Here is a 72,089-nt window from a genome sequence, read left to right on the forward strand (position 1 = left end):
TCAGCTTCAATCAGTGCCACCGTTAGTGTCAGCTTCAATCAGTTCCACTGTTACTGTCAGTTTTTATCAGTTCCACTGTTACTGTCAGTTTTTATCAGTTCCACTGTTGGTGTCAGCGTCCATCAGTTCCACTGTCAGTGTCAGCTTCAATCAGTTCCACTGTCAGTGTCAGCTCCAATCATTTCCACTGTTAGTGTCAGCTTCAATCATTTCCACTGTTAGTGTCAGCTTCAATCAGTTCCACTGTTAGTGTCAGCTTCAATCAGTTCCACTGTTAGTGTCAGCTTCAATCAGTTCCACTGTCAGTGTCAGCTTCAATCAGTTCCACTGTTAGTGTCAGCTTCAATCAGTTCCACTGTCAGTGTCAGCTTCAATCAGTTCCACTGTTACTGTCAGCTTCAATCAGTTACATGTTACTGTCAGCTTCAATCAGTTCCACTGTTAGTGACAGCTTCAATCAGTTCCACTGTTAGTGTCAGCTTCAATCAGTTCCACTGTTAGTGTCAGCTTCAATCAGTTCCACTGTTAGTCTCAGCTTCAATCAGTTCCATGGTACTGTCAGCTTCAATCAGTTCCACTGTTGGTGTCAGTTTCAATCAGTTCTACGGTTAATGTCAGCTTCAATCAGTTCCACTGTTAGTGTCAGCTGCAATCAGTTCCATGTTACTTTAACTTCAATCAGTTCCACTGTTAGTGTCAGCTTCAATCAGTTCCATGTTACTGTCAGCTTCAATCAGTTCCACTGTTAGTGTCAGCTTCAATCAGTTCCACTGTTGGTGTCAGCTTCAATCAGTTCCACTGTTAGTGTCAGTATCAATCAGTTCCACTGTTACTGTCAGCTTCAATCAGTTCCACTGTTAGTGTTAGCTTCAATCAGTTCCACTGTTACTGTCAGCTTCAATCAGTCCCACTGTCAGTGTCAGTTTCAATCAGTTCCACTGTTACTGTCAGCTTCAATCAGTTCCACTGTGAGTGTCAGTTTCAATCAGTTCCACTGTTACTGTCAGCTTCAATCAGTTCCACTGTTACTGTCAGCTTCAATCAGTTCCATGTTACTGTCAGCTTCATTCAGATCCACTGTTAGTGTCAGCTTCAATCAGTTCCACCGTTACTGTCAGCTTCAATCAGTTCCACTGTTGGTGTCAGTTTCAATCAGTTCCACTGTTACGGTCAGCTTCAATCAGTTCCACTGTTGGTGTCAGCTTCAATCAGTTGCACTGTTAGTGTCAGCTTCAATCAGTTCCACTGTTAGTGTCAGCTTCAATCAGTTCCACTGTTAGTGTCAGATTCAATCAGTTCCACTGTTAGTGTCAGCTTCAATCAGTTCCACTGTCAGTGTCAGCTTCAATCAGTTCCACTGTCAGTGTCAGCTTCAATCAGTTCCACTGTTAGTGTCAGTTTCAATCAGTTCCAATGTTAGTGTCAGCTTCAATCAGTTCCACTGTCTGTGTCAGCTTCAATCAGTTCCACTGTCAGTGTCAGCTTCAATCAGTTCCACTGTCAGTGTCAGCTTCAATCAGTTCCACTGTCAGTGTCAGCTTCAATCAGTTCCACTGTTAGTGTCACCTTCAATCAGTTCCACTGTTAGTGTCAGCTTCAATCAGTGCCACTGTTACTGTCAGCTTCAATCAGATCCACTGTTAGTGTCAGCTTCAATCAGTTCCATGTTACTGTCAGCTTCATTCAGATCCACTGTTAGTGTCAGCTTCAATCAGTTCCACCGTTACTGTCAGCTTCAATCAGTTCCACTGTTGGTGTCAGCTTCAATCAGTTCCACTGTTACGGTCAGCTTCAATCAGTTCCACTGTTGGTGTCAGCTTCAATCAGTTCCACTGTTAGTGTCAGATTCAATCAGTTCCACTGTTAGTGTCAGCTTCAATCAGTTCCACTGTCAGTGTCAGCTTCAATCAGTTCCACTGTCAGTGTCAGCTTCAATCAGTTCCACTGTTAGTGTCAGTTTCAATCAGTTCCACTGTTAGTGTCAGCTTCAATCAGTTCGACTGTCTGTGTCAGCTTGAATCAGGTCCACTGTCAGTGTCAGCTTCAATCAGTTCCACTGTCAGTGTCAGCTTCAATCAGTTCCACTGTCAGTGTCAGCTTCAATCAGTTCCACTGTTACTGTCAGCTTCAATCAGTTCCACTGTTAGTGTCAGATTCAATCAGTTCCACTGTTAGTGTCAGTTTCAATCAGTTCCACTGTTAGTGTCAGTTTCAATCAGTTCCACTGTTAGTGTCAGTTTCAATCAGTTCCACTGTTAGTGTCAGCTTCAATCAGTTCCACTGTTAGTGTCAGCTTCAATCAGTTCCACTGTTACTATCAGCTTCAATCAGTTCCACTGTTAGTGTCAGCTTCAATCAGTTCCACTGTTGGTGTCAGTTTCAATCAGTTCCACTGTTACTGTCAGTTTTTATCAGTTCCACTGTTGGTGTCAGCTTCAATCAGTTCCACTGTTGGTATCAGTTTCAATCAGTTCCACTGTTACTGTCAGCTTCAATCAGTTCCACTGTTAGTGTCAGCTTCAATCAGTTCCACCGTTAGTGTCAGCTTCAATCAGTTCCACTGTCAGTGTCAGCTTCAATCAGTTCCACTGTCAGTGTCAACTTCAATCAGTTCCACTGTCAGTGTCAGCTTCAATCAGTTCCACTGTTAGTGTCAGCTTCAATCAGTTCCACTGTTAGTGTCAGCTTCAATCAGTTCCACTGTTAGTGTCAGCTTCAATCAGTTCCACTGTCAGTGTCAGATTCAATCAGTTCCACTGTTACTGTCAGCTTCAATTAGTTCCACTGTTAGTGTCAGCTTCAATCAGTTCCACTGTTAGTGTCAGCTTCAATCAGTTCCACTGTTAGTGTCAGCTTCAATCAGTTCCACTGTTAGTGTCAGCTTCAATCAGTTCCACTGTTAGTGTCAGATTCAATCAGTTCCACTGTTAGTGTCAGCTTCAATCAGTTCCACTGTCAGTGTCAGCTTCAATCAGTTCCACTGTCAGTGTCAGCTTCAATCAGTTCCACTGTTAGTGTCAGTTTCAATCAGTTCCACTGTTATTGTCAGCTTCAATCAGTTCCACTGTCTGTGTCAGCTTGAATCAGGTCCACTGTCAGTGTCAGCTTCAATCAGTTCCACTGTCAGTGTCAGCTTCAATCAGTTCCACTGTCAGTGTCAGCTTCAATCAGTTCCACTGTTACTGTCAGCTTCAATCAGTTCCACTGTTAGTGTCAGATTCAATCAGTTCCACTGTTAGTGTCAGTTTCAATCAGTTCCACTGTTAGTGTCAGTTTCAATCAGTTCCACTGTTAGTGTCAGTTTCAATCAGTTCCACTGTTAGTGTCAGCTTCAATCAGTTCCACTGTTAGTGTCAGCTTCAATCAGTTCCACTGTTACTATCAGCTTCAATCAGTTCCACTGTTAGTGTCAGCTTCAATCAGTTCCACTTTTGATGTCAGTTTCAATCAGTTCCACTGTTACTGTCAGTTTTTATCAGTTCCACTGTTGGTGTCAGCTTCAATCAGTTCCACTGTTGGTATCAGTTTCAATCAGTTCCACTGTTAGTGTCAGCTTCAATCAGTTCCACTGTTAGTGTCAGCTTCAATCAGTTCCACCGTTAGTGTCAGCTTCAATCAGTTCCACTGTCAGTGTCAGCTTCAATCAGTTCCACTGTCAGTGTCAGCTTCAATCAGTTCCACTGTCAGTGTCAGCTTCAATCAGTTCCACTGTTAGTGTCAGCTTCAATCAGTTCCACTGTTAGTGTCAGCTTCAATCAGTTCCACTGTTAGTGTCAGCTTCAATCAGTTCCACTGTCAGTGTCAGATTCAATCAGTTCCACTGTTACTGTCAGCTTCAATTAGTTCCACTGTTAGTGTCAGATTCAATCAGTTCCACTGTTAGTGTCAGTTTCAATCAGTTCCACTGTTAGTGTCAGTTTCAATCAGTTCCACTGTTAGTGTCAGTTTCAATCAGTTCCACTGTTAGTGTCAGCTTCAATCAGTTCCACTGTTAGTGTCAGCATCAATCAGTTCCACTGTTACTATCAGCTTCAATCAGTTCCACTGTTAGTGTCAGCTTCAATCAGTTCCACTGTTGGTGTCAGTTTCAATCAGTTCCACTGTTACTGTCAGTTTTTATCAGTTCCACTGTTGGTGTCAGCTTCAATCAGTTCCACTGTTGGTATCAGTTTCAATCAGATCCACTGTTACTGTCAGCTTCAATCAGTTCCACTGTTAGTGTCAGCTTCAATCAGTTCCACCGTTAGTGTCAGCTTCAATCAGTTCCGCTGTTAATGTCAGTTTTTATCAGTTCCACTGTTGGTGTCAGCGTCCATCAGTTCCACTGTTAGTGTCAGCTTCAATCAGTTCCACTGTCAGTGTCAGCTTCAATCATTTCCACTGTTGGTGTCAGTTTCAATCAGTTCCAATGTTACTCTCAGTTTTTATCAGTTCCACTGTTGGTGTCAGCTTCAATCAGTTCCACTGTTGGTATCAGTTTCAATCAGTTCCACTGTTACTGTCAGCTTCAATCAGTTCCACTGTTACTGTCAGCTTCAATCAGTTCCACCGTTAGTGTCAGCTTCAATCAGTTCCACTGTTACTGTCAGTTTTTATCAGTTCCACTGTTGGTGTCAGCATCCATCAGTTCCACTGTTAGTGTCAGTTTCAATCAGTTCCAATGTTAGTGTCAGCTTCAATCAGTTCCACTGTCTGTGTCAGCTTCAATCAGTTCCACTGTCAGTGTCAGCTTCAATTAGTTCCACTGTCAGTGTCAGCTTCAATCAGTTCCACTGTTAGTGTCACCTTCAATCAGTTCCACTGTTAGTGTCACCTTCAATCAGTTCCACTGTTAGTGTCAGCTTCAATCAGATCCACTGTTAGTGTCAGCTTCAATCAGTTCCATGTTACTGTCAGCTTCATTCAGATCCACTGTTAGTGTCAGCTTCAATCAGTTCCACCGTTACTGTCAGCTTCAATCAGTTCCACTGTTGGTGTCAGTTTCAATCAGTTCCACTGTTACTGTCAGCTTCAATCAGTTCCACTGTTAGTGTCAGCTTCAATCAGTTCCACTGTTACTGTCAGCTTCAATCAGTTCCACTGTTAGTGTCAGCTTCAATCAGTTCCACTGTTACTGTCAGTTTCAATCAGTTCCACTGTTACTGTCAGCTTCAATCAGATCCACTGTTAGTGTCAGCTTCAATCAGTTCCATGTTACTGTCAGCTTCAATCAGTTCCACTGTTGGTGTCAGCTTCAATCAGTTCCACTGTTACGGTCAGCTTCAATCAGTTCCACTGTTGGTGTCAGCTTCAATCAGTTCCACTGTTAGTGTCAGCTTCAATCAGTTCCACTGTTAGTGTCAGCTTCAATCAGTTCCACTGTTAGTGTCAGATTCAATCAGTTCCACTGTTAGTGTCACCTTCAATCAGTTCCACTGTTAGTGTCAGCTTCAATCAGATCCACTGTTAGTGTCAGCTTCAATCAGTTCCATGTTACTGTCAGCTTCGTTCAGATCCACTGTTAGTGTCAGCTTCAATCAGTTCCACCGTTACTGTCAGCTTCAATCAGTTCCACTGTTGGTGTCAGTTTCAATCAGTTCCACTGTTACTGTCAGCTTCAATCAGTTCCACTGTTAGTGTCAGCTTCAATCAGTTCCACTGTTACTGTGAGCTTCAATCAGTTCCACTGTTAGTGTCAGCTTCAATCAGTTCCACTGTTACTGTCAGTTTCAATCAGTTCCACTGTTACTGTCAGCTTCAATCAGATCCACTGTTAGTGTCAGCTTCAATCAGTTCCATGTTACTGTCAGCTTCAATCAGTTCCACTGTTGGTGTCAGCTTCAATCAGTTCCACTGTTACGGTCAGCTTCAATCAGTTCCACTGTTGGTGTCAGCTTCAATCAGTTCCACTGTTAGTGTCAGCTTCAGTCAGTTCCACTGTTAGTGTCAGCTTCAATCAGTTCCACTGTTAGTGTCAGATTCAATCAGTTCCACTGTTAGTGTCAGCTTCAATCAGTTCCACTGTCAGTGTCAGCTTCAATCAGTTCCCCTGTCTGTGTCAGCTTCAATCAGTTCCACTGTTACTGTCAGCTTCAATCAGATCCACTGTTAGTGTCAGCTTCAATCAGTTCCATGTTACTGTCAGCTTCATTCAGATCCACTGTTAGTGTCAGCTTCAATCAGTTCCACCGTTACTGTCAGCTTCAATCAGTTCCACTGTTGGTGTCAGCTTCAATCAGTTCCACTGTTAGTGTCAGCTTTAATCAGTTCCACTGTTAGTGTCAGCTTCAATCAGATCCACTGTTAGTGTCAGCTTCAATCAGTTCCATGTTACTGTCAGCTTCATTCAGATCCACTGTTAGTGTCAGCTTCAATCAGTTCCACCGTTACTGTCAGCTTCAATCAGTTCCACTGTTGGTGTCAGCTTCAATCAGTTCCACTGTTACGGTCAGCTTCAATCAGTTCCACTGTTGGTGTCAGCTTCAATCAGTTCCACTGTTAGTGTCAGCTTCAATCAGTTCCACTGTTAGTGTCAGCTTCAATCAGTTCCACTGTTAGTGTCAGCTTCAATCAGTTCCACTGTTAGTGTCAGCTTCAATCAGTTCCACTGTCAGTGTCAGCTTCAATCAGTTCCACTGTCAGTGTCAGCTTCAATCAGTTCCAATGTTAGTGTCAGTTTCAATCAGTTCCACTGTTAGTGTCAGCTTCAATCAGTTCCACTGTCTGTGTCAGCTTCAATCAGTTCCACTGTCAGTGTCAGCTTCAATCAGTTCCACTGTCAGTGTCAGCTTCAATCAGTTCCACTGTCAGTGTCAGCTTCAATCAGTTCCACTGTTAGTGTCAGCTTCAATCAGTTCCACTGTTAGTGTCAGCTTCAATCAGTTCCACTGTTAGTGTCAGCTTCAATCAGTTCCACTGTCAGTGTCAGATTCAATCAGTTCCACTGTTACTGTCAGCTTCAATCAGTTCCACTGTTAGTGTCAGATTCAATCAGTTCCACTGTTAGTGTCAGTTTCAATCAGTTCCACTGTTAGTGTCAGTTTCAATCAGTTCCACTGTTAGTGTCAGTTTCAATCAGTTCCACTGTTAGTGTCAGTTTCAATCAGTTCCACTGTTAGTGTCAGCTTCAATCAGTTCCACTGTTACTATCAGCTTCAATCAGTTCCACTGTTAGTGTCAGCTTCAATCAGTTCCACTGTTGGTGTCAGTTTCAATCAGTTCCACTGTTACTGTCAGTTTTTATCAGTTCCACTGTTGGTGTCAGCTTCAATCAGTTCCACTGTTGGTATCAGTTTCAATCAGTTCCACTGTTACTGTCAGCTTCAATCAGTTCCACTGTTAGTGTCAGCTTCAATCAGTTCCACCGTTAGTGTCAGCTTCAATCAGTTCTACTGTTACTGTCAGTTTTTATCAGTTCCACTGTTAGTGTCAGCTTCAATCAGTTCCACTGTTACTATCAGCTTCAATCAGTTCCACTGTTAGTGTCAGCTTCAATCAGTTCCACTGTTGGTGTCAGTTTCAATCGGTTCCACTGTTACTGTCAGTTTTTATCAGTTCCACTGTTGGTGTCAGCTTCAATCAGTTCCACTGTTGGTATCAGTTTCAATCAGTTCCACTGTTACTGTCAGCTTCAAACAGTTCCACTGTTAGTGTCAGCTTCAATCAGTTCCACCGTTGTGTCAGCTTCAATCAGTTCCACTGTTACTGTCAGTTTTTATCAGTTCCACTGTTGGTGTCAGCGTCCATCATTTCCACTGTTAGTGTCAGCTTCAATCAGTTCCACTGTCAGTGTCAGCTTCAATCATTTCCACTGTTGGTGTCAGTTTCAATCAGTTCCAATGTTACTGTCAGTTTTTATCAGTTCCACTGTTGGTGTCAGCTTCAATCAGTTCCACTGTTAGTATCAGTTTCAATCAGTTCCACTGTTACTGTCAGCTTCAATCAGTTCCACTGTTAGTGTCAGCTTCAATCAGTTCCACCGTTAGTGTCAGCTTCAATCAGTTCCACTGTTACTGTCAGTTTTTATCAGTTCCACTGTTGGTGTCAGCGTCCATCAGTTCCACTGTTAGTGTCAGTTTCAATCAGTTCCAATGTTAGTGTCAGCTTCAATCAGTTCCACTGTCTGTGTCAGCTTCAATCAGTTCCACTGTCAGTGTCAGCTTCAATCAGTTCCACTGTCAGTGTCAGCTTCAATCAGTTCCACTGTTAGTGTCACCTTCAATCAGTTCCACTGTTAGTGTCAGCTTCAATCAGTTCCACTGTTACTGTCAGCTTCAATCAGATCCACTGTTAGTGTCAGCTTCAATCAGTTCCATGTTACTGTCAGCTTCATTCAGATCCACTGTTAGTGTCAGCTTCAATCAGTTCCACCGTTACTGTCAGCTTCAATCAGTTCCACTGTCAGTGTCAGCTTCAATCAGTTCCAATGTTAGTGTCAGTTTCAATCAGTTCCACTGTTAGTGTCAGCTTCAATCAGTTCCACTGTCTGTGTCAGCTTCAATCAGTTCCACTGTCAGTGTCAGCTTCAATCAGTTCCACTGTCAGTGTCAGCTTCAATCAGTTCCACTGTCAGTGTCAGCTTCAATCAGTTCCACTGTTAGTGTCAGCTTCAATCAGTTCCACTGTTAGTGTCAGCTTCAATCAGTTCCACTGTTAGTGTCAGCTTCATTCAGTTCCACTGTCAGTGTCAGATTCAATCAGTTCCACTGTTACTGTCAGCTTCAATCAGTTCCACTGTTAGTGTCAGATTCAATCAGTTCCACTGTTAGTGTCAGTTTCAATCAGTTCCACTGTTAGTGTCAGTTTCAATCAGTTCCACTGTTAGTGTCAGTTTCAATCAGTTCCAATGTTCGTGTCAGTTTCAATCAGTTCCACTGTTAGTTTCAGCTTCAATCAGTTCCACTGTTACTATCAGCTTCAATCAGTTCCACTGTTCGTGTCAGCTTCAATCAGTTCCACTGTTGGTGTCAGTTTCAATCAGTTCCACTGTTACTGTCAGTTTTTATCAGTTCCACTGTTGGTGTCAGCTTCAATCAGTTCCACTGTTGGTATCAGTTTCAATCAGTTCCACTGTTACTGTCAGCTTCAATCAGTTCCACTGTTAGTGTCAGCTTCAATCAGTTCCACCGTTAGTGTCAGCTTCAATCAGTTCTACTGTTACTGTCAGTTTTTATCAGTTCCACTGTTAGTGTCAGCTTCAATCAGTTCCACTGTTACTATCAGCTTCAATCAGTTCCACTGTTAGTGTCAGCTTCAATCAGTTCCACTGTTGGTGTCAGTTTCAATCGGTTCCACTGTTACTGTCAGTTTTTATCAGTTCCACTGTTGGTGTCAGCTTCAATCAGTTCCACTGTTGGTATCAGTTTCAATCAGTTCCACTGTTACTGTCAGCTTCAAACAGTTCCACTGTTAGTGTCAGCTTCAATCAGTTCCACCGTTAGTGTCAGCTTCAATCAGTTCCACTGTTACTGTCAGTTTTTATCAGTTCCACTGTTGGTGTCAGCGTCCATCAATTCCACTGTTAGTGTCAGCTTCAATCAGTTCCACTGTCAGTGTCAGCTTCAATCATTTCCACTGTTGGTGTCAGTTTCAATCAGTTCCAATGTTACTGTCAGTTTTTATCAGTTCCACTGTTGGTGTCAGCTTCAATCAGTTCCACTGTTAGTATCAGTTTCAATCAGTTCCACTGTTACTGTCAGCTTCAATCAGTTCCACTGTTAGTGTCAGCTTCAATCAGTTCCACCGTTAGTGTCAGCTTCAATCAGTTCCACTGTTACTGTCAGTTTTTATCAGTTCCACTGTTGGTGTCAGCGTCCATCAGTTCCACTGTTAGTGTCAGTTTCAATCAGTTCCAATGTTAGTGTCAGCTTCAATCAGTTCCACTGTCTGTGTCAGCTTCAATCAGTTCCACTGTCAGTGTCAGCTTCAATCAGTTCCACTGTCAGTGTCAGCTTCAATCAGTTCCACTGTTAGTGTCACCTTCAATCAGTTCCACTGTTAGTGTCAGCTTCAATCAGTTCCACTGTTACTGTCAGCTTCAATCAGATCCACTGTTAGTGTCAGCCTCAATCAGTTCCATGTTACTGTCAGCTTCATTCAGATCCACTGTTAGTGTCAGCTTCAATCAGTTCCACCGTTACTGTCAGCTTCAATCAGTTCCACTGTTGGTGTCAGCTTCAATCAGTTCCACTGTTACGGTCAGCTTCAATCAGTTCCACTGTTGGTGTCAGCTTCAATCAGTTCCACTGTTAGTGTCAGCTTCAATCAGTTCCACTGTTAGTGTCAGCTTCAATCAGTTCCACTGTTAGTGTCAGCTTCAATCAGTTTCACTGTTAGTGTCAGATTCAATCAGTTCCACTGTTAGTGTCAGCTTCAATCAGTTCCACTGTCAGAGTCAGCTTCAATCAGTTCCACTGTCAGTGTCAGCTTCAATCAGTTCCACTGTTAGTGTCAGTTTCAATCAGTTCCACTGTTAGTGTCAGCTTCAATCAGTTCCACTGCCTGTGTCAGCTTCAATCAGTTCCACTGTCAGTGTCAGCTTCAATCAGTTCCACTGTCAGTGTCAGCTTCAATCAGTTCCACTGTCAGTGTCAGCTTCAATCAGTTCCACTGTTAGTGTCAGCTTAAATCAGTTCCACTGTTAGTGTCAGCTTCAATCAGTTCCACTGTTAGTGTCAGCTTCAATCAGTTCCACTGTCAGTGTCAGATTCAATCAGTTCCACTGTTACTGTCAGTTTCAATCAGTTCCACTGTTAGTGTCAGTTTCAATCAGTTCCACTGTTAGTGTCAGTTTCAATCAGTTCCACTGTTAGTGTCAGCTTAAATCAGTTCCACTGTTAGTGTCAGCTTCAATCAGTTCCACTGTTAGTGTCAGCTTCAATCAGTTCCTCTGTTACTATCAGCTTCAATCAGTTCCACTGTTAGTGTCAGCTTAAATAAGTTCCACTGTTGGTGTCAGTTTCAATCAGTTCCACTGTTACTGTCAGTTTTTATCAGTTCCACTGTTGGTGTCAGCTTCAATCAGTTCCACTGTTGGTGTCAGCTTCAATCAGTTCCACTGTTAGTGTCAGCTTCAATCAGTTCCACTGTTAGTGTCAGCTTCAATCAGTTCCACTGTTAGTGTCAGCTTCAATCAGTTCCACTGTTAGTGTCAGATTCAATCAGTTCCACTGTTAGTGTCAGCTTCAATCAGTTCCACTGTCATTGTCAGCTTCAATCAGTTCCACTGTCAGTGTCAGCTTCAATCAGTTCCACTGTTAGTGTCAGTTTCAATCAGTTCCACTGTTAGTGTCAGCTTCAATCAGTTCCACTGTCTGTGTCAGCTTCAATCAGTTCCACTGTCAGTGTCAGCTTCAATCAGTTCCACTGTCAGTGTCAGCTTCAATCAGTTCCACTGTCAGTGTCAGCTTCAATCAGTTCCACTGTTAGTGTCAGCTTAAATCAGTTCCACTGTTAGTGTCAGCTTCAATCAGTTCCACTGTTGGTGTCAGTTTCAATCAGTTCCACTGTTACTGTCAGTTTTTATCAGTTCCACTGTCGGTGTCAGCTTCAATCAGTTCCACTGTTGGTATCAGTTTCAATCAGTTCCACTGTTACTGTCAGCTTCAATCAGTTCCACTGTTAGTGTCAGCTTCAATCAGTTCCACCGTTAGTATCAGCTTCAATCAGTTCCACTGTTACTGTCAGTTTTTATCAGTTCCACTGTTGGTGTCAGTTTCAATCAGTTCCACTGTTACTGTCAGTTTTTATCAGTTCCACTGTTGGTGTCAGCTTCAATCAGTTCCACTGTTGGTATCAGTTTCAATCAGTTCCACTGTTACTGTCAGCTTCAATCAGTTCCACTGTTAGTGTCAGCTTCAATCAGTTCCACCGTTAGTGTCAGCTTCAATCAGTTCCACTGTTACTGTCAGTTTTTATCAGTTCCACTGTTGGTGTCAGCGTCCATCAGTTCCACTGTTAGTGTCAGCTTCAATCAGTTCCACTGTTAGTGTCAGCTTCAATCAGTTCCACTGTTAGTGTCAGCTTCAATCAGTTCCACTGTCAGTGTCAGCTTCAATCAGTTCCACTGTTAGTGTCAGCTTCAATCAGTTCCACTGTTAGTGTCAGCTTCAATCAGTTCCACTGTCAGTGTCAGCTTCAATCAGTTCCACTGTTACTGTCAGCTTCAATCAGTTCCATGTTACTGTCAGCTTCAATCAGTTCCACTGTTAGTGTCAGCTTCAATCAGTTCCACTGTTAGTGTCAGCTTCAATCAGTTCCACTGTTAGTGTCAGCTTCAATCAGTTCCACTGTTAGTGTCAGCTTCAATCAGTTCCATGGTACTGTCAGCTTCAATCAGTTCCACTGTTGGTGTCAGTTTCAATCAGTTCCATGTTACTGTCAGCTTCAATCAGTTCCACTGTTAGTGTCAGCTTCAATCAGTTCCACTGTTAGTGTCAGCTTCAATCAGTTCCACTGTCAGTGTCAGCTTCAATCAGTTCCACTGTTACTGTCAGCTTCAATCAGTTCCATGTTACTGTCAGCTTCAATCAGTTCCATGTTACTGTCAGCTTCAATCAGTTCCACTGTTAGTGTCAGCTTCAATCAGTTCCATGTTACTGTCAGCTTCAATCAGTTCCACTGTTAGTGTCAGCTTCAATCAGTTCCACTGTTGGTGTCAGCTTCAATCAGTTCCACTGTTAGTGTCAGCTTCAATCAGTTCCACTGTTAGTGTCAGTTTCAATCAGTTCCACTGTTAGTGCCAGCTTCAATCAGTTCCACTGTCTGTGTCAGCTTCAATCAGTTCCACTGTCAGTGTCAGCTTCAATCAGTTCCACTGTCAGTGTCAGCTTCAATCAGTTCCACTGTCAGTGTCAGCTTCAATCAGTTCCACTGTTAGTGTCAGCTTAAATCAGTTCCACTGTTAGTGTCAGCTTCAATCAGTTCCACTGTTAGTGTCAGCTTCAATCAGTTCCACTGTCAGTGTCAGATTCAATCAGTTCCACTGTTAGTGTCAGTTTCAATCAGTTCCACTGTTAGTGTCAGTTTCAATCAGTTCCACTGTTAGTGTCAGCTTCAATCAGTTCCACTGTTAGTGTCAGCTTCAATCAGTTCCTCTGTTACTATCAGCTTCAATCAGTTCCACTGTTAGTTTCAGCTTCAATCAGTTCCACTGTTGGTGTCAGTTTCAATCAGTTCCACTGTTACTGTCAGTTTTTATCAGTTCCACTGTTGGTGTCAGCTTCAATCAGTTCCACTGTTGGTGTCAGCTTCAATCAGTTCCACTGTTAGTGTCAGCTTCAATCAGTTCCACTGTTAGTGTCAGCTTCAATCAGTTCCACTGTTAGTGTCAGCTTCAATCAGTTCCACTGTTAGTGTCAGATTCAATCAGTTCCACTGTTAGTGTCAGCTTCAATCAGTTCCACTGTCAGTGTCAGCTTCAATCAGTTCCACTGTCAGTGTCAGCTTCAATCAGTTCCACTGTTAGTGTCAGTTTCAATCAGTTCCACTGTTAGTGTCAGCTTCAATCAGTTCCACTGTCTGTGTCAGCTTCAATCAGTTCCACTGTCAGTGTCAGCTTCAATCAGTTCCACTGTCAGTGTCAGCTTCAATCAGTTCCACTGTTAGTGTCAGCTTCAATCAGTTCCACTGTCAGTGTCAGCTTCAATCAGTTCCACTGTTACTGTCAGCTTCAATCAGTTCCATGTTACTGTCAGCTTCAATCAGTTCCACTGTTAGTGTCAGCTTCAATCAGTTCCACTGTTAGTGTCAGCTTCAATCAGTTCCACTGTTAGTGTCAGCTTCAATCAGTTCCACTGTTAGTGTCAGCTTCAATCAGTTCCACTGTTAGTGTCAGCTTCAATCAGTTCCACTGTTAGTGTCAGCTTCAATCAGTTCCATGGTACTGTCAGCTTCAATCAGTTCCACTGTTGGTGTCAGTTTCAATCAGTTCCACTGTTAATGTCAGCTTCAATCAGTTCCACTGTTAGTGTCAGCTTCAATCAGTTCCATGTTACTGTCAGCTTCAATCAGTTCCACTGTTAGTGTCAGCTTCAATCAGTTCCATGTTACTGTCAGCTTCAATCAGTTCCACTGTCAGTGTCAGCTTCAATCAGTTCCACTGTTGGTGTCAGCTTCAATCAGTTCCACTGTTAGTGTCAGTTTCAATCAGTTCCACTGTTACTGTCAGCTTCAATCAGTTCCACTGTTAGTGTTAGCTTCAATCAGTTCCGCTGTTACTGTCAGCTTCAATCAGTCCCACTGTCAGTGTCAGTTTCAATCAGTTCCACTGTTACTGTCAGCTTCAATCAGTTCCACTGTGAGTGTCAGTTTCAATCAGTTCCACTGTTACTGTCAGCTTCAATCAGTCCCACTGTCAGTGTCAGCTTCAATCAGTTCCACTGTTACTGTCAGCTTCAATCAGATCCACTGTTAGTGTCAGCTTCAATCAGTTCCATGTTACTGTCAGCTTCATTCAGATCCACTGTTAGTGTCAGCTTCAATCAGTTCCACCGTTACTGTCAGCTTCAATCAGTTCCACTGTTGGTGTCAGCTTCAATCAGTTCCACTGTTACGGTCAGCTTCAATCAGTTCCACTGTTGGTGTCAGCTTCTATCAGTTCCACTGTTAGTGTCAGCTTCAATCAGTTCCACTGTTAGTGTCAGCTTCAATCAGTTCCACTGTTAGTGTCAGCTTCAATCAGTTCCACTGTTAGTGTCAGATTCAATCAGTTCCACTGTTAGTGTCAGCTTCAATCAGTTCCACTGTCAGTGTCAGCTTCAATCAGTTCCACTGTCAGTGTCAGCTTCAATCAGTACCACTGTTAGTGTCAGTTTCAATCAGTTCCACTGTTAGTGTCAGCTTCAATAAGTTCCACTGTCTGTGTCAGCTTCAATCAGTTCCACTGTCAGTGTCAGCTTCAATCAGTTCCACTGTCAGTGTCAGCTTCAATCAGTTCCACTGTCAGTGTCAGCTTCAATCAGTTCCACTGTTAGTGTCAGCTTCAATCAGTTCCACTGTTAGTGTCAGCTTCAATCAGGTCCACTGTCAGTGTCAGATTCAATCAGTTCCACTGTTACTGTCAGCTTCAATCAGTTCCACTGTTAGTGTCAGATTCACTCAGTTCCACTGTCAGTGTCAGCTTCAATCAGTTCCACTGTTAGTGTCAGCTTCAATCAGTTCCATGTTACTGTCAGCTTCAATCAGTTCCACTGTTACTGTCAGTTTTTATCAGTTCCACTGTTGGTGTCAGCGTCCATCAGTTCCACTGTTAGTGTCAGCTTCAATCAGTTCCACTGTTAGTGTCAGCTTCAATCAGTTCCACTGTTAGTGTCAGCTTCAATCAGTTCCACTGTCAGTGTCAGCTTCAATCAGTTCCACTGTTAGTGTCAGCTTCAATCAGTTCCACTGTTACTGTCAGCTTCAATCAGTTCCATGTTACTGTCAGCTTCAATCAGTTCCACTGTTAGTGTCAGCTTCAATCAGTTCCACTGTTAGTGTCAGCTTCAATCAGTTCCACTGTTAGTGTCAGCTTCAATCAGTTCCACTGTTAGTGTCAGCTTCAATCAGTTCCATGGTACTGTCAGCTTCAATCAGTTCCACTGTTGGTGTCAGTTTCAATCAGTTCCACTGTTAATGTCAGCTTCAATCAGTTCCACTGTTAGTGTCAGCTTCAATCAGTTCCATGTTACTGTCAGCTTCTATCAGTTCCACTGTTAGTGTCAGCTTCAATCAGTTCCACTGTTGGTGTCAGCTTCAATCAGTTCCACTGTTAGTGTCAGTTTCAATCAGTTCCACTGTTACTGTCAGCTTCAATCAGTTCCACTGTTAGTGTCAGCTTCAATCAGTTCCACTGTTGGTGTCAGCTTCAATCAGTTCCACTGTTACTGTCAGCTTCAATCAGATCCACTGTTAGTGTCAGCTTCAATCAGTTCCATGTTACTGTCAGCTTCATTCAGATCCACTGTTAGTGTCAGCTTCAATCAGTTCCACCGTTACTGTCAGCTTCAATCAGTTCCACTGTTGGTGTCAGCTTCAATCAGTTCCACTGTTACGGTCAGCTTCAATCAGTTCCACTGTTGGTGTCAGCTTCTATCAGTTCCACTGTTAGTGTCAGCTTCAATCAGTTCCACTGTTAGTGTCAGCTTCAATCAGTTCCACTGTTAGTGTCAGCTTCAATCAGTTCCACTGTTAGTGTCAGATTCAATCAGTTCCACTGTTAGTGTCAGCTTCAATCAGTTCCACTGTCAGTGTCAGCTTCAATCAGTTCCACTGTCAGTGTCAGCTTCAATCAGTTCCACTGTTAGTGTCAGTTTCAATCAGTTCCACTGTTAGTGTCAGCTTCAATCAGTTCCACTGTTAGTGTCAGCTTCAATCAGTTCCACTGTCAGTGTCAGCTTCAATCAGTTCCACTGTCAGTGTCAGCTTCAATCAGTTCCACTGTCAGTGTCAGCTTCAATCAGTTCGACTGTTAGTGTCAGCTTCAATCAGTTCCACTGTTAGTGTCAGATTCAATCAGTTCCACTGTTAGTGTCAGCTTCAATCAGTTCCACTGTCAGTGTCAGCTTCAATCAGTTCCACTGTCAGTGTCAGCTTCAATCAGTTCCACTGTCAGTGTCAGCTTCAATCAGTTCCACTGTTAGTGTCAGCTTCAATCAGTTCCACTGTTAGTGTCAGCTTCAATCAGGTCCACTGTCAGTGTCAGATTCAATCAGTTCCACTGTTACTGTCAGCTTCAATCAGTTCCACTGTTAGTGTCAGATTTACTCAGTTCCACTGTTAGTGTCAGTTTCAATCAGTTCCACTGTTAGTGTCAGTTTCAATCAGTTCCACTGTTGGTATCAGATTCACTCAGTTCCACTGTTAGTGTCAGTTTCAATCAGTTCCACTGTTAGTGTCAGCTTCAATCAGTTCCACTGTTAGTGTCAGCTTCAATCAGTTCCACTGTTAGTGTCAGCTTCAATCAGTTCCACTGTCAGTGTCAGCTTCAATCAGTTCCACTGTTAGTGTCAGCTTCAATCAGTTCCACTGTTAGTGTCAGCTTCAATCAGTTCCACTGTCAGTGTCAGCTTCAATCAGTTCCACTGTTACTGTCAGCTTCATTCAGTTCCATGTTACTGTCAGCTTCAATCAGTTCCACTGTTAGTGTCAGCTTCAATCAGTTCCACTGTTAGTGTCAGCTTCAATCAGTTCCACTGTTAGTGTCAGCTTCAATCAGTTCCACTGTTAGTGTCAGCTTCAATCAGTTCCATGGTACTGTCAGCTTCAATCAGTTCCACTGTTGGTGTCAGTTTCAATCAGTTCCACTGTTAATGTCAGCTTCAATCAGTTCCACTGTTAGTGTCAGCTTCAATCAGTTCCATGTTACTGTCAGCTTCAATCAGTTCCACTGTTGGTGTCAGCGTCCGTCAGTTCCACTGTTAGTGTCAGCTTCAATCAGTTCCACTGTTAGTGTCAGCTTCAATCAGTTCCACTGTTAGTGTCAGCTTCAATCAGTTCCACTGTCAGTGTCAGCTTCAATCAGTTCCACTGTTAGTGTCAGCTTCAATCAGTTCCACTGTCAGTGTCAGCTTCAATCAGTTCCACTGTTACTGTCAGCTTCAATCAGTTCCATGTTACTGTCAGCTTCAATCAGTTCCACTGTTAGTGTCAGCTTCAATCAGTTCCACTGTTAGTGTCAGCTTCAATCAGTTCCACTGTTAGTGTCAGCTTCAATCAGTTCCACTGTTAGTGTCAGCTTCAATCAGTTCCATGGTACTGTCAGCTTCAATCAGTTCCACTGTTGGTGTCAGTTTCAATCAGTTCCATGTTACTGTCAGCTTCAATCAGTTCCACTGTTAGTGTCAGCTTCAATCAGTTCCATGTTACTGTCAGCTTCAATCAGTTCCACTGTTAGTGTCAGCTTCAATCAGTTCCACTGTTGGTGTCAGCTTCAATCAGTTCCACTGTCAGTGTCAGCTTCAATCAGTTCCACTGTTGGTGTCAGCTTCAATCAGTTGCACTGTTAGTGTCAGCTTCAATCAGTTCCACTGTTGGTGTCAGTTTCAATCAGTTCCACTGTTACTGTCAGCTTCAATCAGTTCCACTGTTAGTGTTAGCTTCAATCAGTTCCACTGTTACTGTCAGCTTCAATCAGTCCCACTGTCAGTGTCAGTTTCAATCAGTTCCACTGTTACTGTCAGCTTCAATCAGTTCCACTGTGAGTGTCAGTTTCAATCAGTTCCACTGTTACTGTCAGCTTCAATCAGTCCCACTGTCAGTGTCAGCTTCAATCAGTTCCACTGTTACTGTCAGCTTCAATCAGATCCACTGTTAGTGTCAGCTTCAATCAGTTCCATGTTACTGTCAGCTTCATTCAGATCCACTGTTAGTGTCAGCTTCAATCAGTTCCACCGTTACTGTCAGCTTCAATCAGTTCCACTGTTGGTGTCAGCTTCAATCAGTTCCACTGTTACGGTCAGCTTCAATCAGTTCCACTGTTGGTGTCAGCTTCTATCAGTTCCACTGTTAGTGTCAGCTTCAATCAGTTCCACTGTTAGTGTCAGCTTCAATCAGTTCCACTGTTAGTGTCAGCTTCAATCAGTTCCACTGTTGGTGTCAGCTTCAATCAGTTCCACTGTCAGTGTCAGCTTCAATCAGTTCCACTGTTGGTGTCAGCTTCAATCAGTTGCACTGTTAGTGTCAGCTTCAATCAGTTCCACTGTTGGTGTCAGTTTCAATCAGTTCCACTGTTACTGTCAGCTTCAATCAGTTCCACTGTTAGTGTTAGCTTCAATCAGTTCCACTGTTACTGTCAGCTTCAATCAGTCCCACTGTCAGTGTCAGTTTCAATCAGTTCCACTGTTACTGTCAGCTTCAATCAGTTCCACTGTGAGTGTCAGTTTCAATCAGTTCCACTGTTACTGTCAGCTTCAATCAGTCCCACTGTCAGTGTCAGCTTCAATCAGTTCCACTGTTACTGTCAGCTTCAATCAGATCCACTGTTAGTGTCAGCTTCAATCAGTTCCATGTTACTGTCAGCTTCATTCAGATCCACTGTTAGTGTCAGCTTCAATCAGTTCCACCGTTACTGTCAGCTTCAATCAGTTCCACTGTTGGTGTCAGCTTCAATCAGTTCCACTGTTACGGTCAGCTTCAATCAGTTCCACTGTTGGTGTCAGCTTCTATCAGTTCCACTGTTAGTGTCAGCTTCAATCAGTTCCACTGTTAGTGTCAGCTTCAATCAGTTCCACTGTTAGTGTCAGCTTCAATCAGTTCCACTGTTAGTGTCAGCTTCAATCAGTTCCACTGTTAGTGTCAGCTTCAATCAGTTCCACTGTCAGTGTCAGCTTCAATCAGTTCCACTGTCAGTGTCAGCTTCAATCAGTTCCACTGTTAGTGTCAGCTTCAATCAGTTCCACTGTTAGTGTCAGCTTCAATCAGTTCCACTGTCAGTGTCAGCTTCAATCAGTTCCACTGTCAGTGTCAGCTTCAATCAGTTCCACTGTTAGTGTCAGTTTCAATCAGTTCCACTGTTAGTGTCAGCTTCAATCAGTTCCACTGTCTGTGTCAGCTTCAATCAGTTCCACTGTCAGTGTCAGCTTCAATCAGTTCCACTGTCAGTGTCAGCTTCAATCAGTTCCACTGTCAGTGTCAGCTTCAATCAGTTCCAATGTTAGTGTCAGCTTCAATCAGTTCCACTGTTAGTGTCAGCTTCAATCAGTTCCACTGTTACGGTCAGCTTCAATCAGTTCCACTGTTACTGTCAGCTTCAATCAGTTCCACTGTTAGTGTCAGATTCACTCAGTTCCACTTTTAGTGTCAGTTTCAATCAGTTCCACTGTTAGTGTCAGTTTCAATCAGTTCCACTGTTACTGTCAGTTTCAATCAGTTCCACTGTTAGTGTCAGTTTCAATCAGTTCCACTGTTAGTGTCAGCTTCAATCAGTTCCACTGTTAGTGTCAGCTTCAATCAGTTCCACTGTTAGTGTCAGATTCAATCAGTTCCACTGTTAGTGTCAGCTTCAATCAGTTCCATGTTACTGTCAGCTTCAATCAGTTCCACTGTTACTGTCAGCTTCAATCAGTTCCACTGTTGGTGTCAGTTTCAATCAGTTCCACTGTTGGTATCAGCTTCAATGAGTTCCACTGTTGGCGTCAGTTTCAATCAGTTCCACTGTTAGTGTCAGCTTCAATCAGTTCCACTGTTAGTGTCAGCTTCAATCAGTTCCACTGTTAGTGTCAGCTTCAATCAGTTCCACTGTTAGTGTCAGCTTCAATCAGTTCCACTGTTAGTGTCAGTTTCAATCAGTTCCACTGTTACTGTCAGCGTCCATCAGTTCCACTTTTAGTGTCAGCTTCAGTCAGTTCCACTGTTACTGTCAGCTTCAATCAGTTCCACTGTTAGTGTCGTCTTCAATCAGTTCCACTGTTAGTGTCAGCTTCAATCAGTTCCACTGTTAGTGTCAGTTTCAATCAGTTCCACTGTTACTGTCAGCGTCCATCAGTTCCACTGTTAGTGTCAGCTTCAGTCAGTTCCACTGTCAGTGTCAGCTTCAATCAGTTCCACTGTTAGTGTCAGCTTCAATCAGTTGCATGTTACTGTCAGCTTCAATCAGTTCCACTGTTAGTGTCGTCTTCAATCAGTTCCACTGTTAGTGTCAGTTTCAATCAGTTCCACTGTTACTGTCAGCGTCCATCAGTTCCACTGTTAGTGTCAGCTTCAGTCAGTTCCACTGTCAGTGTCAGCTTCAATCAGTTCCACTGTTAGTGTCAGCTTCAATCAGTTGCATGTTACTGTCAGCTTCAATCAGTTCCACTGTTAGTGGCGTCTTCAATCAGTTCCACTGTCAGTGTCAGCTTCAATCAGTTCCACTGTCAGTGTCAGCTTCAATCAGTTCCACTGTTAGTGTCAGCTTCAATCAGTTGCATGTTACTGTCAGCTTCAATCAGTTCCACTGTTAGTGTCAGCTTCAATCAGTTCCACTGTTAATGTCAGCTTCAATCAGTTCCACTGTCAGTGTCAGCTTCAATCAGTTCCACTGTTAGTGTCAGCTTCAATCAGTTGCATGTTACTGTCAGCTTCAATCAGTTCCACTGTTAGTGTCAGCTTCAATCAGTTCCACTGTTAATGTCAGCTTCAATCAGTTCCACTGTTAGTGTCAGTTTCAATCAGTTCCACTTTAAGTGTCAGCTTCAATCAGTTCCACTGTTAGTGTCGGCTTCAATCAGTTCCACTGTTACTGTCAGCTTCAATCAGTTCCACTGTTGGTGTCAGTTTCAATCAGTTCCACTGTTACTGTCAGCTTCAATCAGTTCCACTGTTAGTGTCAGCTTCAATCAGTTGCATGTTACTGTCAGCTTCAATCAGTTCCACTGTTAATGTCAGCTTCAATCAGTTCCACTGTTAGTGTCAGCTTCAATCAGTTGCATGTTACTGTCAGCTTCAATCAGTTCCACTGTTAGTGTCAGCTTCAATCAGTTCCACTGTTAGTGTCAGCTTCAATCAGTTCCACTGTTAATGTCAGCTTCAATCAGTTCCACTGTTAGTGTCAGCTTCAATCAGTTCCACTGTTAGTGTCAGCTTCAATCAGTTCCACTGTTGGTGTCAGCTTCAATCAGTTCCACTGTTAGTGTCAGCTTCAATCAGTTCCACTGTTGGTGTCAGCTTCAATCAGTTCCACTGTTAGTGTCAGCTTCAATCAGTTCCACTGTCAGTGTCAGCTTCAATCAGTTCCACTGTTAGTGTCAGCTTCAATCAGTTCCACTGTTAGTGTCAGCTTCAATCAGTTCCACTGTTAGTGTCAGCTTCAATCAGTTCCACTGTTACTGTCAGCTTCAATCAGTTCCACTGTTAGTGTCAGCTTCAATCAGTTCCACTGTTAGTGTCAGCTTCAATCAGTTCCACTGTTAATGTCAGCTTCAATCAGGTCCACTGTTATTGTTAGCTTCAATCAGTTCCACTGTTAGTGTCAGTTTCAATCAGTTCCACTTTAAGTGTCAGCTTCAATCAGTTCCACTGTTAGTGTCAGCTTCAATCAGTTCCATGTTACTGTCAGCTTCAATCAGTTCCATGCTACTCTCAGCTTCAATCGTTACACTGTTAGTGTCGGCTTCAATCAGTTCCACTGTTACTGTCAGCTTCAATCAGTTACACTGTTGGTGTCAGTTTCAATCAGTTCCACTGTTACTGTCAGCTTCAATCAGTTCCACTGTTAGTGTCAGCTTCAACCAGTTCCATGTTACTGTCAGCTTCAATCATTTCCACTGTTGGTGTTAGCTTCAATCAGTTCCACTGTTACTGTCAGCTTCAATCAGTTCCACTGTTACTGTCAGCTTCAATCAGTTCCACTGTTAATGTCAGTTTCAATCAGTTCCACTGTTGGTGTCATCTTCAAACAGTTCCACTGTTACTGTCAGTTTCAATCAGTTCCACTGTTGGTGTTAGCTTCAATCAGTTCCACTGTTGGTGTCAGCTTCAATCAGTTCCACAGTTAGTGTCAGTTTCAATCAGTTCCACTGTTAGTGTCAGTTTCAATAAGTTCCACTGCTACTGCCAGCTTCAATCAGTTACACTGTTAGTGTCAGTTTCAATGAGTTCCACTGTTAGTGTCAGTTTCAATCAGTTCCACTGTTAGTGTCAGCTTCAATCAGTTCCACTGTTAGTGTCAGCTTCAATCAGTTCCACTGTTAGTGTCAGCTTCAATCAGTTCCATGTTACTGTCAGCTTCAATCAGTTCCACTGTTAGTGTCAGCTTCAATCAGTTCCACTGTTAGTGTCAGCTTCAATCAGTTCCACTGTTAGTGTCAGCTTCAATCAGTTCCACTGTTAGTGTCAGCTTCAATCAGTTCCATGTTACTGTCAGCTTCAATCAGTTCCACTGTTAGTGTCAGCTTCAATCAGTTCCACTGTTACTGTCAGCTTCAATCAGTTCCACTGTCAGTGTCAGCTTCAATCAGTTCCACTGTTACTGTCAGCTTCAATCAGTTCCACTGTTACTGTCAGTTTCAATCAGTTCCACTGTTAGTGTCAGCTTCAATCAGTTCCACTGTTACTGTCAGCTTCAATCAGTTCCACTGTTAGTGTCAGCTTCAATCAGTTCCACTGTCAGTGTCAGCTTCAATCAGTTCCATGTTACTCTCAGCTTCCATCGTTACACTGTTAGTGTCGGCTTCAATCAGTTCCACTGTTACTGTCAGCTTCAATCATTTCCACTGTTGGTGTTAGCTTCAATCAGTTCCACTGTTACTGTCAGCTTCAATCAGTTCCACTGTTACTGTCAGCTTCAATCAGTTCCACTGTTAATGTCAGTTTCAATCAGTTCCACTGTTGGTGTCATCTTCAAACAGTTCCACTGTTACTGTCAGTTTCAATCAGTTCCACTGTTGGTGTTAGCTTCAATCAGTTCCACTGTTGGTGTCAGCTTCAATCAGTTCCACAGTTAGTGTCAGTTTCAATCAGTTCCACTGTTAGTGTCAGTTTCAATAAGTTCCACTGCTACTGCCAGCTTCAATCAGTTACACTGTTAGTGTCAGTTTCAATGAGTTCCACTGTTAGTGTCAGTTTCAATCAGTTCCACTGTTAGTGTCAGCTTCAATCAGTTCCACTGTTAGTGTCAGCTTCAATCAGTTCCACTGTTAGTGTCAGCTTCAATCAGTTCCATGTTACTGTCAGCTTCAATCAGTTCCACTGTTAGTGTCAGCTTCAATCAGTTCCACTGTTAGTGTCAGCTTCAATCAGTTCCACTGTTAGTGTCAGCTTCAATCAGTTCCACTGTTAGTGTCAGCTTCAATCAGTTCCATGTTACTGTCAGCTTCAATCAGTTCCACTGTTAGTGTCAGCTTCAATCAGTTCCACTGTTACTGTCAGCTTCAATCAGTTCCACTGTCAGTGTCAGCTTCAATCAGTTCCACTGTTACTGTCAGCTTCAATCAGTTCCACTGTTACTGTCAGTTTCAATCAGTTCCACTGTTAGTGTCAGCTTCAATCAGTTCCACTGTTACTGTCAGCTTCAATCAGTTCCACTGTTAGTGTCAGCTTCAATCAGTTCCACTGTCAGTGTCAGCTTCAATCAGTTCCATGTTACTCTCAGCTTCAATCGTTACACTGTTAGTGTCGGCTTCAATCAGTTCTACTGTTCCTGTCAGCTTCAATCAGTTCCACTGTTGGTGTCAGTTTCAATCAGTTCCACTGTTACTGTCAGCTTCAATCAGTTCCACTGTTAGTGTCAGCTTCAACCAGTTCCACTGTTACTGTCAGCTTCAATCAGTTCCACTGTTACTGTCAGCTTCAATCAGTTCCACTGTTACTGTCAGCTTCAATCAGTTCCACTGTTAATGTCAGTTTCAATCAGTTCCACTGTTGGTGTCATCTTCAAACAGTTCCACTGTTACTGTCAGTTTCAATCAGTTCCACTGTTGGTGTCAGCTTCAATCAGTTCCACTGTTGGTGTCAGCTTCAATCAGTTCCACTGTTACTGTCAGCTTCAATCAGTTCCACTGTTAATGTCAGTTTCAATCAGTTCCACTGTTGGTGTCATCTTCAAACAGTTCCACTGTTACTGTCAGTTTCAATCAGTTCCACTGTTGGTGTTAGCTTCAATCAGTTCCACTGTTGGTGTCAGCTTCAATCAGTTCCACTGTCAGTGTCAGCTTCAATCAGTTCCACTGTCAGTGTCAGCTTCAATCAGTTCCAATGTTACTGTCAGCTTCAATCAGTTCCACTGTTACTGTCAGTTTCAATCAGTACCACTGTTAGTGTCAGCTTCAATCAGTTCCACTGTTACTGTCAGCTTCAATCAGTTCCACTGTTAGTGTCAGCTTCAATCAGTTCCACTGTCAGTGTCAGCTTCAATCAGTTCCACTGTTACTGTCAGCTTCAATCAGTTCCACTGTTACTGTCAGTTTCAATCAGTTCCACTGTTAGTGTCAGCTTCAATCAGTTCCATGTTACTCTCAGCTTCAATCGTTACACTGTTAGTGTCGGCTTCAATCAGTTCCACTGTTACTGTCAGCTTCAATCAGTTCCACTGTTGGTGTCAGTTTCAATCAGTTCCACTGTTACTGTCAGCTTCAATCAGTTCCACTGTTAGTGTCAGCTTCAACCAGTTCCATGTTACTGTCAGCTTCAATCAGTTCCACTGTTGGTGTTAGCTTCAATCAGTTCCACTGTTACTGTCAGCTTCAATCAGTTCCACTGTTACTGTCAGCTTCAATCAGTTCCACTGTTAATGTCAGTTTCAATCAGTTCCACTGTTGGTGTCATCTTCAAACAGTTCCACTGTTACTGTCAGTTTCAATCAGTTCCACTGTTGGTGTTAGCTTCAATCAGTTCCACTGTTGGTATCAGCTTCAATCAGTTCCACAGTTAGTGTCAGTTTCAATCAGTTCCACTGTTAGTGTCAGTTTCAATAAGTTCCACTGCTACTGCCAGCTTCAATCAGTTACACTGTTAGTGTCAGTTTCAATGAGTTCCACTGTTAGTGTCAGTTTCAATCAGTTCCACTGTTAGTGTCAGCTTCAATCAGTTCCACTGTTAGTGTCAGCTTCAATCAGTTCCACTGTTAGTGTCAGCTTCAATCAGTTCCATGTTACTGTCAGCTTCAATCAGTTCCACTGTTAGTGTCAGCTTCAATCAGTTCCACTGTCAGTGTCAGCTTCAATCAGTTCCACTGTTACTGTCAGCTTCAATCAGTTCCACTGTTACTGTCAGTTTCAATCAGTTCCACTGTTAGTGTCAGCTTCAATCAGTTCCACTGTTACTGTCAGTTTCAATCAGTTCCACTGTTTGTGTTAGCTTCAATCAGTTACACAGTTAGTGTCAGTTTCAATCAGTTCCACTGTTACTGTCAGTTTCAATCAGTTCCACTGTTGGTGTTAGCTTCAATCAGTTCCACTGTTGGTGTCAGCTTCATTCAGTTCTACTGTTAGTGTCAGTTTCAATCAGTTCCACTGTTACTGTCAGTTTCAATCAGTTCCACTGTTACTGTCAGCTTCAATCAGTTCCACTGTTGGTGTCAGCTTCAATCAGTTCCACTGTTGGTGTCAATTTCAATCAGTTCCACTGTTGGTGTTAGCTTCAATCAGTTCCACTGTTAGTGTCAGCTTCAATCAGTTCCACTGTTACTGTCAGCTTCAATCAGTTCCACTGTTAGTGTGAGTTTCAATCAGTTCCACTGTTAGTGTCATCTTCAATCAGTTCCACTGTTAATGTCAGCTTCAATCAGTTCCACTGTTAGTGTCAGTTTCAATCAGTTCCACTGTTAGTGTCAGTTTCAATCAGTTCCACCGTTTGTGTCAGCTTCAATCAGTTCCACTGTTAGTGTCAGTTTCAGTCAGTTCCACTGTTCGTGTCAGCTTCAATCAGTTCCACTGTTAGTGTCAGTTTCAATCAGTTCCACCGTTAGTTTCTGTTTCAATCAGTTCCACTGTTCGTGTCAGTTTCAATCAGTTCCACCGTTAGTGTCTGTTTCAATCAGTTCTACTGTTACTGTCAGCTTCAAACAATCCCAATGTCAGTGCCAGCGTCAATCTGTTCCACTGTTATTTAGTTATCTTTTTTTATTTCATTGACGGGATCGCTGATTAGGCCAGCATTTATTGCCCATCCCGACTTGCCCTTCAGAAGGTCTTGGTGAGTTGCCTTCTTTAACTACTGCAGTCCTTGAGGTTTAGGTACACCCACTGTGATGTTAGGGAGTTGCAGGATGTTGCCCCAGCAACAGTGAAGGAACAGCGATATATTTCCAAGTCAGGGTGATGCATTTCTTGGAGGGGAACCTCCAGGTGGTGGGGTTCCCACGGATCTCCTGCTCTTGTCCTTCCAGATGGTAGTGGTTGTGGGTTTGGAAGGTACTGTTGAAGGAACCTTTGTGAGTTCCTGCAGTGCATCTTGTAGATGGTACACACAGCTGCCATTGTTCGGCGGTGATGGAGGGTTTGAATGTTTGTGGAAGGAGGAGCAATCAAGCGGGCTGCTTTGTCCTGGATGGTGTTGAGCTTCTTGAGTGTTGTTGGAGCTGCACTCATCCAGGCAAGTGGAGAGTATGCCATCACACTCCTGACTTGTGCCTTGTAGATGGTGGACAGGCTTTTGTGGGGTGCGGGGTCAGGAGGTGAGTTACTCACTGTAGGATTCCTAGCTTTTGATCTGTCCTGGTAGCCACAGTATTAATGTGGCTAGTCCAGTTCAGTTTCTGATCAATGGTAACCCCCAGGATGTTGATTGTGAGGTATTCCACGATAGTAATGCCATTGGATGTCGAGGGATGGTGGTTAGATCTTCTCTTGTAGGAGATGGTCATTGACTGGCACTTACGTGGTGCGAATGTAACTTTCCACTTATCAGCCCAAGCCTGGATTTTGTCCAGGTCTTGTGGCATTTGGACATGGATTGCTTCATTATCTGAGGAGTCACGAATGATGCTGAACATGGTGCAGTCATCCGCAGACATCCCCACTTCTGACCTTATGATGGAAGGGAGGTCATTGATGAAGCAGCTGAAGATGGTTGGGCCTAGGACACTACCCAGACAAACTTCTGCAGTGATGTCCTTGAGCTGAGATGTTTGACCTCCAACCACCACAACCATCTTCCTTTGTGCCAGGTATGACTCCAACCAGCTGAAAGTTTTCCTCCTGATTGCTAGGGCTCCTTGATGCCATTCTTGGTCAAATGCTGCCTTGATGTCAAGGGCAGTCACTCTTACCTCACTTCTAGCATTCAGTGCTTTTTCCCACATTTGAGCCAAGGATGTAATGAGGTCAGGAACTGACTGACCCTGGCGGAACCCAAAGTGAGCATCCGTGAGCAGGGTATTGCTGAGTAAGTGCCGCTTGATAGCACTGTCGATGACTCCTTCCATCACCTTGCTGATGATGGAGAGTAGACTAATAGGGCAGTAATTGGCTGGGTTGGATTTGTCCTGTTTCTTGTGTACAGGACACACCTGAGCAATTTTCCACATTGCTGGGAATATGCCAGTGTTGTAGCTCTGCTGGAACATCTTGGCTCAGGATGCGGCAAGTTCTGGAGCACAATTCTTCAATACTATTGCCGGAATGTTGTCAGTGCACATAGTCTTTGCAGTATCCAGTGCCTTCAGCCATTTCTTGATATCATGTGGAATGAATCATATTGGCTGAAGACCGATATCTGTGATGCCTGGGACCTCCAGAGGAGATCGAGATGGATCATCGACTCAACACTTCTGGCTGAAGATTGTTGCAAATACCTCTGTCTTGTCTTTTGCACATATGTGCTGGGCTTCTCCATCATTGAGGATGGGGATATTTGTGGAGCCTCCACCTCCAGTGAGTTGTTTAATTGTCCACCATCATTTACGGCTGGATATGGCTGGACTGCAGAGCTTAGATCTGATGCATTTGTTGTGGAATCATTTAGCTCTGTCCTTTACTTGCTGCTTATGCTGTTTGGGACACAAGTAATCCTGTGTTGTAGCTTCACCAGGTTGACACCCCATTTTTCGGTATATCTGATGTTGCTCCTGGCATGCTCTCCTGCACATTTCATTGAACCAGTGTTGATTCCCTGGCTTGGTGGTAATGGTAGAGTGGGGGATATGCTGGGCCGTGAGGTTACAGATTGTGGTTGAGTACAATTCTGCTGCTGCTGATGGCCCACAGCACCTCATGGCTGCCCCGTCCTGAGTTGTTAGATCTGCTTGAAGCCTGGTCCATTTAGCACAGCGGTAGTGCCACACAACACGACGGTATCCTCAAAGTGAAGATAGAACTTTGTCTCCACAAGGACTGTGTTACTGTTAGCTTCAATCAGTTTTAATGTTACTGTCAGCTTCAATCAGTTACACTGTCAATGGCAGCTTCAATCAATTACACTATTAGTGTCAGCTTCAAACAATTCCAATGTCAGTGGCAGTTTGAATCAGTTACATTGTTAGGGTCAGCTCCAATCAGTTCTACTGTTAGTGTCAGCTTCAATCAGTTACACTGCTATTGTCAGTTTCAATTAGTTCTGATGCCAATGTCAGCTTCAATCAGTTACACTGTTAGTGTCAGCTTTAATTGGCTACACTGTCAATGCCAGCTTCAATCAGTTGCACTATTTTAGTGTCAGCTTCAAACAATTCCACCGTTAGTGTCAGCTTCAATTGCTACAGTATTTTAGTGTCAGCTTGAATCATTTACACTGTTAGTCACAGCTGCAATTGCTTCCACTGTTGATGTCAGCTTCAATCATTTACACTGTTTGCTAGTGTAAGCGTCCATTAACTCCACTGATACTGTCAGCTTGAGTCAGTTCTACTGACATTGGTGTCAGCTTGAATCCGTTACACTGTTTTCAATCAGTTACATTGTCATCGAATTATAGAATCCTGACAGTGCAGAGGAGTCAATGCAGCCCATCGACTCTGCATCGACCCTTCGAAAGAACACCCCTCAGCCCACTCCCCGTAACCCTGTAATCTCATCTAACCTTTGGACACTCAGGGGCAATTTAGCATGGCCAATCCACCTAACTTGCACATTTTCTGACTGTGGCAATCCATCTAACTTGCTCATCTTTTGACTCAGAGGAAACCCACGCAGACAAGGGGAGAAAGTGCAAACTCCACACAGACACTCACCCAAGGCCGGAATGGAACTCGGGTCCCTGGAGCTATGAGACAGCTGCGCTAACCACTGTGCCGCCCTGCCGCTCCACCTATAAGTTTGCACCAGTTTCTATAAGTTCTATAAGTTCCACTGTTACTGTCAGCTTCAATCAGTCCCACTGTTTCTGTTGAAATTCTTGTGTTTGCAACTATCCAAGCGAGCAGTGAAAATTTCATTGCATTCTTCATTGTACCTTGTGGATGGCTAATGGTTTTTGGGGGATCAGGATGTGAGACACATCTCAGAGTACCAAACCTCTGCCCTGTCCTTGCAGTGCTGACCCAGTTAAAATTGTGATCTGTGCTAATCTGCACAAGTATTGACGGTGCTGAACATGTTGTTAGTTGTGCCATTGTCCATACTGAAGGTCAGTGTTGAACTGTTACCTGTTGATGATGTTCATTGCATGGAATTTATGTGGCATGAGGATTACCTGCCCTTTATCAGCCAGAATGTTGTCCAAGTCCTGGTGTAGATTCACATCTTGCACCCATTTTTAGGGAGGAATGCAGATTCCACCAACTAATCTAATTCGTAGGTGATTACCATCTTATGCTCAACTGAACAATGGAAGTGGACAGCAGGACTGGAGTTTACGGGATTTACCATTAAAATAGGAAGTGTATCTACCTGTTACAGCTGAGTGTAACAAGGCTGCTGGCTCTTTGTATATTCAAGCAAACAGGGGATCATTTGGAGCATGATATTCATTTAAAATTCTAAATTTATCAAAAAGTTTGATGTGTTGATAAACACTCATTCACAGGTGTCCATATAATTGAATGTCCAGCAACATATATTCAAGAGGCAGCTGGATATAACACTTGGGGAGAATGGGATCAAAGGCTATGGGAAGAAATCAGGATTAGGCTATTGAGTTGGATGACCAGCCATGATCGTGATGAATGGCGGAGCAGGCTCGAAGGGCCGAAAGGCCTCCTCCTGCTCCTATCTTCTATGTATCTATGGAACACTTATAATATAATGTACTGCTATGCTGCCTGCAAGTAGGAGCAACATTGGAAAAGCAACTTTGAGTTGCACTCCTTGACCAAGGGCTGGGAAGCAGTCTTATTACTCTACCAGGTCATACTCTGGAGCTAGCTATGCAGGTGAAATATTAAGTTGTTTGGTGCTGATTCTTATTCATTTAGCTGAGTGGTTTCAATAACATTGATTTTGAAAATGACAGCTTTTCAGATTATATGCATTAATTGTTCTTGGAATGGATAATTTCATGTCAGAGGGCCCAATGTTCTGTGGGCGTTTTCCACCATAACTCTGGCCGGTGGAATCGCCTAGAGAACAGCAGAGACCCACTTTCCAAAGTTGTCCACTGTCTATACCCTACCCTAGCACCTGCATTTTCTCTAGTTTCTCATCTGTATCTGCTGACACCCTCTCTGAATTCATCTTGTCCATTAGACCCAGCTACTGCTTCCCCAGCCGTATTCCCATATTACATGATATTAGCAGTGATTCTCTCTCCTCAGGTGCTGCTTCCCTCTCCTTCAAACTTGTCATTGTCACCTGTCTCCTCAAAACAAAAACATTGACTCCCCTGTCCTTCCAAACTATCTCCAATCTCTCTGTCCTCTCCAAACTCCTTGTTGTTGTCTCCCAGATCTGTGCCCATCTTTCCCAAAACTTTACATTTGCACCCCTCCAATTAGGTTTCCATCATAGCGCCAAAACTGCTCTAATCAAAGTCACAATTCACACCTCATGCGACACTGACAAAGGTAAAAATCCTCCTCCTCCCTGCCCTCTGTGACCCATTGACACGGCTGACCATACCGTCTTCTCCAATTCCTCCAAAGCATGGCCAGATCACTGTGTTCCTCAATTTCTACACTGCTGGATCATTCCAGACTGGAGTAGGCAACATTGCCACCATCTCTCCATTTGTTGTGCATAGCTGCATCAGGGAGTCACCGAGGTCCTGTGCTTGAGAAGGGGTAGCCTTGTTGTCAGCTTTCTAAATAGTGGGAAACAGGAAGAATGGGCACACGGCTTTGCCAAGGCGCCATTAACTGCAAACATGGAATTGCTCAGGTTCCACATCTGAACTGGGAGATAGGCTGGAACACAAAGAGTTTAAGTCCCTTCACGTGCAATTGGTGGGCAACCCTGCACGGAGCATCATGTTACCGCTTTCCTGGCACAGTGCTTTCACCCTCTTCCAGACAGCTGTTCCTGCCATTTCAGCCAGCATACCAAACGGGAGGTAGACTGCTTGATGGCATAGGGATACTGTCTCTACCCAAGGCCCATGACTCCCCTCCACCACCTTACCACATGTGGACAGTGCTCATAAGAACGTAAGAACATCAAAACTAGGAGCAGGAGTAGGCCGTCTGGCCCCTCAAGCCTCCTACAGCATTCAATAAGATTATGGCTGATCTTTTTGTGGACTCAGCTCCACTTACCCACTCGCTCACCATAACCCTTAATTCCGTTACTGTTCAAAAATCTATTTATCTTTGCCTTTGAGTCATTCAACGAGGTAGCTTCAACTGCTTCACTGGGCAGGGATTTCCACAGATTCACAACTCTTTGGGTGAAGAAGATCTTCCTCATCTCAGTCCTAGATCTGCTTCCCCTTATTTTGAGGTTATGCCCTAGTTCCAGCTTCATCCCCGACTGGAAACAACCTCTCTGCTTCTATCTTATCTATTCCCATCATAATTTATATGTTTCGAAAAGATCCCCCCTCATTCTTCTAAATTCCAATGAGTACAGTCCCAGCTACTCAGACTCTTCTCATGTAATGAAAAACATGGTGTGAATAGATCATTGGCATCTGTCGAACAATGGTTTCCTTGCCTGGACATTTGTGGGAGAAGAGGGATGGTGTGGGAGGAGATGGGTCGGAGTACTATCATACTCCCTGGAGTGGGCCTCTAAATGGTGATCTGCTGAATACAACGCAACCTGGCCCTTATGAGACACAGCCCTTGCCACTAGGCTTTTGGCAGGTATCTCAGGAGGAGGATACGAGGAGGCATTGTGAGCATCCTCCTTCTGGGCAGGCTGTCCGTGAGCAGTTTATCAGACCTCAAATATCCACGTCTCATTGTCACTCCAAAATTCCATTTCCCTTTCCATTCCTCTGCTACAGACCATCACAGTGTGCTCTTGATCAAAACACTGGATTAAAAGACGACACAAGAACACCCATCAACTTCATCCGACAACACTTTCAATACACATGCCAAATTGAACTATTCACCCTTGTGCATTTCTTTGCCCTGCCTAGTGTTATCCCAGTGGCTGCAGCAGTGGTAATGGGAGGCTGCTGACCTTCTCTGGGGAAGACTGCAACTGGCCTTGCAGGACATCCTGAGGCAGCTGTGAGTCTTGAGAGCCAGGCTTCAGACGGCACCATCTCAGCAGTCTGGACAGACGCTGAAAAACAACAGCAAGAGCACTGGTGGATATAATTTGTGAAGAGGACGTCGAGGACCCGGGTTAGATCCCAGCCCTGGGTCACTGTCCGTGTGGTGTTTGCACATTCTCCCCTTGTCTGTGTGGATCTTGCCCCCGCAACCCAAAAAAGATGTGCAGGGTAGGTGGATTGGCCGTGCTAAAATTGCCCCTTAATTGGAAAAATAAAGAATTGGGTACTCTAAATTTATATTTTAAAAAGTAATAATTTGTTAAGAGGGCAGATTGCTGGACTATCGTGAGATCCTGCAAACCCTCTTTGAGCACTAGTAGCCACAGGGATGGCATTGTAGCAGTCTGAGATTGCATGATACCAAGCTGGGGTTGCAAGATAATCATAGATTATCATAGAATTTACAGTGCTGAAGGAGGCCATTCGGCCCATCGAGTCTGCACCGGCTCTTGGAAAGAGCATCCTACCCAAGGTCAACACCTCCATCCTATCCCCATAACCCAGTAACCCCACCCAACACTAAGGGCAATTTTGGACACTAAGGGCAATTTATCATGGCCAATCCACCTAACCCGCACATCTTTGGACTGTGGGAGGAAACCGGAGCATCCGGAGGAAACCCACGCACACACGGGGAGGATGTGCAGACTCCGCACAGACAGTGACCCTAGTCGGAATCGAACCTGGGACCCTAGAGCTGTGAAGCAATTGTGCTATCCACAATGCTACCGTGCTGCCCGTAACATAACAAGCAGAGATTTAATGCCATCAGTCTGAGCATGTGCTACAGCACTCATACGTTGGGTGTTTTCCTCCTGAACTGCAATGGAAACTGAGACATTGGCCATCAGACACTGCACCATGGCTGGGACTGCAGGTGTTGCCATGGAGATGGGCATCACATCCATGCTGGAAAGGATGTGCATGCTGCAAGCTCTATGTAAAGCCCCAGGCGAAGTTGGAGTCAGACTCCGCAATTCTCCAACAGGCTCGTGGCAGGCCTGCCGATACACCAAGTATTTCTGTGTTCTCTGCTTTCTCTTCCACTCCACCTTATCTGCTTATCGGAGCTCCATGCAATAGAATTATTTTGCAATGTCACCTTCCGGGAGTTGACCTCTCCTGGCTGCTGCCCACTTGTGCCCATTGACTCGCCACATGCTGATCCAATATGGGGCAGCATGGTAGCACAAGTGGATAGCACTGTGGCTTCACAGCGCCAGGGTCCCAGGTTCGATTCCCCGCTGGGTCACTGTCTGTGTGGAGTCTGCACATTCTCCCCCTGTCTGCGTGGGTTTCCTCCGGGTGCTCCGGTTTCCTCCGACAGTCCAAAGACGTGCAGGTTAGGTGGATTGGCCATGCTCAATTGCCCTTAGGTCCAAAAAGGTTAGGAGGGGCTATTGGGTTATGGGGATAGGGTGGAAGTGAGGGTTTAAGTGTGTCGGTGCAGACTCGATGGGCCGAATGGCCTCCTTCTGCACTGTATGTTCTATGTTCAATATCTGAGCTACTGATTGCGATGGTCAGATCAAGTGATGGCATTCCTTCATCAGATGTGTCTTCTTATTCATGCCCTTCATCATCAACCTGTACTAACTGGTCAGGAGGCAGTCCTTGAGTCTCTGAAACCATGGTCGGGATTCTGCGGGAATCGGCGGGGTGGGCAACTCCAGTGCAAAGGAGTGGTGTGAACAACTCCGGCGTTGGGCCGCCCCAAAGGTGCGGAATCCTCCGCACCTTCAGGCGCTAGGCCGGCGGCGGAGTGGTTTGCGCCGTGCTGGCCGGCGTGGAAGGGGCTTGGCGCCACGCCAACCGGCGCCAAAGGGCCTCCGCCGGCCGTCGCGAGTTGGCGCATGCGCGGGAGCGTTAGCGTGTGCTGGCGTCATCCCAGCGCATGCACAGGGGGGATTCATCTCCGCGTCGGCCATCGCGGAGGACCACAGCAGCCGAAGCGGAGGAATAGAGTGCCCCCACGGCACAGGCCCACCCGTGGATCAGTGGGCCCCGATCGCGGGCCAGGCCACCGTGGGAGCACCTCCCGGGACCAGATCCCCCCACGCCCCCCCCCCCCCGCCCCCCCCCCCCCGAGGACTCCGGAGGCCGCCCGCGCAGCCAGGTCCCGCCGGTAAGTACCTGTTGTAATTTACGCTGGCGGGACCGGCCTAAAATGGGCGGCCATTCGGCCCATCGCGGACCGGAGAATCGCCGGGGGGGGCGCTGCTAGCGGCTGCCGACCGGTGCGGTGCGATTCCCGCCCCTGCCAAATCCCCGGCGCTGGAGAATTCGGCAGCTGGTGGGGCAGGATTCACGCCACCCCCTCAGCGATTCTCCGACCCGCGGGGGGTCGGAGAATCCTGCCCCGTAAATGCAGAAGGCGAAATTTTGGTGAGAGAAAAGTGGTGACGATGGGGGCTGGGGGGGGGGGGGGGGGGGGAGAATGGGCAGAAAGCAAGAGATTCCCCTTCAGACCCTCTGCAGTTTGTACTTCAGAACAGATTGTGGGATGAGGGCAAGGTGGGATTTCAGAAGGTGCATGAGGGAGGAACATATTCTCATCCTGGATGGCTGCGACGATGCGAGTTTAAACACCTGCGGCTGCCAGAATACACCTGCAGATTGACTTTAGAAGTGGAAACTGGCTTTAACTAATCCTAACCATGCACATAACGGAGTGGTCCTGCTGAGCATGCAGCCAGTCATCACCCCCCCAAGCATCGAGATGAGTAACCAGTACACCGTTTGTGTATTGCCTGCATCACCTCGATCAGATGCAGAGTAACCGAGCATCGCAATCCCCCAGCCACACACCAGCCCTATTCAATTGCCAGAACAATAGTTAAAACTATCAACTGAATTTTATTTCTGTTGCATTATTCATAACTGTAAGGAGGCTATGACTTTGAGCAAGATAAACTAAAATGATATTTGCTTGAGAAAGAAAGCATTACAAAAGGTCTAACCACAAATTAAATCTGATGTGTGCTTTTGAATATATACAAGATGTTAGTGTCAATCATCTTAAACATTTCAGTTTAATGAGATGAGCCAGGGATATGAATTATCCTGTTGCATAATTTGCCTTAGACCAGTCCAAATATTGACAAATTCATCCAGCAAATATGACTATTATACTGATGTAAATAAATTACAAATCTAGTTTTTCAACATCAGGCGGCTTCCTCAGATTACAAGAACCTTTAGTTGAAGTCAGCAGGTTCCTAAAAGATGAAAGCATGGCAGTAAGGATTTAGCAGTTGCAAAGTGCAGCCATTAATAAAAATGGATCTACCCTACGTTAGTAGAAGATTGCATTGTATTTGCATTTACAAGTCACTGAGTATCTCGTATAACAGCTCTCTCTTTATTCCCATACAAATTGGTCCATTTGTATGCTCTGCAAAGACATGTTCAGAGGTGTGTGCTGCACCTTACAAAGGTTCTCTTTTCTTGCACACAAAGAATATGCAGCGCCACACAGATAACAGTGATATGAGTCACAATGAATGGGGGGCTATCTCTCCTCGCTGAATCTTCCAGCGTGCTTTCAGATGTCAAATGCAATTTCGATAACAATTCCAATACCGCTGAATTCATGATTAAACTATTCCTCCTGCATAGTAAGAGAACACCGAGAATGGCCTTTGCTAATTGACAAAAAATAGGTTAGACGCCTCATTCTCATTGGGGAGCCTCTGTCTGTGCGGTATTACCACAGGCAAGGTTTAACTTATCACTTATTATTCAGTTAATAATTCAGCTGGTATCCAAATAGTAGACATGTTCCCCTATCAGAATACTGAAGAAAGGTTTCGCAGACTGGAATCCTGTCCGCAGATGAACACAATTCTAATCAACCGTGACAAACATTTTTTTAAATTTAAACATATTTTTAAAATTTTCGTGAGTCATCTCCTCCCCCAAATGGAAATGAGACTGAGATGGAGAAAATAAGACACGAAAATGCAGCCATTTCATTGAATAATTAAATATTTAAATGCAAGCAAGCAGTAACTATGCACTGGGAGCTTAGTCTCAAGACAATAGTGCAATTCCACCAGGGTATATCATGGGTCAATTTCTGTGCCATTGCCCAGGAGATAATCACACCTTGGGGATTAAAGGGTTGGATTTTCTCCCATTTTGGTGCTTAGTTTATTGGGTGTTTTTGGGAGAGCCTAAAAGGAATGCCATATTCTCACTGGTAGGGTGGAAATTTCCCATAACTTGTCAAAGTGTCAGGCTCTGACTGGAAACCGGCATGTATCTCTCCAGATGCACAGTCGAGTTTCCAGACCAGATTTTCAGCAACTCTGACAAAGAGAAATCTGGGGGGGTGTTTTAAGCTGTCAGTCTGGCAGGACGGGGCCTGAGAGAGCCAGCAAGCCCGGCTCCACAAAAATTAGGGCGCCCTTTAGAGATCCAATGAAATTGAACTCTCCCCACCCCTCCCACAGACACAGAGGACCCCACCATAAGCATTGAGGTGACCACCTGCCTTCGCCACCACTAAGTTATCAGGGGTACTCCCCCTACAACTGCACAAGTATTGATCTCCCTCCGACCACCACGGCAGTATTGCGGGCATTCTTCCCCTCACAGGCAAGACCCCCGCCCCCCCCCCCCCTCACTTTCAAAAGCATTGTCCACATCTTCAAAAGCATTGAAGTTCCCCCACACCATCAAAATCATTGTCCCCCTCCATGCCCCCCCCCACCACCACCACCACCACATTCCGCCAATGGGCTGCCCAGGTGGCCCGTTCCGGCACTGCCCCGGCATAGGTTGCCACAGCCAGGTTGGCAAAACCAACCTGTGACGAGAAAGTGCCAGGGCGCAGTTATGTCCCTCACCACCCCTTGGTACCCCTGGCGGGATCCCCTCAACTAAATCCTGTTCTTTTGAAGTTGTAGTAAACCTTGTCGACGTGACATTATATCAGTGAAGTTTGAATGTTCAGTGAATGTTCAGTGGGATCATGTGGCAGGGAGGCCCATTAATAATATTAAAATTCATTAAAACCCATTTCAGTGAGGTTCCCATCCTTTGTGGGCGGCAATCTCATCATGCCATCAGTGAGAGACGAGGAAAATGGGGAATGAGATGTCGCCAGTGAGAATCTGATTTCCTGACTCTCGCAGGATTTTGTGTCCATGTCACTGTTTATGCTCAAAGAACAAAGAACAAAGAAATGTACAGCACAGGAACAGGCCCTTCGGCCCTCCAAGCCCGTGCCGACCATGCTGCCCGACTAAACTACAATCTTCTACACTTCCTCGGTCCGTATCCCTCTATTCCCATCCTATTCATGTATTTGTCAAGATGCCCCTTAAATGTCACTATCGTCCCTGCTTCCACCACCTCCTCCGGTAGCGAGTTCCAGGCACACACTACCCTCTGCGTAAAAAACTTGCCTTGTACATCTATTCTAAACCTTGCACCTCTCACCTTAAACCTATGCCCCCTAGTAATTGACCCCTCTACCCTGGGGAAAAGCCTCTGACTATCCACTCTGTCTATGCCCCTCATAATTTTGTAGACCTCTATCAGGTCTCCCCTCAACCTCCTTCGTTCCAGTGAGAACAAACCGAGTTTATTCAACCGCTCCTCATAGCTAATGCCCTCCATACCAGGCAACATTCTGGTAAATCTCTTCTGCACCCTCTCTAAAGCCTCCACATCCTTCTGGTAGTGTGGCGACCAGAATTGAACACTATACTCCAAGTGTGGCCTAACTAGGATTCTATACAGCTGCAACATGACTTGCCAATTCTTATACTCAATGCCCCGGCCAATGAAGGCAAGCATGCCGTATGCCTTCTTGACTACCTTCTCCACCTGTGTTGCCCCTTTCAATGACCTGTGGACCTGTACTCCTAGATTTCTTTGACTTTCAATACTCTTGAGGGTTCTACCATTCACTGTATATTCCCTACCTGCATTAGACCTTCCAAAATGCACTACCTCACATTTGTCTGGATTAAACTCCATCTGCCATCTCTCCGCCCAGGTCTCCAAACAATCTAAATCCTGCTGTATCCTCTGACAGTCCTCATCGCTATCCGCAATTCCATCAACCTTTGTGTCGTCTGCAAACTTACTAATCAGGCCAGTTACATTTTCCTCCAAATCATTTATATATACTACAAACAGCAAAGGTACCAGCACTGATCCCTGTGGAACACCACTGGTCACAGCCCTCCAATTAGAAAAGCATCCTTCCATTGCTACTCTCTGCCTTCTATGACCTAGCCAGTTCTGTATCCACCTTGCCAGCTCACCCCTGATCCCATGTGACTTCACCTTTTGTACTAGTCTACCATGAGGGACCTTGTCAAAGGCCTTACTGAAGTCCATATAGACAACATCCACTACCCTACCTGCATCAATCATCTTAGTGACTTCCTCGAAAAACTCTATCAAGTTAGTGAGACACGACCTTCCCTTCACAAAACCGTGCTGCCTCTCACTAATACGTCCATTTGCTTCCAAATGGGAGTAGATCCTGTCTCGAAGAATTCTCTCCAGTAATTTTCCTACCACTGAAGTAAGGCTCACCGGCCTGTAGTTCCCGGGATTATCCTTGCTACCCTTCTTAAACAGAGGAACAACATTGGCTATTCTCCAGTCCTCCGGGACATCCCCTGAAGACAGTGAGGATCCAAAGATTTCTGTCAAGGCCTCAGCAATTTCCTCTCCAGCCTCCTTCAGTATTCTGGGGTAGATCCCATCAAGCCCTGGGGACTTATCTACCTTAATATTTTTTAAGACACCCAACACCTCGTCTTTTTGGATCTCAATGTGACCCAGGCTATCTACACACCCTTCTCCAGACTCAACATCTACCAATTTCTTCTCTTTGGTGAATACTAATGCAAAGTATTCATTTAGTACCTCGCCCATTTCCTCTGGCTCCACACATAGATTCCCTTGCCTATCCTTCAGTGGGCCAACCCTTTCCCTGGCTACCCTCTTGCTTTTTATGTACGTGTAAAAAGCCTTGGTATTTTCCTTAACCCTATTTGCCAATGACTTTTCGTGACCCCTTCTAGCCCTCCTGACTCCTTGCTTAAGTTCCTTCCTACTTTCCTTATATTCCACACAGGCTTTGTCTGTTCCCAGCCTTTTAACCCTGACAAATGCCTCCTTTTTCTTTTAAAACGAGGCCTACAATATCTCTCGTTATCCAAGGTTCCCGAAAATTGCAGTATTTATCCTTCTTCCTCACAGGAACATGCCGGTCCTGAATTCCTTTCAACTGACACTTGAAAGCCTCCCACATGTCAGATGTTGATTTGCCCTCAAACATCCGCCCCCAATCTATGTTCTTCAGTTCCCGCCTAATATTGTTATAATTAGCCTTCCCCCAATTTAGTACATTCATCCTAGGACCGCTCTTATCCTTGTCCACCAGTACTTTAAAACTTACTGAATTGTGGTCACTGTTACCGAAATGCTCCCCTACTGAAACATCTACCACCTGGCCGGGCTCATTCCCCAATACCAGGTCCAGTACCGCCCCTTCCCTAGTTGGACTGTCTACATATTGTTTTAAGAAGCCCTCCTGGATGCTCCTTACAAACTCCGCCCCGTCTAAGCCCCTGGCACTAAGTGAGTCCCAGTCAATATTGGGGAAGTTGAAGTCTCCCATCACCACAACCCTGTTGTTTTTACTCTTTTCCAAAATCTGTCTACCTATCTGCTCCTCTATCTCCCGCTGGCTGTTGGGAGGCCTGTAGTAAACCCCCAACATTGTGACTGCACCCTTCTTATTCCTGATCTCTACCCATATAGCCTCACTGCCCTCTGAGGTGTCCTCCCGCAGTACAGCTGTGATATTCTCCCGAACCAGTAGCGCAACTTTGCTTCCCCTTTTACATCCCCCTCTATCCCGCCTGAAACATCTAAATCCTGGAACGTTTAGTTGCCAATCCTGCCCTTCCCTCAACCAGGTCTCTGTAATGGCAACAACATCATAGTTCCAAGTACTAATCCAAGCTCTAAGTTCATCTGCCTTACCCGTAATACTTCTTGCATTAAAACATATGCACTTCAGGCCACCAGACCCGCTGTGTTCAGCAACTTCTCCCTGTCTGCTCTGCCTCAGAGCCCCACTGTCCCTATTCCCTAGTTCTCCCTCAATGTTCTCACCTTCTGACCTATTGCTCCCGTGCCCACCCCCCTGCCATACTAGTTTAAACCCTCCCGTGTGACACTAGCAAACCTCGCGGCCAGGATATTTATGCCTCTCCGGTTTAGATGCAACCCGTCCTTCTTATATAGGTCACACCTGCCCCGGAAGAGCTCCCAGTGGTCCAGATAACGGAAACCCTCCCTCCTACACCAGCTGTTTAGCCACGTGTTTAGCTGCTCTATCTTCCTATTTCTTGCCTCACTCACGTGGCACAGGGAGTAATCCCGAGATTACAACCTCGTGGCGAACGTGGATGCAAAATCGCCCCCCATAGAATAAGAAAATCTAGAATGGTTACAGCACAAAAGGAGGTCATTCAACTCATCATGTCTGTGATGGCTCTCTGCAGCAGCCATTCAGCTAGTCAAGCCTGTCATTCTTTCCCCAGTTCCCAACAATAGCTTTCTCTTCAGATAATTGTCCAATTCCCTTTTGAAAGCCTTGTATCAATTTCCCTCCACCACACTCATGCAGTGTATTCCAGATCCTAACCATTCATTGCATAAAAAAAGATAGTCACCTTTGGTTCTTTTTCCATTCACCTTAAATTGGTATCCTCTGGTTCTTGACTCTTCTGCCTAATTGGATAAGTTTCTCCCTATCTACTCTATCCAGACCGCTCAGAATTTTGAAACCTCCACCAAATCCCCTCTCAATCTTCTCGAAGGAGAACAGCACAAGCTTCATCATTCTATCCACGCAACTGAAGTCCCTCTTTCCTGGAATCATTCTCCTGAATCTTTTCTGCACCCTTCTGTAATGCCTTCACGTCTTTCCAAAGCGTGGTGTCCAGAATTGGACATAATACTCCAAAAACCAGCATTCTAAATAAAAGTTCAACAAGACCTGCTTGATTTTGTACTCTGTGCCTCTATTTATAAAGCCCAGGATTCCATAGACCTTCCTAACCATTTTCTCAAACTGTCCTATCACCAAAAGAAGGTACGAAAGATTTTTCACTTGAAGCAAACTCAGTTGGTGGAATCTTGTTGGGGCATCAGGGTTGGTTGCCTGTTGGGTGGAGAACTGGTGTGTGACCCGCACTGCCTCTTTTTCGGAAAGGCCCAATAAACAACAAACCAATCAGGCAGTGGCGAGGACAGCGGTGGGCCTTCTCCTGCAATCAAGGGCTGGATTCTCTGGTTCGCTCACCGCATGTTTTTCAGTGGCATGCCGTTCAATGGCAGTGGGATTCTCTCTTCCCGCTGCTTGTCAATGGGATTTTCCATTGTACCCAGCCCACACCTCCAGGAAACCCACAGGCCAGGGTGCACTGCTAGCGGTAAGAGAGATTCCCGATGGGCAGAAAATTCCGGCCCAAAATTGCCTCCCTCTCCCCCGGGAGTGGAAGTCTCACCAATGAAGAGATGCCAGCCTCCGATTGGCTGGCAGTGCTCAACATTTCTACTTGTTGTATGGTGTTGGATTCTGTTTGATCGGTCTTAATGCAGTCTTTGTAGTCTTAATTAGGTTAACTCTCTGTATTTATTAACGAGAAAAAGTATATACAAAAATCCAGTAAAGGGTTCCAGTTGGGAGCTGTCTCCATGTTTGCTTGTGCATCACTCCAACAATTGTACAAACGAGATATGGAAGTGTTATTAGGCCTTCAGACCACCCAAAACTATGAATTCAGAGACTTGAAGGGAGAGAGATGGATCACGGGTCTGTCCAACACTCAACTGACTCCCTGGTCTGGGTCACATGTTCTCTTACATCACTGTGTTGCTGGTACTGTACTCAGTCCCACATTAACCTTATATGTGCCAGACCCTTATACGACAGCTCCCCTAAGTCGTTATCCCATGTATTTCAAGTTTTTATAGTTTACTCAATGTATTTAGACATCTGAAATGAAAATGAAATCTACCCCATCTCACCCCTACACGTCTCTGAATTCATAGATTCAGGCAGTCTAGAGGCCTTAAAACCCTTCCGTATCTCGTTTGCACTATTGTCCGAAGAGTGGTGGTTCTGTTGCCTCAGATAAACTCTGTTGCTTTGGAGGTTGACCTCACATCTGGATATCTTTCAATCCTTTTTTTTCCTTCCTTGGTATTGAACTGCACTTTGTCAATTCAGCTGGTATGATGATAGGTCGTTGTTATTCCACCCATTTCTTGTGGGGTCGACAAACCTTGTGCTCATCTCCATGTCATTTTTTTTCCTCTTCTTCCAACATTGTGCGAGTTGTCATGATATCCTTTGTGACAGAAGCTGGTCATTCCTGTTATGAGGATTTTTTTTTAATAACTCACCTTGGTGTTTGGCTGTATGATGTGTTGTTGATATTGGATGGCTTTTACTTGGTTCCAGCATCATCTGTGGCATTATCATACTGGCTGGGAATTGAATTGTTTGCTCTGTCGTTGCAGTGTTGTCCTCATCACCAGTCATTGGAGCCTGAGGTTGAGGCTCTTTTGGTTGTTGATTGCTCTTTTGTCTATCTTGCAGGGAAGACTTCATGGTACCCATCTGAGTGGTTGGCTGATCTGACCAATAAGGGCTTGTCGTGAAACACATTGATATTATGGGTATCGCGACTTGGAACATCGGTTCATGGGGGTCTTTAGTTTTGTTTTTGTAATGGTGTGAGGAGTCAAGTGAGAATAAATAGTTCAGTCACGTGTAACAATTATTAAAGACGTTTTATTAAATTATCAAAAAGATATGAACTGGTCTATATTACACTAAGAGAATTAAGTGTATGAATTGCTAAACACACAGACAGTTTATGTAGAACCCCTTGTTCCAAAGTATAACCATAAAACCTGACCTCCTTAAGTCTTTCCCGTTGCCCCCAAGAAACATCCATATTAAATAGTCAAACCCAGCTTATAATTACCACACAATAGAGGGAGGACGATCAAGCCTGCGAAACGTCTTGTCCTGGTCCAGCGAATACTCTTAAACTGCCTTTACAAAGATTTTCAGCACTGCCATGGCTTTAATACTTGGAGGCTGTTAGTTGTAAAATTGTCCCCAGGCTGGCAGATATAAATTGGCTTCCAGGCTGCTAGACATAAACTGGCCTCCAAGCTGTTAGATGGAAGCTGGCCTCCCTGCTTCTGAGGGTGCTGGAAATTATACAATTTCTTCCTTTTAATTCTGCGTTCTGTATATTTGGCTGTCTCTATTAAATTCCTTGACTCTAGAAATTAGCATGGGTATACCTCATTGATCTCCCAATAGTCTAGGTAAGCTGTTTCTACTTATATACAATTTGCACCTGATTCTTTCTTGATGCCTGCTAATCTCTTCACCAGTAATGACGCAGCTCATCCAGCATTTTGAATACTGGCTACTGCTGTTGCTAGGCAGGTTTCTATCTGTTACTGAGAAGATTGCATCCTATTATGTTTTGTTAAATTTGTGTTACTGCTTTTATGAGGCAAATCTAAGACAGGGCTTTCCGGCATCTGTAGCGGAAATAGAAAAACTTGCTTTGCAAAGAGAGAAGACCTGAGGTCCCAGTCAAGATACTCTTTGTGGTTTAAGCACTTGGGAACTTACAGTGGTTTTGTCGGTCAGAGCAGATTCGGGACTATACACCTTTCTCTGCTCAAGAGAAAAGAAGACAGTTTACAGATTACGTACAAGAGCTCAGGATTTGTTTTCTGCCATCGCTTAGTGGTTCCAGAATCATGCTGATGGCTAGATGTCAAATTCCTCCAGGCTCATAGAGTATTGCGTCTGTTGTTTGAAGCCAGAGGTCTCTTAGCCAAGGTTCTTTGTATGATAGGACCATAACACTGGCTCCTGAGTCCAATGTAAAGTGGACATTAACCAAAATGTCTGCATTTTAATCTGAAAATCCAGGATCTTTGATCCCACCCAAGGAGAATGGCTATTTGTCCTCTTAGTGGGCACCAGCAGAACCATCCCCTTCCTGATCTAAATTCCCCTGGTCAGGCATGAATGCCTTTGATTGATGAACCACCCCCACCACTGTCGTGCAGACCTTAACACCAGTGACAATGGGATGAGGCCCTTAAGTCGTGATTACTTGGCCACTTGAGGGCCTCTATTCGCAATCGGTCAGGAAGGTTGACCATCGGCTTTCCCGTTACCTTCCCAAAAGGTCATTACCGTTAGCTTCCCAGACCTAATTCTGGAAGAGGTGGGAAGGAACAGGGCCCTGGTGCACCACCATGTCACCTATTTATATGACATTCCCATCTTCAAGCTCGCCACCAGTGAGAGCAAAAGATTCTGCCCAGTGGTTGGAAGTAACCACCCAAATTTCTGATGCCTAAATATAAATCAAACTGAAACACTACGATGGTGAGAGTTTGCAATGTTTCCACCTGTGAATCTCTACTGGGAACATAGAAATATAGGAACAGGGGTAGGCCATTCAACCCCTTGAGCTTGTCCTGCCATTCAATGCGGTCATGGCTGATCTGTGACCTAACTCCTTATTCCTTAATATCTGTGCTTAACAAAAATCTATTTATCTCAGATTTAAAATGAACAATTGATCTAGCTTCACTTGCTGTTTGTGGGAGAGAGTTCCACTCTCCCTTTGAGTGAAGATGTTCTTCCTAACATCGCTCCTAAACGGTTTAGCTCTAATGTTTAGAATCTCCAACCAGTAAAACTGGATTATCTATATCTACCTGTCTTTCCCTGTAAATATCTTGAATACTTCGACTAGATTCTAAATTGTAACGAAAACAAGTCTAATTTATGTAATCTCTCCTCGTAACTCACCGCCTGTAACCCTATGTTGCTCTCCCTGCAAGGCCAAAATATCCTTCCTACAGTGTGGTGTCCAGAACTGCTCACAATACTCCAAGTGGGGTCTAACCAGGGTTTTGTATTGCTGCAGCATAACCTCCAATCCTCTAGATATAAAGGTTAGCATTCTATTAGCTTATTTGATTATTTTCTGCACTTGTTCCTGGCATTGTAAGGACCTATGTACCTGAACCCCCAAGTCTCTTTGGACATAATAATAATCTTTATTGTCACAAGTAGGCTTACAGTAACACTGTAATGAAGTTACTGTGAAAAGCCCCTAGTCGCCACATTCTGGCACCTGTTCGGGTACACAGAGGGAGATTTGAGAATATCCAAACTAACAGCACGTCTTTTGGAAATTGTGGGACGAAACCGGAGCACCCGGAGAAAACCCACGCAGACACAGGGAGAACGTGCAGATTCCACACAGACAGTGACCCAAACCGGGAATCGAACCTGGGACCCTGGACCATGAGTCCTCACTTCCAGACTTCCTGGGTGGGATTTTCCCAGCACCGCAACTGCACCATGCCGCCCTAACGCCGGCACCCGATTCTCCGGCCCGGATGGGCCAAGCTGCCGCTCTAAAGAGGCAGAGTACCGCCGGCACCGTCCACACCTGGTCGCAGCCGGCGGGAGCTCTGAACGGAGGGTCGGGGGCAGCGTGTGCGGGGGGGGGGGGGGGTGGGAGGGGGGCTCCGACCCTGGGGGGTGCCTCCGATGGGGCCTGGCCCGCGATCGGGGCCCACCGATCGGCGGGCTGGCCTTTCAATTCCCGGGCCTATTTCCTTACGCGCCGGCCCCTGAACTCCCGCGCCATGTTGCGTCGGGGCCGGTATGTTGAGGGAGGCCAGAACGCATGCGTGGGTTGGCGCGGTGCATAGTTCGAAATGAAATTAAATGAAAAAATGAAATGAAAAGAAATGAAAATCGCTTATTGTCACAAGTAGGCTTCAAATGAAGTTACTGTGAAAAGCCCCTAGTCGCCACATTCCGGCGCCTGTTTGGGGAGGTTGTTACGGGAATTGAACCGTGCTGCTGGCCTGCCTTGGTCTACTTTCAAAGCCAGCGATTTCGCCCTGTGCTAAACAGCCCCTAAACGGCTAAACTGTGCTAAACGGCCCAGTTTGTGCCGGAATGGGAGGCTGGAGCGGCGTGAACCGCTCCAGCGCCGAGCTGGACCCCTGTAGGGGCCAGAATCGGTACATCCAGCGGCCCGTTCATGCCGTCGTGAAATGCGACGCCGTTTCCGACAGCGTGGACACTCTGCCGTCGAATGGGAGCATTCTGCCCCAGAGTCTAAGAAGGTTTTCATGTCCTGAATTATGAACAAGGTTAATTTAAGCTGCATTTGAATGTACTTACAGCATCCATCACTCAGTTATGTCGAAATGCACATAGTGAGTGGTCGATGCATCTTTTGTTACATTTATTGAGTGTATCACCTTCCCCATAGAATTTCCCATCCGATAAACAGGACCTTGCACTGTTGCCTTGAGGCTGTGTTTCCCACAGTACAGTGTTTCATCAGTTGCACCACATCATCATGCATGGCCCTTGCCACAAGGAAAATCAATTCCTTATCAGGCTGGGCTTTCGCTTGATGCATTCTCAATTGGTTAGTAATCACAAGTACCAAATAATGCATGTAAATGCTTTATCATCATATTCATAGAGGAAGGTTCACGAACATTCCCTTATCCTATCTTGATTGATGATGAAGCAAGGCATGTGTGTGCAAAAGAGAAGGCTGAATTGTTCGCAAGCATCTTCAGCATGGATAACCCTTCTTGGGCTTCACCTGAGATTGACACCATCAAAGATGCCAGTCTTCAGGTAATTTGATTCATTCCACACGATATCAGGAAATGGCTAAGTGCACTGGTCAGTATGGCCCGATAATACCCTGGCTGTACTGTTATCTCCAGAATAAATCATTCCCTCAACTTCCAGGACAGCTATCTACCGACTATGTGGAAAATTGACGAGCTATGTCCTGTCCACAAAAAGCAGGAAATATCGACCACAGCCAATCACCATCCAGTCAGACTTCTGCCAATTATCAAAGTGATGGAAAGATCCACATCAGTACTATCATTTCACCCACCTGGAGGGGATGGGAAGGTGATGTTCTACCATATTTGCCTAAAACGAAGGAAATGCGCCGGAATGTGGCGACTAGGGGCTTTTCACAGTTGACGCATATCGGTAGATTGAAGTAACATAAGGTCCGACATAGAAATTCATGTATCCGTGGTTTTGAATGACAGCCTTTGATTTAATACACAACAATGCAATCGTACATGCAAGAACAAGCACGTTAAACAACTAATCAGATACAGTAATACAAGCTCTGTGCAAACATTATGAATGTTCACAGCTCTGTTATAGTAATCACGAGGACTCCCAAAAAGATAAGTCCAAGACGTTTATTTCTGGGAACAATAGCCGCACAGCAGCAGAGAGCACAATGGATGACCATCCGGGAATACCGGCTCCCTTCTGGGCCGGCTTTTATCGGGTGAAATGGACGGGCCAGCTGTTGAGTCCCTGCCCCTCAACAGGGAGATCAATTAGATCATCCCTGTCGCTCACGTAGGGGTTACAACATGCCCCTCCCCAAAATCCGCAAGTCCTTCTGTTGCAGAGGGTGGAGGAGGCCCCCTTCTCCGCTTCACCTGCAGTTGCAACGTTATTTCTGTGCCGATCATCTGGGGAGCGCCTTTGGCGACCGTTCTCTGGTGAGGCTGTTGTTCGAGACCATGGATGCATGAGTCTCCGTGTCGGACCTTGAGTCCCCCACCTCATGCATCTCCTTGTCTGGGCCTCTAGGGCGTGTTGCGCCCAGGTCCTTGGGTGTCGGACAGGCGGTATGCAGGGCCGGTTCATCCAGCGAGGCCAGTCCTGATGCTGGCGCCTTACTCCGGAGGTGGTCCACATGCTTTTGCACCACCCGCTCCCGTGTTCTTACCGTATACGATACCGGTCCCTTCACTGGGCACTGTCTCCTAAGTTCTGGTCGTATACCCTGTCGAAAACATCTGTCCTGCACCGTCTGCCGTGGTACTGCTTCTGGAAATCTTTGACAGATTTCTCTTTCTGCGGAACCCAACCTTTAACAACGATCACCCACAGGTCGGATTGTTTGTCAGTGGAGGAAGGGCGGGGGCAGGCGATCCCAGGATGAGTGCTAGCAGTATTTCTCCTCAGTCAATCTACCCCTTAAATTTCTTGCTACAGTTTCGATCTAATTTCTGGACCAAATTTCCTGATAGCTCCCTTGCATAACAGTGAATATCTGTGATTTCTAGCACGTGTTGTTCAATCGTGGAATCTTATCTCATGTTGGACACTATTGTTTTGATGTTCACTCTCCGTGGCAATGACGTGACCAATCAGAGTCAACCTGCCTGGTTTGAATTTGAAACAAAAGCATGGATATTAACAGTTAACTTCTCTGCTTCATTCTCCATGGCAATGCCTCTATCAATCAGAGTCCACTTGCCAACTAATCAGCACTCCCTCCTCATGCAGCATAAGTTATAGGCCGGTTAGTCTTACTTCGGTGGTCGGTAAGTTAATGGAAAAGGTCCTGAGGGATAGGATTTATGACCATTTGGAAAGATGCAGCTTAATCCGGGATAGTCAACACGGATTTGTGAAGGGTAAGTCTTGCCTCACAAATTTGATTGAATTATTTGAGGAGATAACTAAGTGTGTAGATGAAGGTAGAGCAGTTGATGTCGTCTACATGGATTTTAGTAAGGCGTTTGATAAGGTTCCCCATGGTCGGCTCATGAAGAAAGTAAGGACAAAGAACAAAGAACAAAGAAATGTACAGCACAGGAACAGGCCCTTCGGCCCTCCAAGCCCGTGCCGACCATACTGCTCGACTAAACTACAATCTTCTACACTTCCTGGGTCCGTATCCTTCTATTCCCATCCTATTCATATATTTGTCAAGATGCCCCTTAAATGTCCCTATCGTCCCTGCTTCCACTACCTCCTCCGGTAGCGAGTTCCAGGCACCCACTACCCTCTGCGTAAAAAACTTGCCTCGTACATCTACTCTAAACCTTGCCCCTCTCACCTTAAACCTATGCCCCCTAGTAATTGACCCCTCTACCCTGGGGAAAAGCCTCTGACTATCCACTCTGTCTATGCCCCTCATAATTTTGTATACCTCTATCAGGTCGCCCCTCAACCTCCTTCGTTCCAGTGAGAACAAATCAAGTTTATTCAATCGCTCCTCATAGCTTATGCCCTCCATACCAGGCAACATTCTGGTAAATCTCTTCTGCACCCTCTCTAAAGCCTCCACATCCTTCTGGTAGTGTGGCGACCAGAATTGAACACTATACTCCAAGTGTGGCCTAACTAAGGTTCTATACAGCTGCAACATGACTTGCCAATTCTTATACTCAATGCCCCGGCCAATGAAGGCAAGCATGCCGTATGCCTTCTTGACTACCTTCTCCACCTGTGTTGCCCCTTTCAATGACCTGTGGACCTGTACTCCTAGATCTCTTTGACTTTCAATACTCTTGAGGGTTCTACCATTCACTGTATATTCCCTACCTGCATTAGCCCTTCCAAAATGCATTACCTCACATTTGTCCGGATTAAACTCCATCTGCCATCTCTCCGCCCAAGTCTCCAGACAATCTAAATCCTGCTGTATCCTCAGACAGTCCTCATCGCTATCCGCAATTCCACCAACCTTTGTGTCGTCTGCAAACTTACTAATCAGACCAGTTACATTTTCCTCCAAATCATTTATATATACTACAAACAGCAAAGGTCCCAGCACTGATCCCTGTGGAACACCACTGGTCACAGCCCTCCAATTAGAAAAGCATCCCTCCATTGCTACCCTCTGCCTTCTATGGCCTAGCCAGTTCTGTATCCACCTTGCCAGTTCACCCCTGATCCTGTGTGACTTCACCTTTTGTACTAGTCTACCATGAGGGACCTTGTCAAAGGCCTTACTGAAGTCCATATAGACAACATCTACTGCCCTACCTGCATCAATCATCTTAGTGACCTCCTCGAAAAACTCTATCAAGTTAGTGAGACACGACCTCCCCTTCACAAAACCGTGCTGCCTCTCACTAATACGTCCATTTGCTTCCAAATGGGAGTAGATCCTGTCTCGAAGAATTCTCTCCAGTAATTTCCCTACCACTGAAGTAAGGCTCACCGGCCTGTAGTTCCCGGGATTATCCTTGCTACCCTTCTTAAACAGAGGAACAACATTGGCTATTCTCCAGTCCTCCGGGACATCCCCTGAAGACAGCGAGGATCCAAAGATTTCTGTCAAGGTGTGGGATAGAGGGAAATTTGGCCAATTGGATAAGTAACTGGTTATCACATAGAAGATAGAGGGTGGTGGTGGATGGAAAATGTTCAGACTGGAGACCAGTTACCAGCGGTGTACCACAGGGATCAGTGCTGGGTCCTCTGCTATTTGTGATTTTTATAAATGACTTGGAGGAGGGGGCTGAAAGGTAGGTCAGTAAATTTGCTGATGACACCAAGATTGGTGGAGTAGTGGATGAGGTGAAGAGCTGTTGTAGGCTGCAAAGAGACATTGATAGGATGCAAAGCTGGGCCGAAAAATGGCAGATGGAGTTTAATCATGATAAGTGCGAGGTGATTCATTTTGGTAGGAAAAATTTGAATGCGGATTACAGGGTCTATGGAAGGGTTCTGAGGAATGTGGAGGAACAGAGAGATCTTGGGGTTCATGTCCACAGATCTCTGAAGGTTGCCACTCAAGTGGATAGAGCCGTGAAGAAGGCTTAAAGTGTGTTCGCGTTTATTAACAGGGGCTTGAGTTTAAGAGCAGTAGGGTTATGCTGCAATTGTACATGACCCTGGTGAGACCACATTTGGAGTATTGTGTGCAGTTCTGGTCACCTCGCTATAGAAAGGATGTGGAAGCATTGGAAAGGGTGCAAAGGAGATTTACCAGTATGCTGTCTGGTTTGGAACATAGGTCTTATGAGGAAAGGTTGAAGGAGCTAGGGCTTTTCTCTTTGGAGCGGAGGAGGATGAGAGGCGACTTAATAGAGATTTATAAGATGATGAGGGGGATAGATAGAGCGGATGTTTAGAGACTATTTCCTCGGGTGGGTTTTGCTGTTACAAGGGGGCATAACTATAGGGTTCAGCGTGGGAGATATAGGATAGATGTCCAAACTAGGTTCTTTACTCAGAGAGTGGTTAGGGTGTGGAATGAACTGCCTGCTGTGATTGTGGAGTCAGACACTTTAGGAACTTTCAAGCGGTTATTGGATAGGCACATGGAGCACACCAGAACGACAGGGAGTGGGATAGCTTGATCTTGGTTTCGGACAAGGCTCGGCACAACATCGAGGGCCAAAGGGCCTGTTCTGTGCTGTACTGTTCTATGTTCTATGTTAAATTGTTGTTCCCTTTACTGTTTGTTTATCTTACATAGTGTCCTGCTGAGTGCAGACAGAAAATCTCGATAGAATGTCCCTTTTTTTCACCAATAATCAAGTTCTGTAAAATTACTATTTATCTTCAGGTACTTGACCTATGACTTGCCATCCATCATAAGGTCAGAAGTGGGGATGTTTACTGATGATTGCATTGTGTTGTAAATCCTCAGAAAATGAAGCAGCTCTCATGAAACAAGTTATGGAAAGTATTCAGGCTTGAACTGTTAAATCACAAAGTATCATCCACACTCCACAAATCTTAACAATGACCATGCCCAACAAGACACGCCACCTCCCTTGATGTTCAATAGCAACACCAAGATCCCCACCATTAACATTCTGAGATTCGCCATCGATTGAACTGGGCGAGCCAAGCAAATGTTGTGGCTGCTGGAGCACGTCAGAAGCTAGACATTCAGTAGCACGTGACACACCTCCTGATTGCCCAAAGCCGTTCTACCACCTTCAAGGCATGTTGCTAACTTTTGGTTGGTTCAATTGGCTCTGTTTTATAACCTTTGCTCTAGAGTCGCCAGGTATCTTTACACCGCCACGAGGTTCAAGTTCAAGTAATGATCAATAACTCAACACACCAATTAGTAAGATTCAAATCAAAACACATTTATTATACACAGTAAATCGCTACTCATGCGTAAACTCTACTTTCTAGGCTATTTCTATAACTAACAGGCCTATACTTAGCTTCGGACTGGCCCACCAGGTCAGGGGAACAAATGCCCTTTCGTTCAGGTCCTGAGTCTGCGGGATTCAAAAGCTGGTATGGACTGGTAGCTAGGAGCACCTCTCTCGTAGCGAGTGTTGACTTGAGACTTACTCGCTTGGAGGCCGCTGGATAGTTCACTCTCAGGGGTTGCTTCGCGTTGCTGAGTGATCCTTTCAAGAAGGACAATTTGAACTTGGGGGCTTTACTTTATAGTCCCCAGGGGCTTCCCACCCTTCAGGGTGGACCCCGCACCTGGTTCCAAGTGATTGGACTACTTTCCGATCATTTGGATCGATTTCTCCAATGCTGGAGCGGTTCCCTGATTGTTGGGCGGTCCCTAAATGTTTGTTGGCCTTCCTTTGTCTTGGCTCCTGCTGGCACCGAGGAGTCTGGCTTGGCTTTGTTTACCTTAACTGTTGCCATTGTGCCTGGGAATAGCACATTACTGTGTAGATGGCTGCTGCATTACTGTGTAGATGGCTGCTGGTTTCAGTGCTGCCTGGTTCCTTACAGGTCTCAATACACATGATTTCTGTATTTGCTAGTCTTTTCCTGTGTTGGCTGAATTTCCCTTCAGCCTTTGCGGTTCTTCATTTTAAGTCGGGAAGTGGCCAACTCAGGTGGCTACATGCCCTCCTTGTGATCCTAACGCGAAGCGTGAAGGATCACATAACTGCATTATCTTCATTCCCTGACCCAGCGAGCACTCTTCTATGGCCTCTACACTGACCATAACTATGCAAGAAAAATTTTAACTCACATTCTAACTGGCGCTATGTCAAAACAGGGACATGCGTTACAAAATTTAAAAAACGGTACCTCTAACTGTCCTCAATAAACTACACTCACTCAAACATTCAATCATACTAACTTCCTAAACAATACAAAAATAAATAGCAGCATTTACATTTTTCCAGGTTTGGCAGTCAAGCACAGGGTTGTACAATATTTCCATCTCTTTATTTACAGAAGAACGCAAACTAATGTGCTTTATTATAGATCAAGGGGTTCGGGGGCCTGGGGATAACTGAACATAGGGGATCTTATTCTGTATACCGGGGTGCGAGCGCGGTAGGCTCTCCTTCTCCATTTCCTCATGCGGATAGTCTGCACGATGCTGCAGAGTATCGCCAACACTAATAGGGATTTGACTACGTAGGAAAGGGAGTACCACGTTATGAGCTTATCACACCATGATGGTGCATCGGAGACTATCTCGGGGTTCTGTGTGCTATGGGGAAATGAATAATTGACGGCTGGGGGGGGGTTGGGGTCAGGGGGTTCGCGTTCGCGCGCAACCAAATGTTCATTAGGGTGATGAGCAACACGGAGGATGTCCTCATGGTTCTTCTTCTTTCTCTTCTCTTCTCTTCATTTTGTCTCTTTTCCTGGAGCTTCTGGGGTTCTGTGGGATCAAGCATAGTGTCTGTTACTATCTTGGTTTAATATTTCGTCTGTTAGTATGTCTGTCCTTCAGTGCCAATTCTCCCTTTACAATTTGTCACCATGTGTGACTCCCTAATTTTTTTAAAAAAACCAAATATTCCAGACAAGACACACTTAAAAATACTGAAACAGTGCGAGCCGTCTCGTAGGCTGTGCGATTTACCATCCAAATGTTTGAGGATGTAACTAGCATAGGGATGGCAACCTAAGGGTCGCCTGAAAACAAACCAAAACTTTTTGAACCATAAGTGCCGAAATGAGGTGCGTATGGGCCGCGACGGGTAAGATTTGGATGGAATCCCCGGGTAGGATGGCGACCAATGCCGTGTGTGCTCTACCCGAGCGTAGCTGACCAGAGGGGGGGTTCCCAGGCAGGGCAGGTCCCAATGCCGTTTCTCCACTGCCTGAGCAACCGACAAGAACGGGCAAAAATATAGTCATCGTGGGGGTTTGCCGTATTGGTTCTACCTTTGAACCAGAAGAGCAGTTATGAACGGGGGTCTGGCAAGCTCTCAGCGGTTTCTGCCGATGAGTGTGCTGGCAAGTTCTCATAGGTTTCTGCACACAAATAAGGCGTGGGGCCGTGGAAAAAATTTCCGATCTTACAAACAACATTTAACAATAACAGTAACAAACAACATTAAACAACATGCTGCAGGTTCCATCAGAAAGGACACCGTTTTCTCCCAAGCGGTTCCTTTTTATAACATCATCTGGACACCTCAGTTATCGGTTGCGAACAGGGTCGCAAAGGGCTTCTCGTTTTGGGAGTCAGACTCAAAGTCGTCATCTTCGCCCAGATGCCATACTCTGGAATGTTTAAGGGCTGATAGGGCTGCAAGGTGCGATTTGGGGTCCATCTCGTCGTTCCGGACGAGCCTGTATGAGTTATCTCGGTGCCAAAGGTGCTGTCTAGTTCTGTGGGGATGGAGTCGGGGTCGTAATCGTAGGGCGGTGGTCTTTGGTGGGGTTTATTGAGGAATGTGATGAGGAAAGGATCACTCGAATTGTGGTCAGATTCGCTGGGTGTGGGTCCTGTTGCATGGGGATAGTAGGGAGGCGTGCTGTGTCTATTGTCCGAGTCACAGTCGCTGTCGCTGCTGCTGCTGTCTGTGGGCATTCCGGGGCGGAGTCTAGAGGTCGGGGGTGGAGACGAGGGCGAGTCCGTGGATGTGGTGGGCGTGTTGGGGGAGGGTAGGGATACGTTGGCTGTGGATGGGGAGTGGTCTGCTGCGTTGAGCATGATGTGGTGTGCGTAGTTGGTCTGTGGGTCATATGCCTTAAGCTGGTTGATATGGAACCACACAGTCGTTGAGCCGTTTTAACATTCTCTACCAGTTGTTCTACTGCTTTCTCGTGTGTGAGGGGCGTCACTTTGGGGCTGGTCAAATCTAATCCCAATAAAAATTCTGTGCCTTTCATGGGGTATCCGGTCATGAGGGTGTGTGGGGTGTAACCTGTAGATGTTGAAACCGTATTTAGCAAAAACATCAGCGCAAAAGGGAGGACTGAATCCCAAGTGGTGTTGTTTTGCTGGACCATTTTTCAGAGGGTAGCTTTTAGGGTCCGATTCATGCGCTCCACGATACCGCTTGACTGGGGGTGGTATGCGATGTGGAATTTTTGGGTAATGCCAAATATCGTGAGGACGTTCTTCATGACACGTCCCGTAAAATGGGAACCTTGGTCGGATTAAATGCTGCGGGGGAGACCCCATCTCGTAAAGATGTGGTGGGTTAAGATCTTGGCTGTGGTCTTTGCCGTGTTCATTCTGGATGGGAATGCCTCTACCCATTTTGTAAACGTGTCTATCACAACGAGTACATACTTATAAGCATTCCTGCAAGGGGGCAATGGTCCTATAAAATCAATCTGGAGGTTAGTCCAGGGGCCATTAACAGGGCGGGTGTGACTAAGTTGAGCTTTCTTGGCGAATCTGTCCGGATTGTTCTGGGCACAGATAAGGCAATTCTCAACGTAGTGCGTTACGTCTTCTTTTAAACTTGGCCACCAACAGAGCTGCCTGAGGTGGGCTGTAGTGGGATCAATTCCCTAATGCCCATGACTGTCATGGAATAAACAAATAAGTTGATTCCTGTCCTGTTCAGGAACCACATAAAGGGTGTATTTTAACACCACACCATCATGTGTGGTCAGTGCATTTTTAAATCTATCATAGGGTGCTGTATAGTTTCCTTTTAAAATCTCCCTGAGATTGCTGTCCTGCTTCTGGGCCTGTACTAAATCCTCGATTTTAGTCTGCGAGACCTGAACTGCATTCACTGGTGCACTTTCGGGGGGGGTCCAAAAATATCCGTGCCTGGAACCTGCTTTTGCCAGTGCGTCGGCTTTTACATTTCCTGGGGGGGAGGAACGATGGTGACTACGAACTTTAACTATTCCAAAGGTCCTGCCCTGGGCTTTTTCTAAAATGTGACGGAGCAATGGGGCTGAGGGGAGGGGTTTTCAGTCTGCGGAAACAAATCCTCTTGGTTTCCACAGGGGTAGGAATTCTGTAAGGCTGTTGCAGACATAGAGGCTGTCCAAGTATATGTCTGCTGGGCTGGGGAAGGAATCTGGGTGTTCTACAATGTATGCCACGGCTGCTAGTTCTGCCGCCTGTGCGCCTAAGTGTCCTGGAAGTTTTATTGCGATTTCTTCTAGGGCGCGTCCCTGCGCGTCCTCGACATAAATGCCGCATCCTGTAATGTGCTTCCCTTCTAATACAGTGGAAGAACCATCCACATATATTCTTATGGGTTCGCACATGTGCTTGGGGCTCTGGGGTGAACTACCTGTCTTCCTGGGGGGTGTTTTCGCAATAAAGAGGCCTGTGTTGTGGTGCGGTGAGATGATTTCACATTCATGGGGGGTGCCTGGGCACTGAAGGTTATCGGCTAAGAAAGTGTGGGTCTTGGTCCTTTTAACAGTGATGTCCCGTCCCTGCAAAAGAAGGGTCCATCTGGCTGCTCTAATCTGGCTTACTGTACCGTCCTTAAGTCGTCCGTCTAATAAAAGTTGGGTGGGGCTGTGTTCCGTGAGGATTATGATGGGGTTTAGTCCGGTTATGTAGGAAAAACACTGAACTGCCCAGAAAACTGCGAGCAGGTGCCTTTCACAGGCCGAAAATCCCTGCTCCACAGGATCTAAAAGTCTGGAGGCATAATCCACGGGTCTTAGCTGTTCGTGCCGTTCCTGGAGGAGCATGGCCGAAAGGGTGCGGCCGGTGTTAGCTATCTCTATAGCGTAAGGGGAAAGTGGATCTGGAACTTGTAGTGCGGGGGCTGCAATGAGGGCTCTTTTCAAAGCATCCACAGCATCCGTATGCTGTGGAAGCCATTCCCAAGGGGCTCCTTTCTTTAGGAGTTCCGAGAGGGGTGCTGCCTTGCTGGCGAAACCGTCAATGTGGTTTTGGCAGTAGCCAACCAGTCCTAAAAACGACCGGAGGGCTGAAACATTCTGGGGAAGGGGCAATTTGGCAATCAAGTCAATTCTTTTGTGCTCGATCTCGCGTTTACCATGCGTGATAATTGTACCCAAATATATCACTTTGTTTTCCAAAATCTGGGTCTTTTTGGGGTTTACTTTACAACCAATTTTCTGTAGGCGTTCCAGGAGTTCGGCCAGAAGCTCAATGTGCTCTGCCTTGGTGTCTGTCTGCATTAATAGATCGTCCACATACTGGACCAAACATTCGGGACGAGAAAATTTTGATAATCCATTTGCCAGCTGTCGGTGGAAAATGGAGGGGGAGTTGTGGAATCCTTGTGGCAGGCATGTCCACGTGTACTGCTGATTTTTAAAAGTGAAGGCAAATTTGTATTGGCACGCTTTTGCCAATGGAATGGACCAGAATCCATTACTGACGTCCAAAACCGTAAAGTATTGTGAGTTGAGTCCCTGTTTGAGCATGGTCTCGGGACTTGTGGCTACCGTGGGGGCTGCTGCGGGGGTGACTTTGTTGAGTTCCCGTAATCGATGGTCAGTCACCATGATCCATCGGGCTTTCTCACTGGCCAAATCGGGGCATTATTAGTGGGGGCTACTGATCTGAGTACGCCCTACTCTAATAAGCTGTCGATAACTTTTGCGATTTCTCCCTCTGCCTCTTGGGGAAATCTGTATTGCTTTTGGGGTCTAGGGTCAGGTCCTGTGATTTGAACGGAACCATTCATCCAGCCACAGTCGTGTTTGTGGGTAGCGAATGCTGTCCTGTGCTTCTGCAGAACTGCCCTAATCTGCTTGTCTGTGCTAATTGTGGTCGGGTCAAACAAAAATTCGCCGACTGCGCTAATCTTGTTTGCATATTCTCCTATTGTGAGCGTTGCGGGGGCTCTTGCGGATTTTGCCATTTTCCAGACACATTGGTTGACTGGACCAAAGGACAGGTTGTGGGAATTCATGAAATCGATTCCCAGAATGTGTTCTGCTGTGTGGGGCAGATCAACTAAAACTATGGGGTGCTTGGTGGTGACGTTGCCGATTTGAATGGGTACAGGGTCTGTAATGTGTCCCTGCTGTGAGTGGCCTGTAAAGCCGCTGAGGGTGATGGTGGCTGTAGTGGGCCACTTGTCTTTCTGGAATATGGTGGAGGAATTGATTGTGGTGCGGGACCCTCCTGTGTCCCAGAGAAATTCGATGGGCTGCCCCCGTAACTTTGCTGCAACTACTGGTCGGCCGGACCTATCCCAAAGGGTGTTGCAGATCCAACTGGGGGAGCCCGAACACCGTCAGTCCGTTCCGTTCAGGTCCGTCTGGTCTGAACGGGTGCTCACACTATGTGTGGGCTCTGTCCTATTCTTATTCAAAGTGCCTGCCTGCTGGGCTCTCTGTGGCTTTCGTGGGGCATTGCACTCTCGTGCAAAGTGACCTAAGTGTCCACAGTTGTAACACTCCTGTGGCTTTTGTGGGGGGCTGTTCCTTCCTTTGTTTACTCATGCGGGGTTCTGGTGCGTTTTCACCACTTGGATGTCTGCTTCTGCCTGCTGTTCCTCGGGTTTCCTAACTGCGGGTTTGTTTCGTACGGACTGCTCCCAGGTGCGGGACAATCTTTTTAAAACCCATTTCTCATTGTGGGCTTCCTCTGAGGGATCATAATTCATACAGGCTGTTTGTCCTGCCTTTGTGGCATGGGAGATAAGGGTGTGGGTCCATTTGGCCATGTTGTCTGGGGCCAAATGGGCGCGGTCTAAGTCTCCGAAAACTGCAGCTAAATGGATCCACAAGCGTCTAGCAAACGCTGTGGGGTGCTCGGTTTTCTTCTGCCTGCACTTATTGAGGCCTTCTACGGGGTCACCCCTGTTATACCCGATCGCGTCTAGGATCGCGGTATGTATTTCTGCAAGGGTGCCTCCTCCTACATTCTGTGGGTTGGGAAGGCCTGCTATGACCGAAGGGTCTAAACTCAAAACTGTGAGCTTTACTTGCTGTCGCTCATCCAGGCCGTACATGGTAGCCTGCTGTTTTACTCTGGCAAAGATGTGGTGGGGGTCTGAGGTGGGTGGAACGGTTTGATTTTATCGCACGCATCCCGTAATTGGGTCACTGTTAAGGGGATGGTGTACAGAAATTCCGTGTCGTCCGATGTGGCTGTGCGGTGGGTGGTGACTAGGTTCATTGGAGCCTGAACTATCTGCTCTGTGGGGGGTTGGGGCGCTTTTCTCTTCTGGGGCTTTCCCTGCGCACATGTTCCCTGAACATATCTCTGCGCTGTCTCACTCAATTCTTCCCAATCAGGGCCGTCTTCCTCATCTAACTGTGATCCAAAGGTTTCCTGGAATCCTTTTTGAACTGAAAGCAGAGATTGCAGTTTTGCAATCTGCTTCCGGCACTTTGCGTGGTCTAATGAGCTTTGTCTTTGCTCCGTGGTGGTAGTATGGAGTGCTTTTAACGCTGCCTTCAGGTCGCTACACTGCCTTTGCAATGCCTCTGCCTGCTTCTCTGTTTCCTCTCGTACCAGGACTGCACGTTGCGTGTCCTGATAGGCCTTTTCGTACTGGGATTGGAAGCTGCTTAGGTGCGCAAGACAAGACTGGTGTGCCCACTTGGCATCATCCACCTCTCCATCCTTTGCTGCTAACTTCCTTTTTAATTCTAGGTTCTCTTTCTCTATCTCGCCCACATTGACCTTACTCATTCGATGTGCCTCCTCTATCTCTCAACGGAGTGTCCAAACGACCACCTCTGTGCCTCGCAACTGTGCCAAGCAGGACACGATTGCCATCGGCTTGCGGGCTCTTCCCAAGCTTTTCTTATGGATTTTGCTCAGGTTCTCCCACCATGTATGTCCTATACTCCCGGGACCTGTTTCCTCATTTTCACAGAATTCGCTCCAAAGGGGCCATCCTTTCCCTTTGAGGTACTTCCTGATTTCCTCTTCCCAAACGGGACACTGTCCTACTCTACTGCTGGTCGCTGCGACCACAAATTCTTCGGGGTACATGAGGCGTTGCCGCATTGCCATCTTTCCTCTCTGAATACTTCTCTTAAAATTTGGAACAAGGGGTATTATGGCGGTGCTGTAATTACGGGTACGGCTTTCGCTATTTTCCAGAATTCAAACTCCCGAAAGTTTTGTCGCAACAAAAATCTATCAGTTTACCTTATAGCCCTGTTAGTTACGCATGCATTAACACACTTCCGAATTATGAGGATTGATCAGAACTGCTTGAACACTTGTGGTTTTTTCTGTTCCCAATTGGATTTCAAATTAAAATTTTGGGTTCTCCCGGAGTGGTTAAGCCACTTCTAGATCGGGTCCCATCAGGATGTCGCCAGTAATATGTTGCTAACTTTTGGTTGGTTCAATTGGCTCTGTTTTATAACCTTTGCTCCAAAGTCGCCAGGTATCTTTATGATACCGCCACGAGGTTCAAGTTCAAGTAATGATCAATAACTCAACACACCAATTAGTAAGATTCAAATCAAAACACATTTATTATACACAGTAAATCGTTACTCATGCATAAAATCTACTTTCTAGGCTATTTCTATAACTAACAGGCCTATACTTAGCTTCGGACTGGCCAACCAGGTCAGGAGAACAAATGGCCTTTCGTTCAGGTCCTGAGTCTGCGAGATTCAAAAGCTGGTATGGACTGGTAGGTAGGAGCTCCTATCTCGTAGCGAGCGTTGACTTGAGACTTACTTGCTTGGAGGCCGCTGGACAGTTCACTCTCAGGGGTTGCTTCGCGTTGCTGAGTGACCCTGTCAAGAAGGACGATTTGAACTTGGGGGGGCTTTACTTTATAGTCCCCAGGGGCTTCCCGCCCTTCGGGGCGGACCCCGTACCTGGTTCCAAGTGATTGGACTACTTTCCGATCACTTGGATCGATTTCTCCAATGCTGGAGCGGTTCCCTGATAGCTGGGCGGTCCCTAAATGTTTGTTGGCCTTACTTTGTCTTGGCTCCTGCTGGCGCCGAGGAGGCTTGCTTGGCTTTGTTTACCTTAACTGTTGCCATTGTGCCTGGGAATCGCACATTACTATGTAGATGGCTGCTGCATTACTATGTAGATGGCTGCTGGTTTCAGTGCTGTCTGGTTCCTTACAGGTCTCAATACACATGGGGCGAGATTCTCCACTCCCGCGCCGTTTGGGAGAATCGCCTGGGCCGCCAAAATTTCCCGGGACGCCGGTCCGACGCCCTCCCACGATTCTCCCAAGTGGCGGGAACGGCCCGGTCGAGTTCCGCGGGCCGCAGGCCGGAGAATCGCCGGAGACACCCAAAATGGCGATTCTCCGGCACCCCCGCTATTCTCAGGCCCGGATGGGCCGAGTGGCCAGGCCAAAACGGCGGGTTCCCCCCAGCGCCGTCCACACCTGGTCGCTGCCGTCGGGAACAGCGCGCGAATGCTGGGGGGCGGCCTGCGGGGGAGGGGGGGGGGGGCGAGTGGGGATCCTGCACCGGGGGGTACCTGAAATGTGGGGTGGCCTGTGATCGGTGCCCACCGATCGTCGGGCAGTCCTCTCTGAAGGAGGACCTCCTTCCTTCTGCGGCCCCGCGAGATCCGTCCACCATCTTCTTGCGGGGCGGACATAGAGAGGACTGCAACCACGCCAACCCGCGCATCCGCGGATGACGCCAGTTATCCGGCGCTGGCTGCGTCATCTATGCGGCGCCGCCTTTACGCGGGCGACAAGGCCTGGCGCGCGTAGATGAAACTGCCCCGATCCTAGCCCATTGTCAGGGCCTGAATCGGTCGGGATCGGGGCCGTTTTGCGCCGTAGTGAACCTCGACGGCGTTCATGACGGCGCGGCCACTCCGGCGCGGGAGTGGAAAATCCCGCGCACGATTTCTGTATTTGCTAGTCTTTGCATGTGTTGGCTGAAATTCCCTTCAGCCTTTGCTGGAAGTGGCCAACTCAGGTGGCTACAGGCACAACTAAGCAGCCTGATAGAATACTCTCCGTTCATCTGAGTGAATTCAGCACCAATAACACTCAAGAAATTCAACACCATCCAGGACAAAGCTTGGTTCAATGGTATAACTTCACTCTATTTTGGTCCACTGGATGTATGTCCCTCACATAATCCTCCTTGGTTTCAGAAAGCAGCAGGAGAAATATTTCACTGGACTGTGACTTCAGCTTTACCTATCAAACAAAGTTATTGCACTATAAAAGAATAAGCGAACAGTAGTTATGGCACAATATAGATTTGAAAGTATTTATTGAACTATTTCCTTAAAGAAGGAGAAAACAACAAAGAGCTTCGACAGTTGTTTTATTCTGTGGCAGTTCTTTTCCACTAACCATCCACATCACTTACCTGGCTCAAATATTCACTCACTAAAGGTTTCAGACTGTCTTCTTAATTTCAACGTGAGGGCTACTGAAGAGTACGTCCAATACTTGCAACATTCAAGAATTTGTCGATTTGTCAAAGAGTTTTTTAGAAACATAAGAGAAGAAGTAGGCCGTTCGGCCCCTTGAGCCTGCTCTGCCATTGAACTAGATCATGGCTGATCTTCTATCATAATGCCATCTTCCCGCACTCTGCCATATCCCTTAATGTCATTGGTATCTGGAAAACCTGATCTTTGCTTTGAACGTACTCAATGACTGAGCCTCCACAGCCCTCTGGGGTACAGAATTCCAAAGATTCACCACCCTCTGGGATGGCATGTGGCGCAGTGGTTAGCACTGGGACCTCGGCACTGAGGACCCGGGTTCGAATCCCGGCCCTGGGTCACTGTCCGTGTGGAGTTTGCACATTCTCCCCATGTCTGCATGGGTTTCACCCCCACAACCCAAAGGTGTGCAGGTTAGGTGGATTAGCCACGTGAAATTGCCCCTTAATTGGGGGGGAAAAAATAATTGGGTACTCTAAAAAAAAAATGTTTTTTTTAAAGATTCGCCACCATCTGACTGAAGAAATTCCTCCTCATCTCAGTCCTAAATGGCCAACCTCTTATTCTGAGACTGGGTCCCCTGGTCTAGACTACCCAACCAGGTGAAACATCCTTTCTGTGTCTCCCCTGTCGAGCCCTGTAAGAATTTTGTACACTTCAATGAAGTCACCTCTCATTCTTTTAAGCTCTAGAAGATTCAGGCCCAGTCTCCTCCATCTTTCCTCATAGGGCAGTCCTGCCATCCCAGAAACAAGTCTGGTGAACCTTCATTGCACTCCCTCCACAGCCTTCCTAAAGGAGACCAAAGCTGCACACAGTACTCCAGCGGTGGTCTCACCAAGGCTCTATATAACTGTACCAAGACTGCCTTAATCCGGTACTCAAATTCCCTTGCAATAAAGGTGAACATGCCATTTGCCTTTCTGATTGTTGCTGTACCCACAAGTGAACTTTCAGTGACTTATGAACAAGCACATTGAGGTCTCTTTGGACATCAACACTTCCCAATCTTTCACCATTCAGGAAATACAGCTCCTTTCTCTTTTTCCTACCAAAAGTGGATAACTTCATGTTTTTCCACATTAGATTCCATCTAACATCTTCTTGTCCACTCACTTAGCCTGTCAAAATTCTCTTCAGGCCTCTTTGCATCATCCTCACAACTCACATTCCCACCAAGTTTTGTGTCATCAGCAAACTTGGAAAAAAGCATTTGGTCCTCACATCCAAATCATTGAACTAGATTGTGAATAGTTGGGGCCCAAATACTGATAACAGATGATAAAATCTTAATCCATATATATAAGACGTGTAACACTAAAATAAAATGGAGCCCACAAATTTGGAAATGTGACCAATACATGTATAAATTATTTAAATTATTCTCGGGTTTCCCCTGCTAAATTAATGTGTTGTGCCACCATCACCCCATTATCTTTGAAGGCTCAAAAATGGATACGATGCACGTGAATTTATACCCCATCATCTAGTTCAATGCTATAGATCCAAGCACACATTTAGTTTAGGATATGGCTCCGGCTCCGATCATGGGATACGGCTTCCATTTGGCAAAAAGTGATGCATGTTCAGTTAATATAATCTGGACACAGATATATTAGAGGTGTAAGGTTTTCGGGCAATTCGGCCCTTTTTGGACTGCCCAAGAATAAAACCCAGAGACTGTAAACTGGACATTTGTCAGCCAAAAGAACGTAACCAGATTTCCCAGCAGGCTTGGTCCGCTGAGCTGAGTAGGGGCATAGGTATTTACAAACCCCCCCCAGGAGCTACAAGGAAGAAGGAGCCAGACAACTAGATAAGATTAAACACAGAGACAAAGGGGCATGGTAATGCTGTAAGGGGCCTGCCTGCAAGCAGGACAATGGGGTGGTCATAGCCCCATGCAGATGTAAATGACTTTACCTCCACCAGAGCAGTATCCAATCAACACCCCATCAACATAGCAGCGATCTCCAGAGCAGATGGAAGACTTTGAACTTCTTCACAAGGGAGCTCAACCTCGTTATCTCAAAAAGCAGACTGGAGGCGGACCTAGGGGAGGTACTCCTATCTTGACAGGTCTGACAGGCTCAACGGGGGCAGGACCAGCGGGAACTTTAAACCTTATGGATTCAATGCAAAAGGGGCTGGCCGAACACAGGAAAAAGCCAGGTAAAACGGATATAAAAGGGGCTGTGTTTCGATTGAGGGTCTCTTGGCTCGACCTCTCCACCTTTGACTTGACCTCTGCAGCCTGTGACCGTAAGTACCCTGCAGCAGCTTGCGAAGCTCCCTTGACTTTGATAGTGGTTGAGGCTTTGGGGAAGGGGACTTGATTTGTGTTCTGTGTCATTGCTAAAACTGTGTAACAATAAGATTTTCGTTGTGTCCGTTATAGTACTTTCTGAATAGACTTAGTTTATGTTAGAGTTTAAGATTTTATTATAATTTCTTCTGTTTGATGATTTTGACCTGGGTTTTGCAATAAACCTTGATTTGCTGATAATTGGAGTCGTTTAAATTCTTCAATCTCTCACCAGCGATCTCTGACCAAGTCATTGTTAAAATATTCCTCACCTTAATTCCGGGTTCAAGAATCTAGGGTCATCTTGAGCGATTCACTCAGGACAGGCTGCTGGTTAGGTAATAAACAGCAGTGTCCTATTCTCTCTCTTGGGAAAGCTACTCCAGCGAAGTAGGAACCGGGTGGGTGTTGCACCACCGGCAAGAGAGAGAATCACCTGGGCATTGGTGGGGGTCTGGATATCTGTGTGATATAAGCCTCAGGCTTCCGGTTAGGGATAAACGGCAGGCTTGATCCAGTGCTCTCTCCCGTGGAGGTGTCCCAGTGCGGCATCCCCTGGCCTCTGAAGTTTCAGTGCCAGCTGGAGAGAGACACACACAGATACTCAAACCCCAGATATCGGCCCAGTAGTGGAGTAGCAGAGATGGCACCCTCTACAATGGCGAGCCAGCCAGGAGCCCGGTGGTTTGGAGTATGTGACTTGGCAGAGGGGGTGAGGGAACGAAGTAAAATGGAGGAGAGAATCTCCTCGTATTTGTGGCAAAAGGTCAACCTCACCAAACCTTGGGTCTCAGAACTAATCAATGCGGAGCAACCGGTAATGGCAGCGGCTGCATGGACAGAAAGTAAGGCGCACAAAAAGCACTTGGAGAAGGCAGTTTGGCTGGTTTGCCTGTCTCAGCAGGTAGTCAACGCAGAGCAAAGGATCGAAGAGTTAGAGCAGGAGGCTAGCGCAGCGGAACGACTGCGGGAGGAATTGGCAGAAATGAAACAGGAAAGCGAGTCTAACAGGTGTGAGAAGGACTATCTCCACTGCCAGATAATGGAGGGTAAAGAAAAGGAACGGAGGCTCCAGGAACTCTATGCTCGGAGTACAGAGCAGTGTAGGAAGCTGGAGGGGAAGTTCCGGGACATCCAGGCAGCGTACCGAGTGGCTCGCGAGGAAGTAGGGGACTGGGCCCATGGGCCGTGCCAGGCACGAATAACGGAGTTGGAGGAGACCTTGTCCAAGTTCAGGGGACAGATATACCTGGTAGGTCCAGGGGGGTTCCCTAGGGGCAAGGTGCTCCTCGCAGCGGATGATTCCCCAAAGGCCAAGGGGAATAGACCGCCTCCTGAGGCACCGGGATTGTGTCCGGGTCGGCAGGGGGGGATCGGACTGCACGTTCAGGGGCAAGTCCAAGGGGGGTCGGCAGGGTACCCCCAGCTGGCGGCGTGTCCGCCTGGTTTCGTATGTGGGTCCCCATGGGATGGGGTCAGACCGCTGCCTGGGAGGCCGGTGATGGGGCCGGGTCAGCAGGTAGGGTTTGGACCGCCCGGTCAGGGGCAGGTCCAAGGGGGGTCAGTGGTGTATCCCCAGATAGCGGCGTCTCCTATATGGGTAGTTAGCCCGGGGACAGGGGGGCTACCCAATGGGGCAGGAGAGCTGGACAGTGGGGAGGAGGAGCAGGGACACCAGGTAGGGCAGATGTGCCCTGTTAGACAAAGAAGGTATGGTCCCCCGGCGGGGCTGGCGAATAGGGGACTGGTTGAGGGCGACATTATCATTCCTCATGAGGCATCCGCGCTCAGGGGGATGGTGGCCCACGTTCCCAGGCTAACTCCAAAGGGGGATCCGTCGCTTCATTTTATGGAGGTGGAGCAGGCAGCCAGCATTAATGACTGCGACGAGGGGGAGCAGATAAGGATGCTCCTGATGACCCTAGATGCACAGCTATGCAGGACAGTGACCTCTGGGAATGGGGGAAGACCTGACACATGGGCGGCCGCACAGACTGCTGTTCTGGAGGCGATGGGCTTGAATCTGGGGAGCCCTTTCATGAGAGTGGGGGAAACCAAGCAGCAACCAGGGGAATCTCCCACCATGTTCGCAGACAGGCTGTGGATTGTCTATATGGAGGCATGCGGGGTTCAAGCGGATAGACGGAATTTAGGGGAAAGAACCGCCCACTGGCTGAAGACCCTAGTTGCCAACTGTCTCCCTAACGTTAGGGCAAAAGCCGAACACTGGTTCGACCCGCAGAGTCCGGACCTTAATGAGGAAGAGGTCCTTAGGAAACTTACCCTCGCATATCGTAATGGGGAGAGGTGTGAGGACAAGCCCCTTAAGGGTAGGGTGCATGAAATCGCGCCAGCAGCCCCTAAGAGAGAGTGGAAGCATGAGGGCACCCGGACCTCCGACGAGAAACCGGTATGCTACGGGTGTGGGAAGGCCGGGCATTTCAAGAGGGAATGTAAAAACCCTAGCAAGCAGGAGAGGGCTCCCGCAGTAGAGAGTCAGACCCCGGCGGTAGGAGCAGCTGCCCCGGGAACCATCGAGATAAGTAAAATTTTAGCCCTTTTGCAAGGCTCAGGACAGGTGGCAATGGCAACGGGCCAGGGCCTGCCCGCACCCACACCACAAGAACCCGTATGACTACCCAGGGAGCAGCCTCAGGAAAAAGGGAGCACAGGGGTAGTTCTAGCCCCAGACCCTGGTCCGGTCCAGGTGCAGGGTCCCATTCTGGAGGCTTCCTCAGCGGCTATTTGCAGTTTAAATCCCTTAAGGTGGGACCCATGCGAACGCCACATCAGTCAATTTAAATTGTTCCACCCCATAAGGGCAAGAAAGAGCAAGGTGGGGGGAAGACTGGGGGTGGTAGTGGAGAAACCCCCCGCAGAATTAACGACGGTGGGGGAGGTCCCTGACTCCATGGTCACACAACCGGTGACAAGGTGCTGTCCCGAAGGGGCAGTCCCAAAGAAACCGATAGTGCTGCAAGCACCCAGCCCAGGGACAGTAACGATTCCCAAGCCCTTACCTGTGGGTCAGGTGGCCTGCCTTAGTATAGAGGCTAAGAAGGCGGAGGAAGTGGAAGTATCACCTTGGGCTTGGGAACCAGTCAGGGGATGAAGGAGCAATCGGGTCTCCAAGCCCCCTCTAAGATGGTCCCCATCACACCTCCCTAGAGCCCGGTCCCGCAGTAAGGGGGCCCGAGTAGGAGGGAGCGCTGAGGGATCCCCGAACCCTGTTGGGGAAGGAGAGGCAAGGGGCAGCCCGAACCCCCGGGAGGGGACGGTCTGGCCCGAGCCGGTGGACCAAACAGGTGAACTGCCCCAGTTTAGCGGGGCACAGTTTTAATTTGGCCACCCGGAGACGGGTGGCATTGTATATATCATTTTTCCCCCTGCTAGTTCTAATTAGTGTGTAGTGGTGTGTGAATTATTTAGGATCGTGGGATCACAGAAGCGCCTAGTGCAATGGTAAAATGATGAAGCAGCAGGCACTAGGACCCTGGTGCAGCCGGGCTGTGGACACAGAATCACAGACAGGCTGCGGCAACTTCAAAGCGGGAGCTGCTGCTGCCGCCGGATAGCAGCAGGCACTAGGACCCTGGGGAGCCGGGCTGTGGACACAGAATCACAGACAGGCTGCGGCAATTTCATGTTGATTTCACAACTTCAAAGCGGGAGCTGCTGCTGCCGCTGGATAGAACCCATGCACTTTAAGGTAGGTAGTTCTGTAGAGGCAAGGATGTGTTTTGTTTTTTTTACAGATGGGGCACCCGACGATGTGGAGTTTGCTGATCCTGGCGATGGTGGGACCGGGAGAACTCCGCAGAGGCGAGACAGAAGAGTCCTTCGTCTACGGGTGCTCTGGCGGCAGAGCCCCTCTTGTCACTACCGGACAGGGAGGCCAGGTGGCCACAGAGCAGACCCGCTACTCACACCTGGGGAGGTGGCCTGGGTGGCTGGGGTCGAACTCGACCAGGTACTCCAGCCACCAGAGCTTCACCTATGGAGAGGCCTCTGTACTCTGCGAGGAGGTACAGGTGGCGACTGACCGGGTTAGGGTGACTGAGGGCAGGCGGGTGTGTTTAACCTGTGAGGGGGACGTTCCTTTAGGGAGATGGTGGTGGCTCAGGAAGCTGAGCCTGGACATGAGGGACCGGTCCTCGGACTGGGAACGCCTGGACAACACCTACCGGACCATCACGGGGTCACCGGGCAGGATCACCGTTTGCTGGGATAAGTGGTGGGCTTCTGACCAGGGCATTTATTTGTGTTTATGGGGATCTACCAAGGCATGTCCACAAGGGGCATCGATCACTTTTGTTAGGAGGTGGCAGAACCCAGGGAACGGGATGAATTGACCGCAGTGGGGAGGGATGTGTAACGCCCAGGGAAGGGATGACTGTAAAAGCTACCGAACTGCTGGTTCAGGTAAAGCGACCCCTGCCCACAGCCCAACCGATCGACCCTCACAACTGTCCGATCACCACCAGGGGGGCCTGAGAATGGTTTAGTGTTTGTCCCCACAAAGAAAATGTTGTACAAGGGGGTACATTATGCTGTCGCCTCAGTTGGACTAAACCTCTCAGCTGCAGGTATCGACGACGGAGGACAAATGAAGAGCCTTCAACGGGAAGAAGCGAAGTGCAGCCAAGAAAAGAGGATCCTTAGTGAAATAAAGAGATTCAAATGTAAATAGTTGTATGGATTTGCGGGTTTCAGTTACTTGATTGTGATATATGTACAGGGACCCTTACGTTTGGGGTTCCGGTGAAATGTGTGCAAGAAAAGAGGATCCTTAGTGAAATAAAGAGATTCAAATGTAAATAGTTGTATGGATTCGCGGGTTTCAGTTACTTGATTGTGATATATGTACAGGGACCCTTACGTTTGGGGTTCCGGTGAAATGTGTGTATGTTACTGTGTGTTTGAATTAAGTATGGTCTTGTCTTTCCCTTTCAATGAAATCAGGGATAGCCTAGATTAAGGGAACTGTCTTGGGACTTGTAGTTTCGCATGTTGTTGAGGGGGGGGCCTACGGTCCACACAAAAGGAAATGATTGCCCTTCACCTGTGTCGATACGGTCCAAGCAGGTAGGGACGTATCGAAGGGGCATCTGTAAGGTTTTCGGGCAATTCGGCCCTTTTTGGACTGCCCAAGAATAAAACCCAGAGACTGTAAACTGGACATTTGTCAGCCAAAAGAACGTAACCAGATTTCCCAGCAGGCTTGGTCCGCTGAGCTGAGTAGGGGCATAGGTATTTACAAACCCCCCCCAGGAGCTACAAGGAAGAAGGAGCCAGACAACTAGATAAGATTAAACACAGAGACAAAGGGGCATGGTAATGCTGTAAGGGGCCTGCCTGCAAGCAGGACAATGGGGTGGTCATAGCCCCATGCAGATGTAAATGACTTTACCTCCACCAGAGCAGTATCCAATCAACACCCCATCAACATAGCAGCGATCTCCAGAGCAGATGGAAGACTTTGAACTTCTTCACAAGGGAGCTCAACCTCGTTATCTCAAAAAGCAGACTGGAGGCGGACCTAGGGGAGGTACTCCTATCTTGACAGGTCTGACAGGCTCAACGGGGGCAGGACCAGCGGGAACTTTAAACCTTATGGATTCAATGCAAAAGGGGCTGGCCGAACACAGGAAAAAGCCAGGTAAAACGGATATAAAAGGGGCTGTGTTTCGATTGAGGGTCTCTTGGCTCGACCTCTCCACCTTTGACTTGACCTCTGCAGCCTGTGACTGTAAGTACCCTGCAGCAGCTTGCGAAGCTCCCTTGACTTTGATAGTGGTTGAGGCTTTGGGGAAGGGGACTTGATTTGTGTTCTGTGTCATTGCTAAAACTGTGTAACAATAAGATTTTCGTTGTGTCCGTTATAGTACTTTCTGAATAGACTTAGTTTGTGTTAGAGTTTAAGATTTTATTATAATTTCTTCTGTTTGATGATTTTGACCTGGGTTTTGCAATAAACCTTGATTTGCTGATAATTGGAGTCGTTTAAATTCTTCAATCTCTCACCAGCGATCTCTGACCAAGTCATTGTTAAAATATTCCTCACCTTAATTCCGGGTTCAAGAATCTAGGGTCATCTTGAGCGATTCACTCAGGACAGGCTGCTGGTTAGGTAATAAACAGCAGTGTCCTATTCTCTCTCTTGGGAAAGCTACTCCAGCGAAGTAGGAACCGGGTGGGTGTTGCACCACCGGCAAGAGAGAGAATCACCTGGGCATTGGTGGGGGTCTGGATATCTGTGTGATATAAGCCTCAGGCTTCCGGTTAGGGATAAACGGCAGGCTTGATCCAGTGCTCTCTCCCGTGGAGGTGTCCCAGTGCGGCATCCCCTGGCCTCTGAAGTTTCAGTGCCAGCTGGAGAGAGACACACACAGATA

Source organism: Scyliorhinus torazame, chromosome 6, assembly GCF_047496885.1.
Source record: "Scyliorhinus torazame isolate Kashiwa2021f chromosome 6, sScyTor2.1, whole genome shotgun sequence".
NCBI lineage: Eukaryota > Metazoa > Chordata > Chondrichthyes > Carcharhiniformes > Scyliorhinidae > Scyliorhinus > Scyliorhinus torazame.